The following is a 60,948-nucleotide window of genomic DNA, read 5'->3' as shown; positions in this document are numbered from 1 at the left end:
CCTAGCCTCTTTGGCTGCTCCTCCCTCTATCCCTGCCCTCTCCCACTGGTAATCATTTATATTAATTTTGGATTATCCTTCCATTTAAAAAAGTATCTAAGCAAATACATTCTGCACGTGTATCCCACACTCTTCCTTGGGTAAAATATTCCATACCATACATAGTGCTCTGATGTACTTCGTTGCTTATACCTAATGATTTGGCGGGCGATCACTCTCTGCCAGCTGCTAGGGCACCATTGTGTTGCAGGACCACAGTTCCTTCTACCAGCCCCCTACTGATGACATGTAAGCTGTACTGAGTGTTTTACTATTACAAAGCGTGCTGCAATGGATACTCCTGTGCCTACGTCATTTTGCATTTTTGGCAGTGTGTATTTGGAATAGATCTCTAGAAGTGGGATTACCGGGTCAAGGATAAATGTGTTTTTAATTTTGCCCAATTCCTGTCCTTTGAGGTTATACGTTTTGCATCCCGCTAACAATGTATGGTAGGACGTGTTCCCCACCGTCTCATCAGCTGGCTATGGCACCAAACTTTTGAATCTTTGCCAATCTGATAGGTAAAAAATCGTATTCCAATACAGTTCTAATTTGTGTGTCTCTAATGAGTGAGAATTTCTCTAATTATGAGCATCTTTTAATACGTTTAAGAACTATTACATTTCTTGTTCTGCGAACTGTTCATATTTTAGCGTTTTTTTTTTTTGTTGTTGGTCTTTTACTCTAGCTTTGGAAGTTCCTTATTAGCAATATTAACCTTGCAAATTGCAATTTTCCACAGTTTGTAATCTTTTTATGTTGCTAATGGTGTTGTTGTTTCTTTTTCATGCAAACGGTTATTTTTACACCATCAAATTTATCAGTATTTTCCTTTATTGCTTCGGGATTTTGATTCATGGGTAGGAAATAGTCTCAAGTTTTGCGAACATTCACCCATGTTTCTCCTAGTACTTGTATAGCTTCATATTTTACATTTAAATCTTTGATCCACTCAGAATTCATCCTAGTGCAAGGTGTGAGGAATGAATTTCATTTTATCTTTTGCCACAGGTAGACTAAGTAGTTTAGCAAAATTGTCTAGTCTTTCCTCACTGTTTGAGGTGCTCCTTTTATCATACACTAACTTTCCATGTGTAATTGAGTCTACTTCTGGATTTTCTTTTCTGTTGAATATGTCTATCTACTCATGTGCCAATACTACAACTTTAAATAGATGCTTCATAATACAGTTTACTATCTAGTAGTGCTGGTCTTCCCTCATTGCCTTTGTTTTTCAGGGTGTTTCTGGTTTTTCTCTATTATTATTTAGTGCTTATAAATTGTCAAGTGTTGAAAGAGGAGCTAGTAATAATAGTAATAACAACAGTAATAGATTAAGGACTTACTGACTACCAGCCTGGTAAAGCACACATGTGTATTGACTCAGTTCTTTTAGCAACCGTATAAGATAGCCTCTATATGAACTTCCCCTTGGAACAGATAGGAAAGCTGAGGCACAGAGAGGTTAAGTAACTAACTCGAAAGGCACAGCTGGTAAGACACAAAGCCCAGATTTGAACCAAGGCCATCTTGCTGCAGAGCTTGTGTTTTTTGTTTGTTTGTTTGTTTGTCTGTTTTCAAATATCTGCCGGTTTTAGACCAGACTGACTTGGAAATCCTAGATTCCCTCAACTCCTGGTTTGGTCTAAGCCATGTCTCCTCTTCTCTGGAAGATCAATTTCCTCATTGTTACTGGGGGAGCCCTCAAAGTTGGGGTGTAAAAGCTGAGTGTTGGTGCCACTGGCAGGAACCACTCTGTCTCACATGGATGAGGGAATATTGCAGGCAGAAGAAGCCCAGCACCCTACCCAGGACCAGACGGAACACTGCTGACTAGCTCACCTTCGATCAGCTGGACCCCCGCAGGCTTGGGTGTGCTCCTAGTTCCAGGAACAAAACATTGCCCCATTGGGCAGCCCCTCACAAAACTCCAGGGGGCGCCACTCCCACGCACTGCTCACACATCCCTTTCCTTCCCATTTTGTGGGCTTTTAGCTTTCCAAACCAGCTTTTCTTTCTCTTGGTGTCATGAAAGGAAAGGAATGCCTGCCTTTGGCTGTTCTCAGAGAGAAGACAGCAGGGATATTCTCTGCCACTAGAGATGCAGCAGCTGCAGAGCAGAGATTGACCATATGTCATTACACTAAAAACTGTTGTTTAACAGTTTTCTTCAAGAATGAGTTCTCTGATGTCCAGCAAGGGGAGAGCACCATCTGAAAGCCTTTCTGCACTGATTACATTCATAAGGTTTCCTTCACTATGAATTCTTTGGTGTTCCATAAGTCAGATGGTCTGCTGAAGGCTTTTTCGCAGTACATTCAAGTTTTTTGTTTTTTTAAAAAATTTATTTTATTTATTATTTCTTTTTGGCTGTGTTGGGTCTTCGTTGCTGTGCACGGGCTTTTTCTCTAGTTGCAGTGAGTGGGAGCTACTCTTCGTTGGGGTGTGCAGGCTTCTCATTGCAGTGGTTTCTCTTGTTGTGGAGCACAGGCTTCAGTAGTTGCGGCTCATGGGCTCTAGAGCACAGGCTCAGTAGTTGTGGCGCACGGTCTTAGTTGCTCTGTGGCATGTGGGATCTTCCCAGACCAGGGCTCAGACCTGTGTCCCCTGCATTGACAGGCAGATTCTACACCACTGTGACACCAGGGAAGCCCCTATTTTAAAAAATTTTAAAATATTTATTTACTTGGCTGTGTTGGGTCTTAGTTGCAGCACACCAGATCTTTGTTGCCGGGAGCAGGCTTCTCTCTAGTTGTGGCACTCAAGCTCTAGAGAGCGCAGGCTCAGTAGTTGCAGTGTGCAGGCTTAGCTGCCCCCAGGCATGTGGGATCTTAATTCCCCAACCAGGAACTGAACCTGTGTCCCCTGCATTGGAAGGTGGATTCTTAACCACTGCACCACCAGGGAAGTCCCTCATGGTTTTTCACCCTTATGAATTTTCTGATTCACTATAAGATAAAAGCTCTGTCTGAAGATTTCCCACATTGATTACATTTATACGGATTCTCTCCAGTATGGATTCTTTGATGTCCAATATGGTGACAATTCCGGTGGAAAGACTTTTCACACTTATGGCATTCATGAGATTCCTCTCCAGTGTGAGTTCTCGGAAGAGTAACAAAGTGAGAACTCCAACTGAAGCATTTCCTGCACTGATTACATTCCTAAGGCTTCTTTCTTTTCAATGTGAGTTCTTTGATGTGAAATAAAGCCAGACCTCTGAAGGAAACACTTCCTATATTAACTACATTCATAAGGCTTCTCTCCATTATTCTTTTTTAAAAATATTTATTTATTTATTTATTTTTGGCTGCATTGTGTCTTTGTTGCTGCACGCAGGCTCTCTCTAGTTGCAGTGAGCAGGGGCTACTCTTCGTTGCAGCGTGCGGGCTTCTCATTGAGGTGGCTTCTCTTCTTGCAGAGCACGGGCTCTAGGTGCGCGGGCTTCAGTATTTCTGGCACTCAGGCTCAGTAGTTGTGTCTCACGGGCTCTATAGAGAGCAGGCTTGGTAGTTGTGGCGCACAGGCTTAGTTGCTCTGCAGCATGTGAGATCTTCCCAGACCAGCACTCGAACCCATGTCCCCTGCATTGGCAGGCGGATTCTTAACCACTGTGCCACTAGGTAAGTCCCTGCATTATTCTTTCTTTGATACACATTAAAATCAAGGATGTGACTGAAAAACTTCCCACATCAAATACAACAGAACAGTTTTTCTTCAGTGTGAGTTTTCTGATGCCTAATTAGTTAAGACCTCCTGCTGAAAGCTCTCCCACATACACATTCATGGAGTCTCTCTCTAGTACGAATTATGTAATGTCAACAAGTTGGGAGCACCAGGTGAAAGACTTCCCACGTTGATTACATTATACAGTTTTTCTTAGGCACGAGTCCTTTAATGTGCAACCAGGTGAGAACTCCACTTAATAGATTTACCACAGTGGGCTTCCCTGGTGCGCAGTGGTTAAGTATCCACTGGTTGGCTTTCATTAAGTTCCAGCTCCACAGGAACCATAATGGTGGCTGTTTCTATGTTCTGTGATCTAGGAATCTGAGGCAGCGGAAAGCCACATCTTACTTTGTGAATGGGACCCTTCTCCACTTTCTCCAGCTTTCAGCTGACTCATTCTCCCAGTTACCTCCCAGTTACTATCCTCATCCATTTCTACAAGTTCAGCTGCCTCTGCCCCAGAGGATACATGTGCACCCTTTTCCACCAGACAAAAGTCTAAGTCCCAGGATCACCAAAAAGTCTGAGCAGCCTACTCTTCCAGACTGTTGGAATTTCCTATGCAATCTCCATGTTTCTGTGAGAACAGAGAAGCATTCCACACAATTCCAAGCCCCTAGTTCCTTGCGGTTTGCCAACCCTAGGCACAGTGCCTGTCCCCTCTCCCTTTCCCAGATCCAGTGCTTCCTGGAGGGATAGACCATCCCTTTGGGTACAGTATCCATTGGTGGAAACTTTCAAATCATGTACACCCCCTGCTATTACTGCAGAAGCAAATTACCACAAACCCAGTGGCTTGAACAATACAGATTTATTATTTTACCCTCTGGAGATCAGAAGTCTATCACTGGGCTAAAATCAAGGTGTTGCCAGTACTGCATTTCTTCTGAAGGCGCTAGGGAATGAATCCATTTCCCTGCCTTTTCCAGCTTCTAGAGGCCCCTCACATTCCTTTGTTTATGGTCCTGCGTCACTCAAATCTCTGCTTCTGTCACCATATCTTCTTTTCTTACTCAGATCCTCCTGTCTCCCTCCTGTAACAACCCTTGTGATGACACTGGGTCCGCTGGGATGATCCAGGATTATCTCCGTTTCAAAATCCTAATGTAATCACATCTGTAAAGTCGCTTTGGCCACGTGAGGTACCATATTCACAGGTTCCAGGGATTAGCAGTGAACATCTTTGGGGGCCATCATTCTGCCACTCACAACCCTCCACCCAGGATATTCAGACACATCCTGGGCCCTGACCACAGATTTATGACTGTAATGCTGGGTGGTACAAATGTGAATTACCTGCGGTTGGGGAAAGATTAGGAAGCACCAGTTTATTTATTTATTTGGCTGTGCCAGGTCTTAGTCGCCGCACGCAGGATCTTCGTTGTGGCATGGGGGGATCTTTTAGTTGTGGCATGCGAACTCTTAGTTGCAGCATGCATGTGGGATCTCGTTCCCTGACCAAGGATCGAACCCAGGCCCCCTGCATTGGGAGTGTGAAGTCTTAACCACTGGACCACCAGGGAAGTCGCATGTATATTCAAATCCTGCATCATTTCATCCTACGCTAAGGAAAGTGGAAACTCTTCCATTCACCTCGGAGGTGAGTTTCTCTGACCTTCTGAAGAAGTCAGCTTATGATATTAAGTTATCCATATAGCCTTATATCTTTCCTAACTCAGCATTTATTACCTTCAGGTTTCTTTTAGTGAGAGTGGTGAGTACAGAGGCTCCTGCCATGAGACGAGGGCATTGCTGGCCCTCCTGGTGACATCATCCACCATTCCCTTGGTTGATCATCCTCCAGCTCATCATCCAGGCTCCTCATATAATCCTGACAGATGTCCATTCATCTGAAGGAGGTTCGTGCAACCACCTGCCCTGCCACCCGCTGATCATGCTCCCAGAGCACTTCCTTCACCTGCCTCGGCCCCCACTCCCCTTATCTACCCCAGCACAACTTCCCAGGTCTACCCAGGGCCCACCCCTTTTGTTTTAACATTGCTTCTTTTAATCAAGTCATTAGTGAAAAAACATTTAATCAAATAAGTGGGAAAAAACACACAGAGATCCTACCACAGAAATATATAGTTTATTTATCTAGGTTCTCTTTCAATCCTTGTCCATATGCATAAATACTTTACCACAAATATAATATCAGTGCACAGACTTTTTGGTACCTGGCTTTTTAAACAGATTATAAGCATTTTCAGGTTTCACTAATATCACTTTTAATAACCAACGAACAAACAAATTAAAATGGCAAATCAACTGAGCAAAAAATTAAATGTTTTTCCAACTGATGTATTCATTAGCGATACTCCCCACTGCTTTTCTTACTGACTTAGGTGCAGGGCGGTCTCCCTGGTCATCCTTTGGTCTTGAGAACTTCATCACTCAAGGCTTTCCACATTCAGTCCGGAATCTCAACCAGGCTCGCTCATGTGACACTGCAGGATCAGGCTGCAAAGGCGATGTCTCTTCACCTGGCTTGAGGGCTACGAGGTAGGCTGTTTCTTCTTGCATTTCACCCCGCTGTGCGTTTTCTGATGCCCTATCAGGTGCGAGCTCTGGGTGAAGGCCTTTCCGCACTTGTTACAGGTGTAGGGGCGCTCGCCGGTGTGAGTCCTCTGATGCCTGATGAGATGGGAGCTCTGGCGGAAGGCTTTGCCACAGTCCTGACATGGGTAGGGCTTGGCCCCGGTGTGAGTCCGCAGGTGCTGGGAGATGGCCGAGCGGTCGTTGAAAGTCCTTCCACACTCGTGACACTCAAAGGGTCTCTCCCCAGTGTGAACCCTCTGATGCTGCGTGAGGGAGGAGCTCTGCACGAACGCCTTCCCGCAGTCCGGACACACGTAGGGCTTCTCTCCCGTGTGGATCTTTTTATGCACGGAGAAGTACCTGGGGTTCCGGAAGGTTTTCCCACATTCGCTGCATCGGCACACCTGGCTCCCTTTGTGAATTCGCGTAAACGTGATCTGCTGAGTGCCCCGGGGTAAGGTTCTCCCACAGCTCCCGCTCTCCTGGTCCTTTCCCCTGCTGCAACTCTTCTGATGAAGTTTTACACAGGGGTTGTGTGTCGTCTTTTTGACCCTGGGGTCACGCTTGCGCAAGCGTTTTCTAGGAATGGCCTTCTGAAGGGAGATGTGGCTTGTGTCGGGACCTGTGCTTGCCTGGGGTTTGGGGCTTTCACCGGGTGGCTTCTGAGGGAGGGTTTTTTCCTGAGTGAGCACTACTGGTTTCAACGCTGTGTCCAAGACCTCCGGGGCCCCAGCCTGCAAGGTGTCTCCGGAGGTAGAGGGCTGGGTGTCATCCCTCGAGAATTCCTCCACTTTCAGGTGGCAGGCTGGCTCTTCCTCGGGTGTGTTGGGGTTTGGAGTTAACTGTTTGCTTTCCAGAGTAGTCTCCCACCCTGAGAGAAACACAAAGGTACAGACACTGTAAACAGAAAGTGCTAAAACGGGTCGACAGTACGACATAATTAAATGTCCAGAAGCTGTGTTTTCCAAGTACAGTCATGCACCCTGGGGAGGGAGACTGAAAGCAGTGAAGCAGCAAAGAGCGGCACACCGAGCTTGGGCAAGGGCTGCGGGCGTCTCCCAGCTCTGAGTCCCTGTTCTCATTCACCCTCAGGGTGGACAGCAAATCGGTCCTTCACTGGACCTGAGGCTGCCTCTGTTCTTACGAGCCCCATCCCTCCCAATGTAGTGTCAGCTAGAGGCCCTGGACGGTGCAGGGGACTCGAGGGCATGTCCAGGGCCCAGAGAGGGTGTAAGCCCTGACTCAGAGCCCCCATGGCATCCCAGTCCCGGAAGCGTGGAGGGCCTTACCCACAGAGACCAGGTGTCCAAAGGTCTCCAGCATCACGTCGTGGTACTCGGTCCTCTGTGTCAGGTCCAGCAGCCCCCACTCCTCCCTGCTGAAGTCCACAGCCACATCCAGGAAGGTCACTGGTTCCTGCAATGTCACACACCTTGTATTTCAGCAGGAGGGTCAGGGAGTCCTTGCTGGGGACAGAAGAGAGGCTGGCGGGGACATTCCGACAGAGCTCACTGTGCTGGGATGCCCCAGCTTTGAAGGTTTGCTTGGAAACACTGACTGGGGCCTGTAAAACGTCCAATGGGTCTGCTCTCACAAAACCAGAGTCTGGGGCCCAGGCTGGAGGAAGAGCCCTACCTCACAAGGAACTACAGAGTGCCACAAACAAACCGCCTCTACCCTTTCCCCATGACTTCCCACCGGAGACCACCCCTCGGGCCAGTCTTGCACCTCCCTGGGCATACCCCATTCTGGAACAGCCCCTCCCCATGGGGACAGGGGTTGCCTGGGGCTGGGGTGGCTGCCTGGGCCGCACCGTGATGAGTCCTTTCCGAGGAGCTGACCAGCACTCCGGGAGGAAGAGGCTTCCCACCGCCCTCTGTCTGGATCCGGGAGGCATTTTGCCCAAAAGGGGCAGAGCCTGCTTGAGAAGGAAGAGGCTGGAGCCCCTGAATACAGTTGTGCCTGAAGCCTGCACCAGACCACTCATTACACGAGAGCTGATAAATTCACTCCTATGCTCAAGCCAGATGTAAGCCCCGACCAAGATCACACAGACACCATCACTGGCTGCTCTCTAAGCCTCAACAGGCAGCAAGACAGGGCCAGTCCTATTTCGTCTACACCCCAGCTCTGATGATTTTGATGCAAATCCCAGGCTTTGTTTCAGTTATAAACACCCAGCTCTGCGTTTCTGAAGGATGAAGCCTCTTTTGTTCTAACTGGGATCCAGCCTTGATCTGGACGCCTGGGCCCGAGGCTGCGAACGCTTGGCCCCTCCCCACTCTTCCCTCCAGATTTCCCGGCTCCTGGTCACTGTGCCCTGTCGTGGTCTCCAATGACACCACAGTCGCAGGAGGGCAGGCCTGCCCTTCACACTCAGCACTCTGAAAGGCCTGCCTGTGGGAGGCCTGCAGGGGATGCTGGGACCAGAGAAGGAAAGGGTGACACTCCCCACTCACCTCAGGCAGTGCCTTCACCAGCCTGGTGGCCATGTCCTCCTCCTGCTGAGCTGTGGTCTGGAGAGAGCCGGTGGGGCCCTGGGTGGGCAGTGCTGGGAAGAGACGGCAGCGCAGGGTTAGGTGGGGCAAGGACAGCCCACGTCTATCTCCGGGACCCATAACTTATCGTGCCCCTCATTCTTCTCTCAAAGCCTGTGTCCAAATCCCCATGTGTGTGACCACAGGGCACCACTGTCCCCACTGCGGGTCCCATCCACTCCCCTCCAAGGACTGTTCCGGACCCAGTCCCTCCCCTGAAGTAGCTGCCTCACCTCCACGCTCACCTCAGCAGCTGGCCTCACACCTTCTCCTCAGAGACAAAGACCCCATTTCCGGCCTCCACGCCCTCCACCCCTTCATCCTTCCTTCCTGCTACACCACGGAGTGGGGAACTTCCCCTGGCCCCAGGACCAGACTCATTCCCCCAAACCCATCTTGATGCAAATTTTACCAAGTTTCTTCCACCTCAGAAAACAGCTCTGCCTGGCTTTATGGCCCCTCTTGACCATGGCTCTTCGATGTCTGACTTTCTTTATGTGTCCTCACATGGTCCTTGGGCTTCTATAATGATGACGCCACCCCACTATCAAGGAGGACACACGATGTGACCCAGGCTGGCCCAGCAGGCCGTTGCTTCCTCCTGGCCAAAATGACTGGATCAGGGATGAACATGGGCCCCCCAGCCAGCCAATCAGAGCCAAAGGGGCATCTGTTGGAACATTTAGGAAAGAGAAATTCCATCCTGGGAGCCCCTACATGGAAACAGTGCCTTTGAGTGAAGCCATCAGAGGCCAGCAGAAGTATGATATAGCAGAGAGGACGAGTCCTGAAGATGAGTGGAGCTGCTGGGTCTAGCCATGCCTGAAGCTGGATCACCCTTGGACTTTTTCAATATATTGTCCTTCTCCCTTGGGCCACTCTGTGTAAGGCTTGTGGCAGTCATGCCCAAGAGGTTCAATGGACATGCTGACCACAAACGCAGGACTCATAGGGTTCCCTGGAAGGCCTCTTTTGTTGTCCCCTGTAACACTAATTGGTTTCATTCACCCCCAAGGTGTGAAACGGACTCACTGCCTTTCATCTCAGTGAGCTCAACAACTGCCTCCCTGGCACCTATATTAGTTTCCTGGTGCTGCTGTAACAAGCTGCCATGCCAGTGGCTCAAGATAACACAAATCTGCTGTCTTACAATTACGGAGATCAGAAGCCTGACACAGCCTCGAAGGGCTAAAATCAAAGTGTTCACAGGGCTGCATTCCTTCCGGAGGCTTCAGGGAGAACATACTCCTTGCTCCTTCCAGTTTTTAGAGGCTATGTAAAATACATTGCTCGTGACACTTTCGTTGTATCACCCCTGCCTCAGTTTTCACATCTCCTATTCTGACTCTGGCCCTCCTGCCTGCCTCTCATAAGGACCCTCTTGACATTGGGCCCATCCAAGTCATCCAGGATAATCCGTCCACCTCAAGATCCTTAACTTAATCACACATGGGAAATGACTTTTGCCATGTGAGGTTCAAGGGGTTCCAATGTGGATAACTTTGGGGCCCTCACCCTGCAGACAACAGCACCCCAGACTCGGTGCCTGTGGAAGAGACCACTCCCACTGCCACCTGCCCCTCTCCTTCCCCGCACCTGCTTCTCCAGGAAGCCCTCTTCTCTGAATCCCACCATCCAGCCTCAGATTCCCCCCTCCTCCTCAAGCATCAAAATCAATCAGTCAATCACGCATTCACTCAAGAAACATCTTCCAGGTACCCATCACAGACACAGAGAGCAGGGTCTGCGCTCCACAGAACTCAGCTTGAAGGACATCAAGCCTCACGGAGGCTGGCTCCCAAATACGTCCCGAACCTGTGCCGTCCCCCTGGCCCACCACCACCGTTACCCTCTCTACCCCACACCGTCAAACACACGTTCATTTGTCAGACTCCCATCTTTCTTGCTAGACTGGAGGCTTGTTGAGCTCGTAAGTCCATGAGTCCTGTCTATCTCAGTCACCATTTTATCCACAGCCTCCACTGAGTGTATGATGTTAGAAGGCACACCAGGGGACTTCTCTGGTGGCGCAGTGGTTTAAGACTCCGCGCTCCCAATGCAGGGGGCCCGGGTTCGATCCCTGGTCAGGGAACTAGATCCCACATTCATGCCACGGCTAAGAGTTCGCATGCTGTCACTAAGGAGCCCGCCTGCCACAACTAAGGAGCCCGCGAGCCGCAATTAAGGAGACAACCTGCCGCAACTAAGGCCCAGTGTAACCAAATAGTAAAATAAATAAATAAATATTAAAAAAAAAAAAAAAAGAGAAGGCGTACCAGAAATACAACACCTGTGTGACTGATATTGATATAGCAGGGATCCCAGAGGGATGAAAATGAAGCACATTATCTGCTGGCTTCCATCAGAAATGTGTGGAGGGCTCATTAAAGAACGCAGTGCCAGGCCTCACCCAAGGGTTTCAGCAGCTCTGACGTGGGGCCTGAGACCTTCCATTTCCACAAAAGGGTCCAGAGAGGAAGCCATTCTCAGAGCCTTGGCCCAGGGGTAGTGACAGGCACGTCAGCAAGCAAGTATCTAAAGCTCTGACTCATGAACTGGGGTTGGGGGGGGGGGAAGCAGATGTCCTTGGTGTAGATGGAGTGGGCACCAGCCTTCCCCTACCCCTCCCAGGAAGCCTGGGGTTCCTTCGCCCCCACCCTCCAAGATGCCTTCACAGGAACTGCTGTCTCCCCAGTCTTCCACTGCACTCACCTTCCTCCTCAGAGATCCAGGTCACATCCTCCACCAGGACTACTGCCTCCTGGCAGTCCACTGGGTGCTGCGACTCCACCCACATCCGGAGCTTCCCGGGCAGCGCGCCCAGGAACTGCTCCAGCACCAGCAACTCCAACATCTGCTCCCTGGAGTGAACCTCGGGCCGCAGCCACTGGCGGCACAGCTCACGCAGCCGGGCCAGGGCTTCTCGGGGCCCTGCCACCTCCTCAAAGCGGAATCCCCGGAACCTCTGGCGAGCGGTCTCAGGGTCAGTTGGATGCTTATCCAGATGTTGAGTGGGCTCCCTGAGGATGTCTGGGCTCAGGCCCTCATCTTCAGCATAGAGGGCGCGGATCTGGGCATTCCGGGGAAGAGCCACCTCCTCGTTCAGTGTGAGGATTTCAACAACCTCGATCTTCATCAGGGGATTCCCAGCAGGAAAAGGATGGAACTGAGGGTCCAACTGAGCCTCAGGACACTCTGTAAGTCAAAAGCAGAGCAAGACAGATGGCCAAAAAATGCATGAAAAGGTGAGCAACATCGTTAACCACCAGGAAAATGCAAGTCAAAACCACTGTGAAATACAATTTCATACTCTCTAGGATAGCTATTATCAAAGATGGGTGGTAACAACTGTTAGTGAGGATGTGGAAAAATTGGAACCCTTGTGCGCTGTTAGTAGGAATACAGACTGCTACACTACTTTGCAAAACAGTCTGGCAGCTCCTCAAAAAGTTAAACACAGAGTTATATCATGATCCAGGAGTTTCAATCAAAGAGAATTGAAACCATGTGTCGACACAAAAACTTGTACAAGAATGTTCACAGCAGCATTATTCATGATTGCCAAAAAGGGAAAACAACTCAAATGTCCATCAAATGATAAATGGACAAACAAAATATGGTCTAGCTATACAGCATGGATGAATCTTGACTACATTATGCTAAGTGAAAGAAGCCAGACACAAAAGGCCCCATACTGTATAATTCCATTTATATGAAATGCCCAATATAGGCAAATATACAGAGACAGAAAGCAGATGAGTGGTTTCCAGATGGGGGAACTGAAGGGCTTTGGGGTGATGGCTAAGGGATACAGGGTTTCTTCTTTGGGATGCAGAAACTGTTTTGAAGTTAGATCATACTTATGGTTGCACAGCCTTGTGAACATAGTAAAAACCACTAAATTGTATACTTTCAAAGGGTGAACATTATGGTATATAAATTATATCTCAACATAGAAGGAAAAAAAAAGACCAAGAGATAACAAGAATTGTTATGCTGTATATGCCTGCAGCCATGAGAGGAATAGAACCCGATCCCACCTCCATGGGGGCCAAGAACAAGGATGTCTGGGAAAGGCAGGGACACTGGATCTTGTCATAGAGTCCACAGAGCATTCGCTGAACAGAACTCCAGGATGGTCCTGAAATGCTAAGGGAAGCTCTCTATAATTCCAAGAAGAAATGCTAATTCTAAATGACTTAGAGGTTTAAAAAAATAAATTAAAAAAAGTAAATAACACAGACTATGATTTATTTTTGGTTAGATTTCTGTTTTATAGAGTTTTCTTTTTGACCCCAAGCCAATAATCTCCAATCAGAATCTTCTCCTTTTTTCCACTATGAATCTTCCCACTCCCAGCCTGCCTTAGTCTCTACCGAACATAAGGGACGGTGGCTGACCACCTTGCTAGGGTGGGCTCTGAGTAAGTAGCCTCTGCATGTCCTCCTCTGAGTGGTCTTTATTTCCACAACACTCACTTCCTAGCAATGTGGTAAATGATGAAATAAAACTGGAAGACACAGGTAGTGTTAAAACACAGGTCAAGAAAATTGTGAAAGATTCCCATGTAAGCATTAAAAAAATTAATACACTGGTTTTAGGGGGATTATGACAACATAGAAATGTTCCTGTCACATGAAGTAAAAAGCAGAACAGGAAATTACTATTGAATGAGTCCCCCTAAAACCAATTCCCCTGCCGAGTTTATGATTAACCTCTGTTATCCAAAACTTTATCCCCTTTCTTGTCCCTGCTGATCTCAATCCTGTGCTAACTGAACATCAATCAACCAGTGTCAGATGACCAATACTGCTGTGATTGACAACATCATTAAAGTACAAATTCAAGTTATCTCTTCACGGTAATATGAGCTAACAGATCCTGGAACCATGGACCACCTAGCCAGAGAATCCTAAACCAGAGACATGATGACTTCTGAAACCACGATTAAGTAATGTCACAAAACGATGATTAACCCTAGACTCTCAGTTCTTCCTTTAAAACACCCCTAACTCAAAGACCAAGTTGGAGTGGATCTGAGACTTGTCTCCACGCAATAAACTCTTAGTTTGCTGCAAACTCCTGCTGTCAGAATTTGGCTTTCTATCCCTGGAGCACAGGAGCAACTTTGCTCACACTACTGTGGGAGTAATTACAATTGCGTTAGAAAAAAAAAAAAAGACTCAGGAAGCGATTAGGAGCAGCGGCTCCCTGCATACGCTGCCTCTGTGCTTTTCCTCGCCGTCTGCGGCCTCCCAAGCACCTGCCACATCGTCCACCGGGCGCACTTATCAGACAGCGTGGGCTGCCGGGGAGCTGGCTTTAGCTGAGTCCGCGGAGCGCGCCCGGCCCCTCCTCCAAAGGGTGAAGCGGTAAAAAGCCCATGCCCCACCCACCCCGACCCTGAAGCCTCACTCGCTCCTCTCAGAGCTCCAGGAGCGCGGGGCCGCGGCTTCCGGCCTGGACGGAAGTGCGTCAGGCACCCGCCTCACTACAATTCCCAGGAGCCTCCACGCCGCGGACTTCCGGCCCCGCCATGTTGAGGGTTTGGGTTAGCCTGAGGCCCTTGGCAGGATGGTGGCTGCTCGGCCAGTGGTGGGGCTTTCGCCTCTGGCCTCCACTCGCGTTCTCTCCCGGCCTCCCCGGCGACGGTGGACGCGTCCTGGGGCGACGCCGACGCAGCCTCCACACACACCTATCCGAGCTGCAGGTCTTCCCCGTTGGGTGACGCGGGGTGAGGGGAGCGCGGCCGCTTTCCCCGAGAGCAACGACCACCCGGATTCCCCACCCACTTTCCTCCCCCGCCCCCACATTCTTCCCCTGTCTCCTTACGGCTTTGTCTTCCCTTCTCGGAAATTCCTGACTGCACACTTCGGGTCGGCGGCGGCCTCCACGGACCTCACGGGCGTCGCCCGTTGCTGGCGCGCTATCCGAGTGAGTCAGCTCGGGGTCAGGAGTCGCCCAGTGCCGGGTGGGGCCGCCCCGCCACCCCAGACTGGCCTTGGGCGCTCCAGGGTTGAAAAACAGGTCCTGGGCCATACTGTGGCTTATCGGCCGCTGCCAGTCGCTTCTTTCCTACGTTTAAAGTGACTTTTTCCTTGATAAAAATCATGGCAGGCATTTGATCTCTCACTTCTAACCTCTTCCCCCCACTTCCTCCCAAATAAGGTTTTGAGTTAGTTTCATCGGGAGGCTTGCCCGCCCAATTCATATCTGCGTTATCTTGAGCATTTAGTTCCCTTCCTGTTCCTTAGGATTTCTGGAGGGTAATCCCCACCACCACCCGGTCATTCTTGATTTGAAAGCTTAGTTCACTTTTCTTTCACTTACAGCTCTTAACAGCTCTTAAGGCTTGGTTGGAATTTCTCTCTGAGGATAACTTGGGAGATAGGAGTTTATACCAGAATCTCAGCAACACTGGCCTGAGAAGCAGCCCCCACAAGGGGTGGGCGTGGGGCTCCCTAGCGGCTCCGTGTTGGGCCACAGGCACCATTTTGAGCAATAATCATGCATGACACTTAAGAACAAACTTAATTTTCCGTATTGCTTCATAGCTATTTAAGTTCTGAAATTTCCGTTTTGTATTCCTTGGTTAATCAGAGGAATTTTTATTTAATGCTTTTTCCTTTAAAAAAACCACGTTGGGTCCTTTTTATTCTACTTCATCCCCTCCATCCCCACCCCTTCTCCTTTAATCTTGATCATATATTTAGTTCCTCTTATCCTCGGGGGCACCAGGGTGTTTTCTTAGAATCTTGCATTGAATGCTCACTGAAAATGTTTACAGTTTTAAACTGTAGAGCCTTTCTGGGTTTGGATGTCAGGAACTCTGCCGATGTTTTTGGCGCTGAGATTCCAGTGTATTTGCCTTCCCCCTGCTGTAGCAGCCCTTCAGGCGGACACTGGTTCTGCAGTTGTCATAAAGCACCTACAGGGTGCTCTGCAGTATGTGAGATGGCCACAAGCCTCTAAACCCATGGGTAAATGTCATCCTAGGCACCTCAGTCCTCTAACCGTCTCATCTCTTGGACCACTCCCCAAAACCTGTAAGGTAATCCTTACGGCTGTCCGTTCCAGAAAAGTATTCGCCCCACTTGACAGCTGTGTTTACCAGCTAACAAGGCTGAAACTGGATCCCCACCTCACTGAGGCAGGGCTGACTGACTCACCCACTTTCCCACCTACCTGCCTGGGGCTGCATAAAATTATCCCTATCAGCTGCAGCTCCAAGTACTGGCTTTCAACCCACCAGCTGAATAACCCTGGGGGGAATTTGGGCAATTTAGTCCCCTCCCCTGCAACTCCCCTATCTAGCTAGGGGGCTATTACACAAATTCACTGAGCCTTTGGGCAAGGGGCTTAATTCTTCTGGGCCTCAGTTTCCCCTAAGTCCTAAGTGATTAGGGACCCAAAGCCAGTACTGCATGAACAATAGTAAAGGCTGATGGGAGCTGCTGTTTTCTTCTTCTAATTACCGTTTTCTACTCTCATGTTCTCTCTGCTGCTCCTTTCCAGGTAAGCTGTCTCCTTCATAGTGCCCACGTGCCCACTTTCCTAGGGAACGCGGACTGATTAACCAGGTACACTAGGGCTACCAGTCCACAAATATAATAGTAACTAATTACAATGATCTTTTACCAGCTTGTTGGGGGGCGGGGGCAGGGTCAGCTCCCCTCATCCCTGTTGCATACTCCCCTGTCCCTCTTCCTCCTTGTCCAGGATGCCCCCAGCTCTCACCCTTTCTCCTTTCCCCATCACTCTCTTCAGCTCTGCTGGGCACCCTGCTATATCGCCTTCTAAACGTGTCTCCCCACTGCACCACTAAGGCTGCTAACTGGGTCTCGTGCATTGGAAACCCCTAGGCCAGATCCAGAGGAGGATCTGCCAAAGCCACTTATGACGATCTTTACATCAGTCAAACTCTTTGAATCAGTAACAGTAGCTACCATTTCATGAAAGCCCCCCAGGACCTGGGCTTTTACACCACCACAGCCCCACTAAGCAATAGCGTCCAACCTTTACACAAAAGAAATCCAAGCTGGGAGAGGATAGGAACCTGCCCAAGGCCACACACTGGGGAAGGGAGCAGCTGGGATCCAAACCCTCTTCTTTTATGCCCCTTACACCAAAGAGGGCTTCACACAGCAACTATTCTTACTTTTCCTCAAACGTGCCCAAATGTGTCTTATCCAGAAGTCATTGCACTTGCCTGTCTGATAGTCTCTCCTAGCATCTCCACCTTGATCTCCTTCCCCATCCAGCTCTCAGCTCTGATGTCATCATCTCAGAGCTATCTTCCTGCCCAGTTCTAAACTAGTATTGCCTACCCATGCTTCCCCACTCCTTGATAGATACCCTATTGTTTCATTTTTCTTCATAGCACTGATTGCCACCTTAAAGTATCTGACTCACTAATTTCTCTCTCCACCTTCTCTAGAACAGCACTGCCCAGTGGAACTTTCTTTGGTGAAGGAAATGTTCTAGATCTGCAGTGTCCAACACAGTAGCCATTAGCTGCAGGTGACCAGTGAACATTTGAAAGATGGCCAGTGCGACTAAGGAACTGACTGGTAAGTTCATTTTAGTCGGTTTACATTTAATCAGCCACAAGTGCCAGTGGCTACTCTAGAATGAATGTAAGCCTAGTGAGACAGGGGGCCTTTCCACCCTGTTCATCGTGGTGACCCACCCCTATAACAGTACTTGGCATTTTGGCAGGTGCTCAAGCAGTATTTGTTGACACAACACAGCTACTAAGTGCCTTGGTGAACGGTTCACCAAGACATTTGGGCCTTTTAGCCTTATGTCTGGATTTACCCATATTTCAAATTTCAGGAAATCTCACTGGCACTGTGAGTGTCCCATCTGAAGTTACCATGGGAGGATGGCTGTTGCTACAAAGTTCCCATCTTTTACTTAGGAGCCTAAGCAGGCCATGGGGTAAGAGGACACTTGGTTTGCACCCCACCTGCTTCTTCCCAGACCAGCCAGGTCAGGGACTTGTATTCATGCTCCCACAGCAGCACTTCTGTGGAGGACTTATAGGACTTAAGAAAGGGACTTCACACACTTCTAGCCTTTGTAAGCTCTCAAAAGAAGTCAGTGCTTTTACAGTACTTACTTAAGTCTTCCATGGCACTCTAACATAACTTTCTCCAAATAGAGCCTGCTCATTAACAATTTATTCTTAGGTTCCATTTCAAAAAAGTATCACTCACAAAATCTATCCTCTATCTGTGTTAAATTGGTTATTCCTGGTATAAGCCAGAGCTATTCGCTTCTGTATTTTGCAATCTGTTGCAACTGCTCAACTCTTATAGCTATTTCAGAGGATTAGCTTTTTTTAAAAAAGGTGTTAATTGTTACAAGCTACAAATATTTCCTCCTTTTCAATATTTTTCTCATTTTGTGCTTTGGTGAGAACGATGCTATGTATACATTGCAGAAGAACCTGTTAACATAGCACCCTGTGTTGTCATTGAGTAGCTCATGTTCCATGGAAACTATCTTTTAACAGGAAGCTGGAAAATATTCACTGCCCAGGTCAATATAGAAACACAACTAACTGGCCACTTTGTTCTAAGAAAAAGTTGGTTTTTACATTTCTCCTGGGACCAATTTTGCCAACTTTACACTTTTCCAGAAATCTTTCCATCTTATTGTTGGTTCTTTCCTGTACTCAACAAATAATTACTGAGCACCTACGTTGTGGCAGGAACTGGTGACATAGCAGGAAGAAGACAGTCGTTTCCATTTTATAAGCATAGTTACCGGCAGCACCTCTAAAAATGGAAAGTCACCCTCCCACCCAGTTTCCTTCTTGGGAGACAGTTACATTCTATCAGTTTCTGTATTCTCCCAATGATAACCAATTGACACATTCATACTTGGTGTGTGTATAGTTTTAAGGAAAAAAAACCCATGTACATCTATATATCTTTATATATGTGAAGATATGTATGTTAAAGATATATATTTTAAGAAATACATATTTCTTGGAGATTGTTTCATATCAGTACATAGAGCTGGCTTATTCTTTATAACAGTTGGGTAAAGTACTATAATGAGAACTACATGTATTGCTGAATATCTGAATAGAGTTTCTTTTCCCTGTATAGGTTTTTAGTTTGCCTTTTATTTATTCTGTCTATCCAGAAAATGGGCTTTTTTTCTTCTTCATTTCTGACTCATTTATTCCTGCTTTTATCTTATTTTCCCTCAGGACTTTTGGAAGTATTTTTTCGCCAAAAAAGGTTTGAGTCAAATGCTTAGTTCATTTACTTTCCTTCTTATTCAATTAACAGTTAAAGCACTTCAGGCTTTGAAATTACTCCAGGGACTGTATCTGGACACCAGAGAGAGTGGTCCCCAGATAAAAGGATTAAGATTACATGGTCCTAGAGAACACATAGATGGATGATAACAGAGAACATAAAGTATTCTTGAATAAAGACTGCACAGTATGTGACCACACCCTGATAGGCTGGATTCCTGCCAAAACATGTTTGATGGTCACTCAAGATTGTAGACTTCTGCACCGTCCCCAAGGATGTGACCCTCTCAAAGTTCTTTGTAGCAGTATCTTAAGATTTCCCTTTATCATCCCTTACCTACTCTCTTGTCTCAGAGCCTGGCCTAGTCTTCAGAGTCTCCTCTTTGAAGATTCCCTCTTGTCTCTTGAAAATTTTCCAACCATTTATTCTCTCAACAGTTTCCTGAGCTAGAAAGTCAGTCATTGTCCTAGAACTGGGGACTTACAAGGGAAACTGAAATAAGGATGCATGCTCTCACCCATGCTACTTAACATCTGTTCTAGATGTTCACATCAGATAGATAATAGAACCCAAATTGGAAAAACAGAATGTTTTACTATATATTTGTACAGTTGACCCTTCATGTCTGACTATACTACGCCACTTTATTTTCTTTTTAAATATGGAACGCTTCATGAATTGTATGTCATCCTTATGTAGGGGCCATGCTAATCTTCTCTGTATCGTTCCAATTTTAGTATATGTGCTGCCAAAGCGAGCACTGTACTACACCATTTTATATAAGGGACTTGAGCATCTACGGATTTTGGTATCCATAGGAGTCTGAAACAATCCCCCATGGATACCAAGGGATGGCTATCCTTACGTGATCAAAGTTTTGCAGAGTTCGCCTTCCTTATGACCTATCTGACATAAAAACAATGAGACATTTCATTTATATTATTAAGTGTGGTTCTTTTCAGTGTAAGTTTTTCTGTTGTTCTGTCAAATAAGGTGAGAGCTAAGATTAATGATTTGCCTGTGCATATTGCATTGAGAGTCTACTCTCATATGAGTCCTCTGATCTGAACACAATGAGGACTCCTACTGAAGGGCTTCTTGCCAGTGGGTTCTGTGACTCCTGAAACCTTCCTAACACTAATTATTTTCTCAGACACTCTCCAGTATGACTTCTATGATGCTGAAAAAGAGAGCTATTCATGAAACCTTTCCATAGCAGTCATGTTCCCATGATTTCAGAGTTCTCAGATATAATTATTTGGTATAAGAATTTTTTCAAATTGAACAGAACTGGAACTTTTTGTCCAGTATGAATTCTCTCAAATCAGACTATATCAGGCCAGAAGCCTTTCCTGCTATGATTATATTCCTGAGATTTCTTCCATGTTTGAGTTCTCATGTTGAAAACTCACGATGAAAAGGATTTCCTCCATTCAGGGTCTCTTGTGTGAGCTTTCTCTTAAAGGCTGAGCTGAGAATAGGCTTTCTCACACTAGTCTTGTTCTTGAAAGAATTATCCTTTGTATAAAACAATTGATTTCCTACATCCCCCACATGTTGGTTTTATATAGCCCATGTGAGTCCTCTCAGGCTACACAAAGGATGAAATCTGGAGAAGAATTTCCTTCTCTTCCTCCCAACAAAAAAATCTTCTTGTACAAGCTATTTTTTTCTATTGATGTTTGTACTAATTTGAGAGTTGCCACGTTCATATTTGCAGGGCTCTTCTCCTGCTTAAATTCTTAACCAGTCAAAAAAAGTTAAATATCCTTCAGGCTTTCCTACAGTCATGACCTTCAAAATAGTGTCTTTATTGCTTTCCTAATGTTTAAATCTAGATTATGTCTCAAGCTTTCCACCCAAACCACACATATAGTAATACTTTATTGAAGAACACTGAGTGAGAAGGTGGAAGATTTGAGTGCCATCAAGTATTTCTCCACATTCCTTATCTTCATAGCATCTCTTCAAATTAGTGCCTTCTTGAAGATGAATACCTGTCTTCAGCATTTATCCAGTCTCCCTTCTACTTCAACCAATGCCTATGCTGCCATTTTTACTGTCATGGAGAGCTGAAGACATGCAAAATGAGCTGCATCAGAGAGGCCTAGCTTTCATTCAGTTCCAGTTCTCTGCACTGAGGAGAGGCACAGCTACATTAGTGCTGGGAGAAAGAGACCACTGCAGGAGATGAGAAGTTCTCTTAATAGTAAAGCAGGCCATTCCAAACACCTATGATTCCCATGTTTTTATGTACTGCCTCAAGAGGAGGTCCAGGCAGATACATTCAGCTGGCTTTACAAACCTCTACCTGGGTGTTTCTAAGTCCCCCCTCATTCATACTTCATTAACAGAACCAGTCAAGACATGGGAGAGTTCTAAAAACATTTGGATCTAGGTGAAAGCTATTAGGTAGTTCTTTGTACTAGTCAACTAACTGTTTACCTAAAATTATTTCAACATAAAAATAAAAACCAAAGAAAACCTCTATTTCCACCCTTCAAAAGTCTCTGCCTTTATCAGACTTAACCATGTCAATGACTAATGCCAAAAATTCCAGGGTCGTAATATCGCTGTTATTGTATTTTTAAAATGAAATACTGATACGTTAAAAAAATATATATATAGTAAATACATATGTTACAAAGAATAGTCACAGGAAATCCCTTGAAGCTTTCACCTATGAGCAGTTCTTGGCACCTTCCTTTCCTTTGCTCTCTTGGGTCAATTACTCAACTAGCCCCACTGAATCCACCTACGAATGGGGAGGAGCCAGCTTCTCCCCAACCCTGCTACTACGCTGTCAGGCCAGGTATTGCCACCTCTTCCCTAGATGCTACCACAGCCTGCTGCCTGCTTCCGTCTGTGCCCTTCCATCTTCACAGAGTGAGCTGTGAAAAGCACACCACACACGTACTCAATGAAAATCAAACCCCCTTCACAGTGGAAGCGCTGTGTGCTCTGCCAAACTTAACTTGCACGTCAGTACACCTCGGTTACCTCCTCCCAGCCCAGTGGGTGACTTTCCATTCCCAGAATGTGCCATGCCTGCTCCATTCTCACAGTAACCCCAAGTGGTGTTTGTATCTGGAAGCTCTTCCCCACCACTCTTATGTCTGCTGACTTTCTTTTCTTCAGGAATCGGCTTAAATCTCACCCCTGCATTGTCACCTGACCAACTCTTCTAGAGTAATTCCCCATTGCTCCCTACTTTACACCATGTTCTTTTTCTTCTCAGTACTTACCACTGTTTGTGTTTACACAGTTATATCTATGTAGCTTGTTTGTAGAAGGCTGTCATCTATTAGACTAAGGAGTCTACAATGGCAGGGATTATGTTAGGTCTTTGGCTTACTACCTAAGTGTACAGTTTTTTGTTTTTGTTTTTATATTGCATAGGACACAAGAGGCCTTCCACAAATACTTGTGAAGTAAAGGGGAAGCAGTGGAAGAAAAAAAATCACATAAAGGACTCTTTGTGACACAGCAGAAACGTGTTAAGCACCTATCACCTCAGGCCTAGCCTGCAATTGTCCTGGTAAGCCTCCCTGCACAAGGTCTCTCGTTCTGGAGCACCACCCCTGAATCTCCTGTCACCTGTCAAGCCAGCTCCCCTGAGATGTGCAGAACCATAGGCGCCCAATGCCCCCTGACAGCAGCTAGATTTAGGAAACTACTAGACCATCCAGAATTGCATGCCTGGGAGGTTTGCCCACATGGGACTTAAGTTCCAGAGAGGATGAGACACAGACCTAAGCCAGAGCCACAAAGATGGGAAGAGACCTTAGGAGGCTGGATCAACCGGGGGGAAAGAAACCATGTTGGGTGAATACAAAGTGCTTGTGTTGCTGGGGACCTTCCAGGTAAGGTTTGGTTTAGTGACCTGTGCTCATGGTTAGAAGGGAGGTTTTCACTGTAGAGAATGAAAGGAATGACGTGAATATGGAAAAGAAAAAATATTAATGTTGAGCCATCAGGCTAACAAAGGAGTCCAGGAAAGGGGGACAAAGACTCAGTGAAGACTCTAGTCTATGTTGTGGCAAACAGAAGGTCATCACCAAAGATGGGGCCAGGTGCAGGCTTCACAGCTGAAGACTGCCAGGTTGCTCCGAAGCCACTTTCATGAGAGCAGAGAACAAAGGCGGGCAGAACACCCAAAGTTCTCCTTATAAAGCCAGTACACTCTGATACAGAAGTGTCCAAAAATAACAAACAAAAAGAAGAAAACCACCTAATCCCCAACCTAATTTATGAATATTGATGCAAAAACCCTAAAAAAATAAGTTAGCAGACACCAGCAACACATTACAACAAGGGCACTTCTATGATTATGTCACTGTTAATTGTTCAAATGAGAAAATCCCCGTGGTCGCTTTGGAGGAGGGAAATTGGGGCTATTACTAATTTTCATTTATTAGAAAGGGTGAGGTGACTATTTCTTTATCCAGATAAAAACTGATTTGAATCACAGAATCCAGCAGCATGCTTGTCAAAACCTAGAGACTTGCCCTTTTAAGTCTAAGACCGGATACTCAAATCATCACACTCTCAGCCCAGTGTTTTGGAAGTACCAGATAATCATAATCATGAATGCAATTACATGATCGTGCAAATGAAGTAAAATAATACAACTGCCTCCTCCTTTATACTTGCCAGTAAGATGACTTTGTACTGAGAAAATTAGTGAGACTCTAACAAAACTGTTACAAATAATAAGAGAATTTAGCAGCATGACAGGTTCATCTGCAACAACTAAGGAAGACTGCAAGGGATGATTAACCTGAGCAGATTAACAGCAACTACAGTGAACTCCCAGCAGCACTTGGAAGGCCTGACTAGCACAGTGAGGTAAGCACATCCCTCTGTACACCTGTGCCAAAACTCAACTGAGACCAGTTCTGCATCAAGGAATGTCTGAATCCAATCAAATGTAAGACACCTTCTAACAAGATTTTCTCAATGAATCCTGACAAGCTGATGGTGAGTTCATTTGGTTGAAAACAGATGTGTTGTTTTTTTTAAATAATGAGAGGAACTACCATTTATCCAAGTTTGTTGTAAAGTTACAGTAAGTACAGCAATATGGTGTTTACTCAGACACTGACAGAGACCATGGGAGCATAAGGGGCCAAGAAGGCCTGCACATGGTGATGACTGCGGGAATTAAGTCTGTGATAAAGACGGCGTTTCCAATAATGAGAAGAACCAAGTCAGAAAACGGTGTTGAAAAAACTTGTGCCCCACATCATATACACAAGGAAACCCAGTTATAGGAAACAGCTACCCCCCCCACAAAAATACCAGAATTGACAAAAGTATTGGTACAACCTGCCTATGTATGACATGAAACCTAGAATAGGAGTAAAGACAGATTTGAAAGAAGAAATATCTGAAATCATAAAACTTCTTTATGGAGACTAAATAAAGGTAAAAGATAAATGTTGGGGCTTCCCTGGTGGCGCAGTGGTTGAGAATCTGCCTGCTAGTGCAGGGGACACGGGTTCGAGCCCTGGTCCGGGAAGATCCCACATGCCGCGGGGCAACTAGGCCCGTGAGCCACGGCGACTGAGCCTGCGCATCTGGAGCCTGTGCTCCACAACAAGAGGCTGCGATAGTGAGAGGCCCGCGCACTGCGATGAAGAGTGGCCCCCGCTTGCCACAACTAGAGAAAGCCCTCTCACAGAAATGAAGACCCAACACAGCCATAAATAAATAAATAAATAAAAAGGCCAAGCATTTGAAGCCCTTTAAAAAAAAAAAAGGTAAATGTTGGACTGGTATTTGCAGTATTAACATCCATAACATATAGTATATAGAGTCCTCCTGACCACACACACGCAAAAGACAAACCAAATAGGAAAAGGGAAAACACATAAACTAACAAAAGCAAAAATACAAATGATCTGTAAACTTATGAAAATACGTGCAACTTCATGAGGGAAATATGAACTAAACTGAACATATCTTTTCCCATCAGATCTGAAAATCTTAAAAGAGGACTATAAATCGCTGGTATCTTATGAAAAGGAAAAGCTCTCATGTTCTTGAGCAGCTATATGTATTTTAAAAGATCTTAGCAGTTTGTTGCTACCAGATTTTTTCACTTACATCTTGGTTGATTCTAAGTTCCATTTCTAGAAATCCTTACCTACAAAAAACCAACTTGAGTGCAAAAAAAAGTATGCGAGGAAGTTTTTTGCAACAACTTGAATGTCCATCAAGAGTGAAAAAATCAGGGCATCCCTGGTGGTGCAGTGGTTAAGAGTCTGCCTGCCGATGCAGGGGCCACGGGTTCGTGCCCTGGTCCGGGAAGATCCCACATGCCGCGGAGCAGCTGGGCCCGTGAGCCATGGCCACTGAGCCTGCGCGTCCGGAGCCTGTACTCCGCAACGGGAGAGGCCACAACAGTAAGAGGCCCGCGTACCGCAAAAAACAAAGAAAGTAAAAAAATCAAATGTGGACTACACTTGCATTTGTTAAAATGAATGATGCAGACCTGTCTGCACTGAGTATGGAAACACCTCCCCAAACAAACATATATCCATAAATGTAAATGTATCTAAAAAATCTAGCCAGAGACACACACCAGTTACTGGAGATGACAGGATGGAAGGGCAGTTAGACAATGAGTGAAGCAGGGTGAGGGAGCCCCTGTTGCCAACATGGCACCGGCAACAGGTTCATGTTCATGTTCAACCAAGCAGTACACCCTGATTCTGAAGCCAGAGGAAAATGCAGGGCTTGATTCAGCATGTCTGCAGCTACTCATCACAACACCCCACTGGGGGTTTTCCCCATCCACCTCCTTTTCTAAGACACTAGTTCCTCACTAACCAGGACTCCCGTGCCAGGACTCCCATGTGCCTGGTTCTCACCTGAAAAGGTGTCTCGAGGAATTCCTCTCTCCACCGACCAGAGTTCTTCCTCCTCCTCTAACTGAGACACCACATCTGGCTTGGAAAGCTGATGTTCTGCCCAAGGGAAAAGAGACAGTGCTTGGGGCGGGGGTCTGTGTTTGGGAGAAAATACTTTCCTGCTGTAGCGATTCTGTCCCTGTGTTCTCCCCTGCTAGGGCATGACTTCTGGTCTAGGGCAGTGTTAATAACCCTACCCATCCCATTTGCCAGCTGCTTGCTTTTCTGGACTCCTTTGCCAGTAAAGGAGGCACTGGGACCTGGTTTTGGCCAGCAAGACACAAAGGGAAGTTTGTCAGCTGGGGGCCTAAGGCATTTTTATTTTTTTTTTGTATGACAGCTGTAGAAAGAGAACTAGCCAGGGTTGCCGTCTCTCCTTCTTTCTGCCTTGAACATGGACATGATGCTTGGCATCACGGCCATGCATATACTAACCTAAGAATGGAAAACTTCACGCTAACCATGGAGAGATGGAAAGGATGAGGGTCTCTGATGATACTCCTGAGCTGTCAGACACAGACACCCCGTCCTGAAATTCTTGTTACAAACACAGTAAACATCCACTGCGGCATCTGGAAACATTCCTGATAGACCCACCTCCCTGGTATTCAACGCCTCTGACGGATGGACTAGGTAAAGCTTCAGAAGTTATATGTGAAATTGCCCTTTTCCAATGGGTACAAAGTAAAGCCCTCTCCCTCAGGCTCCAGGGCCTTGACATTTGAACTCGGATCCCTGCAGGCTGAGCCGAAGCAGACACACACTTCAGAGGCACCACATTCGTGCTGCAAAGCGCAGATCTTTATTGACACAGAGGCCATCCTTACCCACTGAGACAAGGTTCCTGTAGTTCTCCAGCAACACCTCCCTGTACAGGGACTTCTGTTCGAGGTCCAGCATTCCCCACTCATCCGGGGTAAAACCCAGGGTCACATCTTCAAAGATCACTGGTTCCTAAAACCCACAGGTGCGTGTTCAGCCAGGGCCTGTTGTCACCCATGCTGACAGGAAGGGGAGGCTGACTGAGCACATGTAGGCACAATCAACACGGTGACCTGAGCATTCCAGGTGTGTCTCATCATGAGTTCCTGCATTTGTCTGAAACAGCAAACCCAAGCTTGACCCTATCAGGTCACAGCAAGGAAGACAACCCATGAGGCTGGAGAAGGTTTTTCATTCTCTGAAAACCTCTCCATTTTTTGTTGACCTGGGGATTCCAACATTTGTATCAGTGTGTATACCTCCTGCTAGGAGACTGTGTGAGCTGAATGATCAAACCCCAGCCTTCAGCCCCCACCCACTTCCCATACTGCTTCTACTTCCTTCACCTGTCAAAGATTCATCCTCAGCTCTCTTCTCTCAGGGACTAAGCTCTAATGCCAAAGTACTGTTTAAATATAAGCCTGATCCCTGCTTAGACCTGACAATGCATACCCCCATCCCACCCCCAGTTTAAACGGTAAATTAGTATCCCCCATACTTGGACCTCTATTCTAACCACTCCCTTGGAAAGTAACTTGTTATCACTCCACTAACTAGGGTCTCTTCTTCCCATCCACTCTCCCTCCCCTTCCCCTTCCCGAGATGCTACGGGGCCCGGGGGCATCTCAGGGAAGGTGGTGTCCCACCATCAGCCCGCCACCCCCGCTCCCAAATCCAGGGGTAGACTCAAACTCATAAAGAAGCCTCTACTCACACGGAACCAGGCCGTCGGAAGCCCGGTGGCCATACCTTCCTCTTCCTCAACGTGTCTCGTGGGAGTGGGCAGAATCCTGAGAAGGTCGAATTTGGGAGGTGGGAGGGGCATGAGCGCTACGCCAAGGCCCCCCGCCCCCCTCGGCCCAATCAACAGGAAATGACAAGTCCATTCCCCACCTCGGAAGACGCCCTAAAGGAATGTCTCCACCTGCTCTTGAACACGCAAAAGGACGGTTTCCCACCTTCCTCACCGAGAGGGAATCGCCCCCCGCCCCCGTCTGCCCGCAAGCGCCGGGAGGGGGTGGCCCCGCCCCGCGTCCTCTGGGCCCCGAGTCCCCGACTCCCACTGCCCCTAAAGGCCACACGGCGGAAGGACGGCAGGCGAGGCTGGCTCTGGGCTGCTACGATTGGTATGGTAGGGGCCGCGGCTCGGCGCTCCCCGCGGAGCGGCCCTAGAACTGAACCCCCGACGGGCGCAAGTTTCCCGCCGCACTCACCCCGCGCGCAGCGCACAATGGCGCCCGTCGGCCCGCGGCGAAGTGCGTCAGCGCGCCGGCCTGGACTACAACTCCCAGGCACCCCCGCGGCGCGGTGCGCCCAACCTAGCGGGCGGCGGCCATCTTGGCCGGCCAACTCGGGGCGGCGGGCGAAGCCCAGGCGGGGGAGAGCGCCCTCGGCGGTCCCGCTGGGCAGGAGGAGGCCTTGGGAGGGGCAAGTCAGGCCGCTGGGCCACAGCACCTGGGTGGGCGACGACGCAGGCCGGGAGGGATCCACACGCTGCCACGAGGGCTGCTAACGCATGGGACCGGCCGGAAGTGGATAAAGGGAAGCTTGGGCGGGGCAGGGCCGGAAGTGCTGAGGGGCGGGGCGAGCTTCTGCTCACACCCAACGTAGGGGGAGGCGAGGCGGGCCGGAAGTGCGGGGGGGCGGGGCTAAAGTCTTGCCAAGTTCTGGGAAGAGGGCGGTGCTAAAGGTGCGTCCACGTCTAATGGAGAGGAAAAAGGGGCGGGTTGGGAGGGTGGGAAATGTTCTGGAGACGGGACTGAAATCAGCCGGAGGTCCTGGGAGGAAAAGAGGGACGGGCCTGCCCCAAAGTGTGCAGAGGTTGAGACTAAATGTCCTCCAGGCCCAGGGAGGGGAGTGGGGGTCAGGACTGTCTACTCAAGTTGTGCGATGGGCAGAGTTAAGTGGACCCAAGACACAGGGATGGGGGCGTGGCTGTTGTCTACGGTAAACCAGAGCTAGACGGAAGTTAAAGCGGTGAAAGTAGATTTTGTTCAATAAACTATTGCAACCGGGGAAGGGAGACTCCAGTGTAGAACTGAGATCAGTTCTGAATACAACCAGAATAAGTGGGGATTTATGGCCTAGGATTGGGGGAGTGGGATACTGGTGGATAGAAAATGAAGAAAAGGAGACATCAAGTCTGGGGGGATTCTGGCTGAACCAAGATAATAGGCTTTTTTACTGAAGGCAGGCCCAGGTGATGGGATATCACCTGGGATAGAGAGTGGGGATGAGGAGTTTGATCAGATATCAAGAGTAAGGAATTCGTGATAAACTGACTTAGGATTCTTGCTAAAATGGGATTCTACGAGGAAGTACACGTATGGGGCTTACTGGGGAGAAAGTTAAGGGTAGCCTGTCTGATGTTTGGTTAAGCAAAGAATCAGGGAGTTGGAGTGGGCTGGACAGGATTCTCTACCCCGTGTCCTCTTCTATGAGCGAGATGCCCATATCTAGGAAATGGGAGAAGTCTTTCGCTGCCCAGGACCCGGTGTGTGCTCTTCTTCCTTGAACCCAGCCCACTCTCATCTTTCTTGGGAGCCCAGGACAAATTATTTTCATGTCTTCCTCAGAGTCCAGTATTTGGTGTCCTTTCATCTTCCTTAGTTTCCAGGGCCCAGGCTCTGATGTCCTCTCTCCTCCTTGGTGCTTGGTTCTGTCTTATCCTACTCTGACCCAGGGCTCAGTGTATTCTTTCTCCCCTTCCTTGGGGTTTCCTAGCAGGTTTCAGCAGCCCTGTGCCTCTGTTTGGATCATCCTGTCCACTGCATGCTAAACTTGTTCCAGGAGTTGTTAATTTCTGTGGCCACTGTGGAGAATATCCACCTGCAGGCTGCACATTGTTCATCTTATTTGTTGCAATTAAGACAGTATATCTGTTGACTTTTGCATATTAGTATTTAGAGACTATGCAGATGTCTTTACTTCTAACAGCACTTCCCTGGATTTTACTTGGCTGTTGATAAAACAACATCCCATTCATTAAATAATTTAGGCCTCTTTTCCATACTTTGACTTTAAAAAAATTGATGTTCTATAGCCCTAGGTAGTATGACTGGGCAATTAATTAGCCATATTATTGTTTTGTTTTGGATGTGACTAGAGATGCGTCCAGTGATTCACCTTCAAGTTTGATGGAGGCCTTAACATCTTAAGAAAGAGAGCATTCTTGGAAGTTCAGTTTTTTCTGTTTGTATGGTATAGAATAAAAACATGATTTTAGGTTAAAAAGTGTTTTTAAATAAGTATAGTATTTGAGATTGATTCATGAAACCCACTTGAATACAACTTTTAATAATAAATTGCATGTTCTTTTTTCATTTAGCAAATTAATCATACTATTTAATTTACTGTAATTTGATTACATTAAAAAAACATTTCTGAACAAATGTTAACTATTATGCATGTAAAATGTCAAAAATGTTATGCATCCTGTTTGCATACAGGACCCTAATCCTTTGTTCTAAGCCTTCAGGGCCAGAAGTATTTTAGAATTCATAAACATTTGGATTTTAGCAGTATAGTAAGGTGCATACACTGCGCAATATGTAACATCCCAACAGGTCTGGGGCAGCGTCTGGGTATATCTGTATGAAAATATATGAGGAGTCCCACTAAGTTAGAGAGAAACAAAGTGTAAATAGCCGTGTTAGTTCAGGTAAATTTTGCAGAGACATAATAGGGGGAAGAAGCTTTTCATTAGAAAACATTTTAGAATTTAGAATTGCAGAAAAGGCATTGTGGATCATTTATGAAAATTGCTGTATTAGCAGTATTAATCGTTTCATTCAATTGCAAAGTTTAATTTGCCCTTTTCCTCTCTTAGTATAGTCTGACAAACATGTTTATTGAGATACTGAATTGTTGAACTATATTAACATTCTTTCATATGCTTTTTAAAATCAGTAGTCCACTATTGGTTTAATTTAAACAATTTATGACTAAGAATAAGAGATATAAAACTATATATTGACCAAATCACTGTGGTAGCTGGTGGCAATCAATCGACTGAATCATGGACCTACAATTTGATCTCCATTCACCGTTATTATTTCATCACACATAGCATCTCAAAGTGTTCCATGTGAAGGGGAACACTTTAAAAGTCATTAAAAAAACAAGAAAATGAAGAAAGATGTATATTTTTGTCTTTGAAACATGAGCCTCTAGGACACTTCTCAACTCCTCAGAGCTTAAGAACTTCAGGTTAGAGAAGGAGGAATAAATTAATCAGCATTTTACCTGTAAATTGTTAGTATCATAACTATTTCCTGAAAATAGGCTTTGGGGTCTCTTTATTACTGCTACACATTTGTTCGGCGCCTGTTCTCCCACACATCAAGAATAAGTTCAAAATCATGATAATCCAGACAGGCTGTAGCACATGGGGGAAAGGTGAAGAACCTGAGCTCTGAGCAGAGACAGACCACACACAGCTTCCAGAAAGTGATCTCTTTCAAAAAGGAGTGTAAGAAGTCCACAGAATACTGGACAAACCAGTAAGTTGACTTTGGAATAATCCAGTTCAAAGCTTTGTACCCTGTATCCTATAGGGTGTGTTTAGCTGTAAATAACTGAAAATCCAACTACCATAAATAAACACCATTTCCTCACTGAAATGAATGTCTACAAGTAGGAGCTTCCTGGTACTCGTTAAGCCACCACTGTCATCCAGGACCAGGCTCCTACTTTCCCTCTTGGTATCATCAAGTGTAGGAGTGTCTCATCCTTTGGCCACTAGGATGTAGACAAGGGATAAGCCAGCAACCTGCTTCCTGCTGGTCCTGAATACAACCCATTTCAATATTTCTCTCTGCCTTAGGAAATTGACCTTTTCCTCTCTGATGAAAATTGACCCCCACCTTTCTTCATTCTCTTGTTTATTCACTACTCTGTTCAATAACCATGGATTGATATGCACATCCAGAACAGAAGGATATCTGCTTTCAGCAATCTGAAGTTTAAGATTTCTGTATGTCCTTGTTACCACAAAAAAGATAGGAAACAGACGTAAGAGCTGTAACTACTAGAAAAGAAAATATAAAAATGCTTCTATTAATAGATAACATTACGAACTTCCCTGGTGGTCCAGTGGTAAGACACCCTGCTCCCAGTGCGGGGGGCCCAGGTTCGATCCCTGGTCAGTGAACTAGATCCCGCATGCATGCTGCAACTAAGAGCCCACATGCCACAACAAAGCTCCCGCATGCCACAACTAAGACCCAGTGCAGCCTAAATAAATAAATATTTTAAAAAATAGATAACATTAGAATACTTTAAAAATCCAATTGGAGGGCTTCCCTGGTGGCACAGTGGTTGAGAGTCCGCCTGACGATGCAGGGGACACGGGTTCATGCCCCGGTCCAGGAAGGTCCCACATGCCGCGGAGCGGCTGGGCCCGTGAGCCATGGCCACTGAGCCTGTGCGTCCGGAGCCTGTGCTCCGCAACGGAAGAGGCCACAACAGAGGGAGGCCCGCGTACCGCAAAAAAAGAAAGAAATAAAGATACATGAATCAACACACAGGTACACACAAAATCTGTATAACCTTAACAAGTATATTGAAAAGGAGATTCAGAGTAGAAGCATAAAGACGTAACTGTCTGGGATTAATTTGTTGGGAAATGCAAGGAACCTACAGGAAGATAAGTTTCTGGAAAGAATTACAAGTAAAATTGCATAAATGAAGATGAATCTTATGTTCCAGGTTGGGAAGGCCAACTATAAATCCCAAATCATCATTGGGCTCAATACAACAGCAAATGGGATTACGGGATTACAGTGGGCTCTTTGGGAGCCTGGCCCTTGACTTTGCTCTGTACTTCCTCTTTAAAATGTGAGGAAAGGAACTGACTGCCATCTTCACAAGGACAATCAAGTTGGATTCAAACTCATCTTAAGGAGAAATGCCCTCAGAAAGTACTAGTTCAAAAAAATTCTTTTCCTTTCCAATAAATTTAGACTTCAAAGCCATCAACAGCATGCAGTAATAATCATAGAATTTTGTGTGTGTGTGTGGTGGCAGAGGATTCATCTTGTTCAGCAAGTTGGCACATTTTTTTTTTTAATGGAGGTATGGTTTTCTTCAAGCACCTTTGTTTTTTTCCCTACCCAGAGAGGACCCATGTCACCCACTATGAAGATTGAGGGGGAGAGTGTACCCATGTCTGCATGTGTAATTTGATGAATCCACCATATACCCTTGTTCCTGTGTGTTTTCACATCATATCCTTGGAACTCTGGAATGTTTCTTTGCCTCCTCTGTAGCCCCTTGGCAGTGCCTCTCAGACTGCAGCTGGCCCTTCATGCTGACCACAGTGGTTCTCTGCTCTTTGTGGGGTGTCCACCTCCTGAGGAGTGACTCTAAGTCAGGTAAGCAAGTGTCAGCCTGAGCCTGCAGAAGCTTATTACCTGTGATGGCTGCTCCTAGGGTCCCTGACTTGTGTCTCAGCATGACTAAACAAGAGACTTGAGAGCAGAAGCTTGTTGGGAGCAAGAAAGGGTTATCATGTGAGATTTTTTGGGGCCACGAGTAACAGAATGTACCACCATTCACTATCTCTTTGCGTGAAATCCAGAGCAAGGGCTTCCAGGGATGGTTTCAGGTGCTCTGCGTCTTCTGCTCAGCTCTCCTCAGTGTATTGTCTTGCTTAATCCCAAGGCTCGTGTCCTCATGGCCTCAAGGAGGTTGTCACAGTTTCACACATCACACGAAGCCATACAACATTTGGCTGAAGATATAGCCATCAGGGAGTGTGTTTGTTTCCTTTGGCACTGTAACAAATTACCACAAACTTTGTGGCTTAAAACAGCACGAATTTATCATCTCAGCTCTGAAGGTCAGAAGTCCAACACGGGTCTTTCTGGGCGAAAATCAACATATTGTCAGGGTTGCCTTCCTTCTAGAGGCTCTAGGGGAGAATCGCTTTCCTCGCCTTTTCCAGCTTCTAGAGACGTCCTGCACTCCTTGGATCATGGCCTCTCTCTCCATCACCAGAGCCAGCAGTGTAGCATCTATAAGTCTCTCTCTGGCTCTGACGTCTGCTTCCTCATCACATTGCCTTCTCTGACTCTGACTTCTCCTGCCTCTTCTTAAAACAAGGACATTCGTGATTACATTGGGCCCAGGATAATCTCACCTCAAGAGCCTTAACTTAATTGCATCTGCGAAGCCCCTTTTGCCCTGTAAGATAACATAGTCACTGGTTCCAGGCATTAGGATGTGGGCAGCTTTGGGGAGCCATTACTCTGCCTACCTCAACAAAGGAATGCATTCTCTTCAGAAGCACTCTTTCTTGTAGACTTCCTCAGGCCCCGTTGGCTCAGGTTGACACAAGTGTCCATGTCCTGGCTGTGACAAGAGCTGGAAAAGAGTGGCTCACATTTTGGCATCTGTAGGTGACCCCTCCACGGTGGCTGGCACAAAAGGTGAAGCTCATCTGCCCCAGAAGCCTCTCTTCAAGTTGAGTTCTAAGGACATATGCCCCATCTGAGAGCAGCTGGTGCTGGAAGTTTCTGGACTTGCTTCCATCAGGGATCTGGAACTGAACAAATTCTCAACATCCAGGGAGCAGCAAGGAGATGGGTATCTTGGTGGAGGATTTGATGGTAGTGCTGGAAAGGAAAGGTGGTATTCCATGGAGTATAAGGGAAGAGCAGGAGCTCTCCCTGGGGTTTAGGAGGAAAACCAGATTTTCAAAGGATTCTCATAAAGGGAGAGGGAGAGGAAGGTCTTCAGAGTTCATGTGTGGGACATTTCCCTTTATCCCTTCCACAGAACCATATACCCTTTTGAGCAGCTATGGGTGAGGTTGCTCCCAGTCCCAGTATCACCCTTGGAGTACGGACACTTCACCAGGCTGTGGTATGTCTTTTTTAAAATAAACATTTTATTTTTTTTCCTTCCAGTTTTATTGAGGTATAATTGACATCCAGCACTGTATAAGTTTAAGGCGTACTACATAATGATTTAACTTACATGCATCGTGAAATGATTATCACAATACGTTTAGTGAACTTCGATTGTCTCACATTGATACAAAATTAAATAAACAGAAAAAAAGTTTTTTACTTGTGATGAGAACTCAGGATTTATTCTCTTAACATCTTTCTTATATAGCATACAGCAGCAATAAGTATATTTATCATGTTGTACCATCAACCTGCCTTCATCCGATTCCCCCTCCCCCCTCCCCTCCCCCCCCCGTAACCACAAATCTGATCTTTTTTTATAAGTTTATTTGGTTGTTTGTTTTGAAGTATAATTGACCTACGATACAAAACTATTTTAGTTCCTGATACACAATATAGTGATTTGATATATCTATATGTTTGGAAACGATCACCATGGTAAGTCTAGTTACCATCTGTCACCGTACAAAGATATTACATAATTATTGACTATATTCCCCACACTGTACATTTTATACCTATGACTCATTTATTTGGCCACTGGAAGTTTGTGCCTCTTAATCCCTCTCACCTATTTCTCTCCTCCTCCCACCCTTCTCCCCTTTGGCAATCACCTATTCTCTGAATCTGTGACTCTTTCTGTTTTGTTATGTTTGTTCTTTTTTGTTGTTGTTGTTTTTTAGATTCCAAACATAAGTGAAATCATGCTGTATTTGTCTTTCTCTGTCTGACTTATTTCACTTAGCATAATAACTCTAGGTCCATCCATGTTGTTGCAAATGGCAAGATTTCATTCTTTCATGGCTGAGTAATATTTCATTGTGTATATATACCACATCTTCTTTATCCACTGATCTACTGATGGGCACTAGTTTTCCTTCCATATCTTGTCTATTGTAAATAATGCTGCAGTGAACATAGGGGTGCGTATATCTTTTCAAATTAGTGTTTTTATTTTCTTTGTATAAATACGTAGGAGTAGAATTTCTAGATAATATGGTAGTTCGATTTAATTTTTTTCTTTTTTTTGGGTAGTGCTGCGTGGCTTGTGGGATATTAGTTCTCTGACCAGGGATTGAACCTGGGTCATAGCAGTGAAAGTGCAAAGTCTTAACCACTGGACTGCCAGGGAATTCCCTGATTTAATTTTTTGAGGCACCTCCATACTGTTTTCCACAGTGCCTGCATCAATTTACATTCCCATCAACAGTGGGTAAGGGTTCCCTTTTCTCCACATCCTTGCCAACACTTGTTATTTGTTGTCTTTTTGATAATAGTCATTCTGACAGGTATGGGGTGATATCTCATTGTAGTTTTGAATGTGATGTTGAGCATCTTTTCAAGTGCCTGTTGACCATCTGTATGTCTCCTTTGAAAAAATGTCTATTCAGATCCTGTGCCCTTTTAAAATTCGGTTTGTTTTTTTTTGATGTTGAGCTCTATGAGATCTTTTAATATTTTGAATATTAATCCCTTATCCTATATATCACTTATAAATATCTTCTCCCATTCAGTTGGCAACGTTTTCATTTTGTTGATAGTTTCCTTTGCTGTGCAAAAGCTTTTTAGTTTGACATAGTCCCATTTGTTTATTTTTGTTTTTGTTTCCCTTGCCTGAGGAGACATAGCAAAAAAAAAAAAATTACTAAGACCATTGTCAAAATGTGTACTGCTTATGGTTTTTTCTATAAGTTTTATGGTTTCAGGTCTTACGTTTAAGTCTTTAATCCATTATGACTATATTTTTGTGCATGGTGTGAGAAAGTAGTCCAGTTTGATTCTTTTGTATGTAGCTGTCCAGTTTTCCCAACACGATTCATTGACGAGGCCATCTTTTCCCCCATTGTATATATTTGCCTCCCTTGTTGTAGATTAATTGCCCATATAAGTTTGGGTTCATTTCTGGTCTTTCTATTCTATTCCATTGATCTATATGTCTGGTTTTGTGCCTGTACCATACTGTTTTGATTATTGTAGCTTTGCAGTATAGTTTTAAATTAGGGCGCATGCTACCTCCAGATTTATTCTTTCTCAAGATTGTTTTGGCTATATGGGGTCTTTTGTGTTTCCATGCATATTTTAGAATTATTTGTTCTAGTTCTGTGAAAAATGCCATTGGTATTTTGATAGGGATCACATTGAATCTGAGATTACCTTGAGTAATATGGTCATTTTAACAATATAAATTCTTCCAATTCATGAGCACAGTATATCTTTCCATCTGTTTGTGTCATCTTCAGTTTCTTTCATCAATGTCTTATAGTTTTCCCAGTGTGGTCTTTTACCTCCTTAGATTTATTCCTAGTTATTTTATTCTTTTTGATTCAGTTGTAAATGGGATTATTTTCTTAATTTATCTTTCTGATAGTTCATTGTTAGTGTATAGAAATGCAACAGATTTCTGTATATTAATTTTGTATCCTGAAACTTTACAGAATTCATTGATGAGTTCTTGTAGTTTTGTGTGTGGTATGTCTTTTTAGTCCTGCCTGAACACTGACTATGCCCCTAGAAACATGAAGATGCAGGCAACTCTTTATGATACCTCTCTCAAAGTTAGTAGTGGAATGCCACTTGTGAAACATTTGTGAATTTTTATAAAAGTCTGTAATTTGTTTGACGTGACAGGACTATGCAAGAACGAAATTGTTGGCATATTTTTCAGCTCTCTTCTATGACTACTATAAAACTGTACATATGTTGATCCCTATGATACTATAAGATAAATGATCTCTGCATGACACTTCAAATTTGGTGGTTTTTTTTTTTTTGATGTAAAAAATATGCTGTTGTCATTGAAACATTTACATTTTATTATCTATGGCAGTCATTTCTATGAGACATTGTCCATCAGGCCTAGACCCCGAGTCCCATTAAATGACTTTCTATGGGAAATCAAGGGCACATGCAGAGCATAAGTGCTCATACCTCGTTATCTGTGACTGCAGGGAGTTACAAGTGCAGAGTCTTATTACATTCAGGTACCTGTTTATGGGTCAAAAATAACTTGTGGATTCTGCCTCCTTTGTGGTTTATTTCTGATATCAAATCACATGGAATTCCAACCAATAGCTTTTCCATATTATGTTCAATGAGTTTCTCTAATCTATATGAATTTCCTGGTGTCAAATAATGTGAAAGCCATAGTTGAAAGCCTGCCAATATTTCCTCTCTTCAAAATGTTCTCCAGTATGAGTCCTCTTGTGTTGGATAAAGTGAGAACACCTCCTGAAGGCTCTTCCACACCATTTACATGTATAGGGTTTTCCCAGTATGAGTTCTCTGATGTAGCATCATAAGTGCTGAGCTATGTTTAAAGCTTTTCCCACAGTGAACATATCCATAGGTTTCTCTCCAGTGTGTGTGCTGTGATGTTGAGTGACTGAGAAAAGCATGAAACTTTTCCCTGAACGATTACATTGTAGTGTTTCTTTCCTTTATAGATCCTTGGGTGTAACATAAAGCAATCACACCTTGAAAATAAGTTCCTGAATTCACTGCAAATATGAAGTGTCTCATAAGTATAAATTCTCTCATACTGAGTAAGGGATAATTTGTGCCTATACATTTATAGAATTTTTCTCCTATATGAGTCCTAAAATGTACTGAAAGACAATCTTTCTCAGAAAAGACTCTCCCACACTCAACACATTTGTAAGATTTGTCTCCTGAATGAATTTGCTCATGGTTATAAGGGTTGAGCTCTGTTAAGACTTCTGTACACTCAACACATTGGTATGATCTCTCTTGAGTATGACTTCTCTGATGTCATTGTATAGTGGAAGAAGGAAGGACTGAGTTCTAATCAACTTTTTCCCCAAATGTATTATTCTTGCCGCCTCTGTCCTGAATCAGTGTTTCCTCAAGGGCCATGTGTTCCACCCCTCTCTTCTGGTTCTCCTGCTGCTTCCTTAAGTGAGCCTCACATTCCTGGTCTCTGCCAAATGTGGAGGGATGTAGTTCAGCCTTTGTGAATCTTTCTATTTTCAGGACAGCACATGATTCTAAAAGAAATGCCCTGATTTCTGGCTCTTTGTTTTTGAATCCAGTTTCCAAGCCTGGAAAAAATATAAATAATTATACAAATATAGACATATATGTGTGTGTGTGTGTGTGTATATATATATACATATACATATATATCACATATATATGCCTCCTTCCCACTTGCACAGGGAGGCTTTGCAAGTCACTAGCAGCATGTGAGGACATGTAATCCTTCTTCAAGGAGGGCAGTGAAAAATTGGGACCAACAATTCAACTGACTGGTTTTCAGTCAATGAATATTCATTAAGTACCCCGTATGTGCCAGGTATGAATAAAGACTTAAAGAGGATAAGGAATGAGCTGGGCAGGTATCTGATGGAAGCGTATTCCAGGCAACGGGGGAACAGCATGTGCAAAGGCCCTGACGTGGGAGCATATCATGCATGGGAGCACCAGGGAGAGGACGAGCGTGGCTGGAGCTGAGTAAGGCAGAGAGAAAGAAAGGTGTGAGCTCAGGGCTGACCTGGCTGCCTTGCAGGCTGTGGTGTGGACTTTCCCCACTGAGGGAGCTGGGAGCCCTCAAAAATTTTGAGCAAAGGAGGGAGGTGCCATGGAAAGTCTCTGGCTGCTATGGGGAAATTTAGCTGGGGAGAAGGATAGAACCAGGGGGGCTGGCGACATGATCACTGTAAGAGATGCTGGCCGTCAGGCAGGCAGTGAGAGTTGGCTGCATTCTGGGTAGGTTTGAGCATGATGCTGGCAGGACCTGCTGTCCAGTCACAGGTAGAATATGAATTAGCAGAGTCCAGACACCAAAGAAGATTTGGCCTGGGACTTCCCTGGTGGCTCAGCAGTTAAGAATCCGCCTGCCAATGCAGGCGACACAGGTTCGAGCCCTGGTCGGGGAAAATCCCACATGCCGTGGAGCAACTAGTCCCATGTGCCACAACTACTGAGCCTGCGCTCTGGAGCCCGCGAGCCACAACTACTGAGCCTGTGCTCTAGAGCCCACGTGCCACAACTACTGAGCCTGCGCTCTAGAGCCCACATATCACAACTACTGAAGCCTGCGCACATAGAGCCCATGCTCCATAACAAGAGAAGCCACCACAACGAGAAGCCCGTGCACCACTACGAAGAGTAGCCCCTGCTCACCACAACTAGAAAAAGCCTGTGCGAAGCAACGAAGACCCAACAGAGCCAAAAATAAATAAATAAATAGATAAATAAATAAGTTTATTACCAAAAAAAAAAGATTTGGCCTTTATCAGGGAAAGAATGGAAATGCTGGTGACCAAGACAGGCAACGCTGTGAGAGGGGCTGGAATTGAGGACAGCACTGGCATTCGCTTTGGGGCATGTAAGATGCTCATCAGGCCTTCCAGTGGAGAGTCAAGGAGGCAGGAGACTGTTTTAGTCTGGAGTACAGGGAGGGGCCTGGGCTGGTATGATGTACTTGGGGATCATCAGCAATAGAAAATCTGAAAAAATGAGGCACTGACCAGAAGAGGGAGTACAGAGGAGAGTGCTCTTCAGAGCAGAGGAGTCTGATAACGGAGAACCTGGTGTGAGGAGGGGCAAGGCAGGGGGAGATCCCGACCTTCTTTCTCAAGCCTGAGGCACTTTGGCCTTCGTGGGCTCCTTCCTCCATCAAAAAATAGAAAAAAATACATTTTATTACTACATTGGTATAAAGATGAACATAAGCCAGACGGGATTACATTCATTTTTCTCCTCTAATTTTAAAAGGAATGATACCATTTTGGTAGACCCTTAAGGAATCTTGAGCACTCTGGCTTCTGTTCCTGATGGAGAAGTCTAGGAATTGAAAGAGGATCAGAGGCCACAGAAACCAAGGGGCTAGAACCTGATGGAGCTGGGGGGCAGGACTCGACCAGGCAAGGCTTTGTAACCTGAGTGAAGGATCTTTTTCTTTAAGGGCACTATGTGCACCAACAGAGGACAAGGCACCAAGGATAGACTATTGCTTGGCTGCTACGCTGACTTGCCTTCAAAGAGGGACCTGCTGTCAGCTGTGAGCTCCTTAGGAGCCCAGGTCACACTCTTTTCCCAGCAGCCTCTGGCCACCAAGCACTCAAGTCCATGGCCCACAGGCCTGGATGTTTGCACCCCACATAAGACTCCTCTCACCGGCAGTCTGCCCTGAGCTTATTGCTGGGCAGCATGGTGGTCTGACAGTGCCTCCTGGCCAATCCTGCTTTCTCCCCTTTTCACTTTTTCATTCTTTTACTAGTGTTATTCCCCAATAAACTTTTGTACTTCTGACTCCATCTCAGTGTATGCTGACCCTGACTATGACACCTGGAGAAGCCAGACAAGAACATCAGAGGAAAAGTAGTCAGGGGAGCTGCTACGTAAAGGTTCATACACAGTTGTGAGATAGACTCCAGCATATACATGGATAAACAATGTAAAGTGACCAGTCCCGAAAAAGATTGGGTAGCTAATTAACAGACATACGGGGAGTGTGCAGACTTGCTGGTTGTCAAGGGCCTGCAAGTTAAATCAATGCATTTCAACTTCTAGAGTGGACATTGTGGTAGGCAAAATTCTAAGATGGTGCCCATGATTTCCACCTCCTGGTATTACACCCTGATTCATTTCGGTTGTACAGCAAAGAGGAAGGGATTTTGAAGATGTAATTTAGGTTTTAAATCAGTTGACCTTAACCTAATCAAAAGGGAGATTATTGGTGATAGATCAAGATGGTGGAGTAAGAGGGACATGGATCGCACCTCCCTCCATGAACACATGAAAAATACATCTACATGTGGAACAATTCTCACTGAAAACGAACTGGAAGTTGGCAGAAGGACTCCTGTACATCCAAGGCTGTAAGAGAGATCCACAAGTAATTGGGCAGGAAGGGAAGAAAGGCGACCACGTTGGGACCTGTGTCCCTGGGTGGGGACTAAGAGGAAAACCCTAATAACCCAACTGCCTATCAGCAGATGATTGGTTTAAGAAGGTATGGGGACTTTCCTGGTGGGGCAGTGGCTAAGGCTCCGCGCTCCCAATGCAGGGGGCCCAGGTTCGATCCCTGGTCAGGGAATTAGATCCCACGTGTATGCTGTAACTAAGAGTTTGCGTGCCACAATTAAGGAGCCCACCTGCCGCAACTAAAGACCCAGTGCAACCAAATAAATAATAAAATAAATATTAAAAATAAGATATTGTATGTATATATTACATATATACATGTGGTATGTATGTATATATTATATATATACACATTGCATATACATATATGTGTATACATATGTAATGGAATATTACTCAGCCATAAAAAATAATGAAATATTGCCATTTGTAGCAACTTGGGTGGACCTAGAGAATATCATACTGAGTGACATAAGTCATACAGAGAAAGACAAATATTATATCACTTACATGTAGAATCTAAAAAATAATACAAATGAATCTATATACAAAACAGAAACAGAAACAGACTCACAGAGAAAAGAAACTTATGGTTACCAAAGGGGAAAGAGAGAGAGGTAGGGATAAATTAGGAGTATGGGATTAACAGATACAAACTACGATACATAAAATAGATAAGCAACAAGGATTACTGTAAGCACAGGGAACTATCCTCAATATCTTATAATAACCTATAGTGGAAAAAGAATCTGAAAAAAAAACCTGAATTACTTTGTTGTACATCTGAAACTAACACAATATTGTAAATCAACTATACTTCAACTAAAAAAAACCCTACAATCACCAATACGAAAACAAAAAAGCGTATATATTGGGTGGGATTCTTTGAGAATTGTCTCCTTCACCTTGACATAGGCTGTGTAGAACTGTGCCTGGTACGCTAGGCCTCACACACATCCTGCCTGGGCTACTCTGGGGGTTGCCCCCCCACATTCATGCTGGATAGTGGAAGTGTGGGTATTTATTATTTTTTGTACATATACTAATTATTTCTTTTTGAAATTGTTTTATTTTATACACATACATAAAACTGAGAACATTTATTTCTTTTAAAAGCACATTTTCTAACTGCTTGCTGCTAATTTTTATATACTGATTTTTCCACAACACATACATTGATTTGCATTCCTAATCGTCCATCTAAAATCCTTACCTAACTCCCATTAATTCCAAAAATGTGTAGCTTCTGTTTAGATTTCTAAGGAAATAACTATACTGTCAATGGATAGAGTTGCCCTTATCTGAATTTTAACATATTTTTCTTAAAAATGTGATGATATAGAATTATTTCAGCAAACTATGCAGTACATAAAAATAAGGCTGCACAATAATGATGTCCTGGGATAAAGCGAAAATAAATGTCAGCGAATCCACATTGATATCAATAAATAACTGAATAAGTAAATGAGGCGAAGGGACAGCTCTTCCTGACAGAACCGCTCTTAAGTCGCTGGGCTGGAGGCGAAGACTGGGCGCAGGGCGGGCGGTGACAGCCCGGAACCTTGCGGCCGACCCCCGCCCAGGGCGAGGGGACTGGATCCGGCGCGGTGCCGAGCAGAAGCGAAAGGCAGGCACTCGGGTCTCTACACCGCAAGGGTCCAGCGGTGGCCGCGGAGTCTCCTGGGACGCGCACATCCGGGTCCCGGCGCGCGCACGCGCATTTGTACCGAACATGGCCGCGGCAGCTCCCGCCGCTGCCGCAGGTGCCGCCGGCCAGTCTCCGGTGAGTCCGCTGCGCCCCTCGCCCTTTCGGTTCCCCGATTTCCCCCGAGGGCGGTGTGTGTGTCGCGGGGGGCGGTGTCCGCTGGGTCTTGGTGACGCAGGAGCGGAGCGTCTGCCGGCGGGTTTCCCGGGGTCAGTGGGCGCGTCCGACTCGCAGGGCCGGGGGTCCGCCCGAGCCGCGGCGACCCTAGCGAGTGAGGACGCCCCCGGCCAATGTAGACGCTCCCCTTCTGCGGTGTGGATGTCCCCCGACGGGTGTGGACGCCCCCCTTTTGCAGTGTGGACGTCCCATGCAGTTGAGGACGCCCCCTCCGGCAGGTGTGGACGCCCCCCTTCTGCAGTGTGGACGTTCCCTGCAGTTAAGGACACCCCCCGGCGAGTGTGGACGCCCCGCTGCGGGTGTGGACGTACCTCGGCGGGTGTGGAAGCTCCCTCTTAGGGTGAGGACGCCCTAGCGATTTCCTCCGCGTTTCCCGGCGGTTCCGCGCTCGTCCTTCCATAGGGGCCTTTTTGCCCCTGCCTGCCGGGTGTTCTGGCCCGGCCGCTGGGGCGAGCCCCGGGTCTGCCGCCCTTCTGCTGCCGGGTGGTGGGAGGGCCCGTGTGGGCGTCGGTGGGTCTCGGGCCGAGGTGGCCGCGTTGCGCCCGCAGACTGTGCCGTTTCCCACCACTCGGCAGACCGGGAGGTGTCAAATCACCTGTTTTTTCCCCACCTAATAGCTGCAAAATCAGATCTTGCTGCACTTCTCAATGAGGGCTGCGTTTTTCCAACTGTTAGTGGCCACTTCGCTTTCCTCTTCCTTGGTTTAGTGGGTTCGTTTCCTTAGCTCCTCTTCCCGCAGTAGTTTACGATAAAAGTTTTTCTACATATAGAAAAGTTAAGACACTTGTGCGTCCTTATACCAACTCATTAACTCTCTGCTATACTTGCTGTATGCCCTATATTTGTTCCCTTTGTCCACCCTTTTAGCCACCCACTAATCTTTTTGGGATACAGTCAAAGTAAATGGCAGATATCACTCCACTCCCCCCTCAAACACCTTACTACGCTTAACATCAATTAGAGTTCAATATTGCTTTTTAAATTTTTGAGGGAAAACTGACTTAAATTGAAATGCACAGATATTCATTGTATCACTGGATGAGTTTTGGCAAATGCAGTCCAAACCTTTATCAAAATTACCATCACCCCAGAAAGATCCCTTATCCTTTGCCAATTTAAAAAAAATTGCTTGTTAGCGACTTGGGCTTGTAAAAATATGTTTTGAACACTAAGACTTTGTTATTTTTTCCACCCACAGCAAGCAACTTTTCTCCCTTCTATTGATTGTTTCTCTCCCTTAGCACTCGACTTTTTATTTTGAAGTTTTACACCTACAGAAATGTTGCAGGAATAGTTCAATAAACACTTGTAAAACCATCCAGATTATCAAGTTATTAATACTTTGCCTCATTAGCTTTACCCTTCTTTTCTCCCTGCCTCAAACACACATCTTTTTATATCTTACACACCCTCCCACAAGAAGACAAAAGGTTTATCACTCACGTAATGAGACTGTCTTGGAGAGCAGGGCAGACTTCCCATGATGATCCAAAAAAGTGTGAGTGGGACTCCCCTGGTGGTCCAATGGTTAAGTCTTCTCCCTCCCACTGCCGGGGGCGTGGGTTCAATCCCTGGTCGGGGAACTAAGATCCGGAATGCCACGTGGCGCGACCAAAAACCAAATAAACAAACAAAAATCGTGAGACAGCAGGAAAAGGAAGCTCGCTGGGCTTCTATAGTGATTAATGGAGTTGAGATGAGGGTGGCCTTGCATTGGTTGGGGCTTGCATGGTTTGAACTTCCTGCCAACACCAAGGAGAAAACACTCAGGCTTTCTTGTTAGTTTGCCTTGTTTGCAGAAGGAGAAGGGGCAGTAGGTGGTGGTGAGGATGGGGGGTTGAAAGCTGTCAGCAGTCAGTCATCAAAAATGAAGTCAGGGGCTTCCCTGGTGGCACAATGGTTGAGAGTCCGCCTGCCGATGCAGGGGACATGGGTTCGTGCCCCGGTCCGGGAAGATCCCACATGCCGCGGGGCGGCTAAGCCCGTAAGCCATGGCCGCTGAGCTTGCGCGTCTGGAGCCTGTGCTACGCAACGGGAGAGGCCACAACAGTGAGAGGCCCGCGTATCGCAAAAAAAAAAAAGAAGTCAGGCTGTTACTCACAATTGGTAATGAGGTGGGTAACTTTATTTGGACAGGGCTAAAGTTAGTGGCAAACAATTTATTTTTGTTAAAGAATGTATCATTTGAAGAAGTAAACGTTATCATGTGTGGTCCACAGAGATGGCAAGAACCATGCAGATGGGGTCAGTCATCTGAGGTCTGGCAACCATTGATGTCAAACATCCAGTCATTGGGCTTAAGTGGATCCCTCTGCAGGGTCATAGAGACTGGGTATAAAGCCCTTCAGAGGTGAGTGCCTGGGAATGGAATTCTCCACAAGCTTTATTTTATTTATTTATCAATTTATTTATTTTTATTTTTGGCTGCATTGGGTCTTCGTTGCTGCACGCAGGCTTTCTCTAGTTGTGGCGAGCGGGGGCTGTTCTCCATTTTGGTGCACGGGCTTCTCATTGTGATGGCTTCTCTTGTTGCAGAGTATGGGCTCTAGGTGCACGGGCTCAGTAGTTGTGGCTCGTGGGCTCAGTGGTTGTGGCACACGGGCTCAGTAGTTGTGGCTTGTGGGCTCTAGAGCGCAGGCTCAGTAGTTGTGGTGCACAGGCTCAGTAGTTGTGGCTTGCAGGCTTTAGAGAGCAGTCTCAGTAGTTGGCTCACGGGCTCAGTAGTTGGCTTGTGGGCTCAGTAGTTGTAGCTCGCAGACTCTAGAGCATGGGCTCAGTAGTTGTGGCCCACGGGCTCAGTAGTTGTGGCTTGCAGGCTTTAGAGAGCAGTCTCAGTAGTTGTGGCTCGTGGGCTCAGTAGTTGTGGCTATGGGCTCAGTAGTTGCGGCTCGCAGGCTCTAGAGCACAGGCTCAGTAGCTGTGGCCCACAGGCTCAGTAGTTGTGGCCCACAGGCTCAGTAGTTGTGGCTTGCGGGCCCAGTAGTTATGGCTCGTGGGCTCAGTAGTCATGGCTTGTGGGCTCAGTAGTTGTGGCTCACGGGCTCTAGAGTGCAGGCTCAGTAGTTGTGGCCTGTGGGCTCTAGAGCACAGGCTCAGTAGTTGTGGCACACAGGCTCAGTAGTTGTGGCTCGTGGGCTCAGTAGTTGTGGCACATGGGCTCAGTAGTTGTGGCACGTGGACTCTAGAGTATAGCCTCAGTAGTTGTGGCTCATGGGCTCTGTCGTTGTGGCACGTGGGCTAAGTAGTTGTGGCTTGTGGGCTTGGTGTGGCACACGGCCTCAGCAGTTGTGGCCCACGGGCTCAATAGTTGTGGCCCACGGGCTTCAGTAGTTGTGGCACACGGGCTCAGTAGTTGTGGCCCATGGGCTCTAGAGCACAGGCTCAGTAGTTGTGGCACACGGGCTTAGTTGCTCTGCAGCATGTGGGATCTTCCCAGGCCAGGGCTGGAACCCGTGTCCCCTGTGTCAGCAGGCATGTTCCTAACCACTGGGCCACCAGGGAAGCCCTCTCCGCAAGCTTTAATCCCAAGATACCAGAAACATGCCAAGTGGAGTCTAGACCAGTAGTTCCGACTCCAACAGATTCAACACCTGCTTAATTGTTTAAATAGCTGTATCGAGGTATAATTCATATACCATATAATTCACCCTCTAAGGTATACCATTCAGTGCTTCTTAGTATATTCACCAGGTGGTGCAGCCATCACCCAGATCAGTTTTAGAATTTTCATCATGCCCCCAAAGAAAACCCCTGTCCATTAGCACTCACTTCCCATTTCCTCCATCCTTCTTAGCCCCAGGCAATTACTAATCTACTTTCTGTCTCTGCATTTGCCTATTGTAGGCGTTTCATATAAATGGCCATACAATATGTAGTCCTTTGTTTTGGTTTCTTTCACTTAAAAATGTTTTCAAGGTTTATCCATGTTACAATGTATCAGTACTTGGTTCATTTTTATGGATGCATAATATTCCCTTGTATGAATATATTAATTTGTTTATCCATTCATCAGTTGATAACCATTTGAGTTGCTTCCATTTTGGGAGTATTACGAATAATGCTTCTGTGAACATTCACATACAAGTTTTGTGGGGTTTTTTTTGTGGAAATATGTCTTCATTTCTCTTGGATGACCTAGGAGTGGAACTGATTGTAGCCACACTAGGGGGTGTGAAATGGTATCTCGATGTGTTTTTGATTTGCAGTTCCCTGATGGTTAATGATATTGAGCTTCTTTTCATTATGCTTATTGGCCTTTTGTATATCTTCTTTGGAGAATTGTCTATTCAGATCCTTTGCCCATTTATGAAATGGGTTATTGGTCTTTTAATTATTGAACTGTAAGGGTTGTTTATTTATTCTGGATACCAGTGCTTTATCAGATATATGATTTGCAAATATTTTATCCTATCCTGTGGATTGTCATTTTACTTTCTTAGTAACATTCTTTGAAGCACAAAAGGTTTTAATTTTGATTAGTCCAGTTTATCTACTGTGTCACTTGTGCTTTTGGTGTTGTATTCAGGTTTCTGAAGAATTATGCCTATGTTTTTCATTTAAGAGTTTTATAGCTTTAGCTTGTATATTTAAGCTTGTGATGCATTTTGAGTTATTTTTTGTGTAATGCTCAGTCTTTTTTCTTTTTTTAAAGGTGGATTGTCTGAAGCCATTCTGTCTCTGCTCTTTCCACAGGAGGAGTTCTACTTTTTAAAAAAATTTATTTATTTTATTTTATTTATTTTTGTCTGTGTTGGGTCTTTGTTGCTGTGCACGGGCCTTCTCTAGTTGTGAGCAGGGGCTACTCTTCGTTGCGGTGCATGGGCTTCTCACTGCGGTGGTTTCTCTTGTTACGGAGCACAGGCTCTAGGCGCGCGGGTTTCAGTAGTTGTGGCTCGCGGGCTCTATAGTGCAGGCTCAGTAGTTGTGGCTCGCGAGCTTAGTTGCTCCGCAGCATGTAGGATCTTCCCGGACCAGGGCTGGAACCTCTGTCCCCTGCATTGGCAGGCAGATTCTTAACCACTGTGCCAACAGGGAAGCCCAATGCTCAGTCTTTATGATCAATAGTAGCAATATGCCTTTTACTGTCCTGAAAAGAATTTTATAGATAATATTAAATATTCATATAACTTTAAAAATTAAATGTAAAGAATCAATAAAAGGAAAGGCATTTGTGTTAAAAATTATTTCTATATTTAAATGTTTGGAAACATTTAAATGGAAATGGAAAATGGAAAACATAAGAAGCAGTCTGCTGCTGGAGGTTGTAGGTTTGGATTAAGAGAAATGGGGCAGTCAGAATTCATTGTCTTCAGTGCAGTTGAATGAGGTGAGGTATGGCTGGATGCTGCTGGAACAGTGAGTGTTGTGGGTGGATCCAGACCAGGTGTATTAAATAGGAATGGAAGAAAGTACCTTGGTGGAAGCAGGTTCTAAGCACTTACGCAGTTAAGGCAACCCAGGCTGTCTGGATGATCTGGGGTGACAGGTGAAGGGTCAGTCACCCCCTCTGCTATGACCTGGAACAACATCAGGACAATTTATCACAGAAAACAGTTCTCCAAATAGACCTGAAGTCTCAGCATGTGCTGGGGCAACATTCAGTGTATAGAAAGCCTTAAAGACCACCTTCTTTGGTGGCCATGGGGAAGAGAAGGACAGGCTGGGGAAAATGAGTCATACTGGGGCTCCAGAGAAGTGGTATTGTGAATATCTGAGGTCAGAGGATGAGTGGGGTGGGGGAGGAATAGAGACGCCCCCCCCCCCCAAATTTGTGAACAGCATCAAGGTGAATTTTTTACAACATAGTTTTGGTATCATTGTAGTGCCAAAAATAGCTACACGGATGTGTATGAGGGCAATAATACGAGATTTTTAAAACAACCTTAATTAATGAAATTCAGTGTAGTTCCTGCATTAAATACCCTAATTTAATACTATTTCCCTGAAGTCTGTCCTAATGTCCTCCTGTATGCTTGTGATTGTTCTTTTTGCAGTAACCGCTATGGCACTCAGGCCCTCACTGATTGAGTGTAGAGTTGGAATGGCCAGTTTTGGTCAAGGAAAGAGATGCAAAATAGGGAATGAGTTCATAAATTCAGGGCTGTATCTGGACTTCCATTCAACTTCCTTCCCCTAAATGAAGGCACCTTTTCCCTGATGTCTTGTAACACACGTAGTATTATTCCGTAGTTCAGTACCCCAGGTTAATACCTGCAGGGATTTCGGTCCACAGGTTGGTCAAACATCACGTGGAGCAGTCCCAAGTGTATTAGCAAGTATGCATCCCTGGTCCAGGCCCATCAGATGCTAGTAGTTCCCCCTGCTTCCGTCTTTGTGACAACTTGACACCTCCACAGATTTCTGGATGCCCCCAGGGGAAATACTGCCAAGGTCAAGCGCTGCAGGTCAGGCTAGGTGAAACTTGTCCCCTTATAGGTGTAAATTTACTTATCACAGCTTTATTGAAATACAATTCATATATCATATGATTCATTCATTCAAAATGCACAACTCGGTGGTTTTTAGTATATGCACGAAGTTGTGCAGCCATCACCACTATATATTTCCAAAACGTTTTCATCAATCCAAGAAGAAACCCCATACCAATTAGGAGTCACTCCCCATACTGCCTTCTCCCAGCTCCTGGCAGCCACTAATTGACTCTCAGTGTGTATGGAATTGCCTTTTCCGGATGTTTCACTTAAATGTGATCATATGAACACTATGGAGTCTTTTGTGTCTGAGTTGTTTTTTTTTTTTGTGTGTGTGTGTCTGAGTTCTTTTACTGCGTATAATGTTTTCAGGATTCATCTGTGTTATTGAAGCATTTATCAGTATTTCACTCCTTCTTAAGCCTGAAGAATATTCCATTGTGTGTATTTCGACATTTTGTTTATCCACTCATCGGTTGGTAGACATTTATTTGGGTTGTTTCCGCTTTTGTTTATCATGAATAGTGCTGTTGTGTACTCATAATTCATGGAGAAGTTTATGTGTAGACATATGTTTACATTTTTCTTGAGTAGATACCTAGGAGTGGAATTGCAGGGTCATATGATAACTCTGTTTAACTTTTTGAGAAACTGTCAGACTGTTTTCCAAAGCAGCTGCACCATTTTATTTATTTATTTATTTTTTGGCTGTGTTGGATCTTTGTTGCTGCTCGCGGGTTTTCTCTAGTTGTGGCGCACAGGGGCTAGAGCACGGGCTCTAGGTGCGCGGGCTTCAGTAGTTGTGGCACATGGGCTTGGGTGCTCCATGGCATGTGGGATCTTTCCGGACCAGGGATCAAACCTGTGTCTCCTGCATTGGCAGGTGAATTCTTAACCACTGCGCCACCAGGGAGGTCCCAGCTGTACCATTTTACATTCCCCCCAACAGTGTGTGAGGGTTTCAGTTTCTCCACATGCTCACAACACTTGTTATTGTCTTTTTTTTTTTTTTTTGCCATGCTGTGTGGCTTGACCCCGACCACGGATTGAACCCAGGCCCATGGCAGTGAAAGCCTGAGTTGTTTTTTTTTTTTTTTTTTTTTTTGCGGTACGCGGACCTCTCACTGTTGTGGCCTCTCCTGTTGCGGAGCACAGGCTCCGGACGCGCAGGCTCAGCGGCCATGGCTCATGGGCCTAGCCGCTCCGCGGCATGTGGGATCTTCCCGGAACGGGGCACGAACCCGTGTCCCCTGCATTGGCAGGCGGACTCTCAACCCCTGCGCCACCAGGGAAGCCCCTAAGCCTGGGTTTTGATTAGCATTTCCCTAGTAACTAATGATGTTGATCATCTTTTCATGTGCCTATTGGCCATCTGTATGTCTTCTCTTGAGAAATGTTTATTCAGATCCTTTGCCTATTTTTAAAATTTGGGTTGTCCTGTAATTATTGGGCTATAAGAGTTTTTTATATCTTCTGCAAGTCCTTTATCAGATACGTGCTTTGTAAGTATTTTCTCCTGCTTGGTAGGTTGTCTTTTCACTTTCTTAGTGGTATGTAAGTCTTATTTCAATAAAGGAAGTATCTATTATAGATGAAATGGACATTCCTTTTGCTTCTCTAGGGCTGTTCCCTTCCACACTCCCAAGACAGTCATGATCACAGCTTTGGTAGATGTGTTGCCAGGGCATTTTAATATTTTTACTTCGAGAATACTTTGTGTGTCTAAAAATTTGAACTAAGTGGTATCATACTATATATTATATATATGTCTGACTTACCTCATTTCTTTTAAGTGCACACATACATCCTCCCCTTACAGACTTGTAGGGAGGTGCTCTCCATCTCTTGTTTCCACAGGACAGCTGTAGGCCACCCAGGCCCCAGTCTACTCAGAAGGCTCAGTAGAGGAAACATGCAGCATGGTAATAAGGCAGCCTCAGGAGGTCTGAAAAGTAGGAGCAGCCAGGAGTGACAGCTGGGGATATGGTCCTCTTGGCCAGCTGGCCCCTCCGCATCACTGTTGAATGCTGTGGACCTAGCAGGCCTCTGGGGTCTTGGCCTTGGCTTCAGACTGAACAATTCTCATGTTTCCTCACGTGTGATGTTTACCTTAATTCCCTGTGTTCATAGTTGATAAGAATTTTCATCATGAGTTGGAGCTTTCCTTAAAATACCTTATCAATTTATTGACATAGGGTAAAGGGGTCTACTACTTTAATCTGAGAGCATTTTGATCAAGAGTCTGGGTGAGGGCTTCCCTGGTGGCGCAGTGGTTAAGAGTCCGCCTGCCGATGCAGGGGACACGGGTTCGTGCCCCAGTCCGGGAAGATCCCACATGCCACGGAGCGGCTGGGCCCGTGAGCCATGGCCGCTGAGCCTGCGCATCTGGAGCCTGTGCTCTGCAACGAGAGAGGCCACAACAGTGAGAGGCCCGCATACCACAAAAAAAAAAAAAAAAAGAAAAAAAAAGAGTCTGGGTGAGATTTGTTCAAATTACTTTCTGAATTTATTGAGATAGGATGTAGGGGGCTGTCTTCTACTTTAATCTGAAAATGTCGGGAATCGTATCAGTAGATGTTCTAATGTTTCATAGGCCTTCTTTTGTAGGATAAATCTAATGTTGCCATTTTGATAACTTTCTTCTGTTTCTTAATTAAATCCCCCTTTTATGATGAATATCACCTATGTATGCCTTCTTGTTCTTTATTTTATGATTACTCTTGCCAAAGGTAATTTCATTAGTCTTTTCAAATAACAGACTTTTGGTTTTCTTCATGTTCTTGGCTGTTTCCTTGTTTTTGGTTTCTGTAATTTTTGATCTTACCTTTATTATCACCTTCCTTTCACCTCCTGTTGGTTTCCTCTGTGGCTTTTTCCTTTACTTCTTAAGTCGAACAGTGATCTCACTAACTTTCAGTCTTCTCTTTAAAATACAAGATTAGGGACTTCTGTGGCAGTCCAGTGGTTAGGACTCTTCGCTTTCACTGCTGAGGGCACAGGTTCAATCCGTGGTTGGGGAACTAAGGTCCTGCAAGCTGCATGGCATGGCCACAAAAAATAAAAACAAAAACAAAACAAAACAAAAACAAAAAACAATAACAAAAAAAAACCAAACCAAAAAAAGCCCCATGCATTAAAGACCAACATTTTTCGCCTAGGAACTTGTTTAGCTGCACCCTCCTTTGCTACATGATTTGAGATGTGCCATCATCATCAGTTGTTCAGTTCTCCGTGTTTTCTAAGTAGATGCTTTCTAATTTGCATCAACATTTCTCTGTGAGTTACTGAGAAACAGGTTTTCATTTTTCCAAATAAATAGGGTTTTTTTTTTAAACTTACTATTATTTTTTGTATTTGGCGTTCTTTCTGTTACTGGTTTTTAACTGGAACACATTTGTAGTCAAGAGACTGTGGTCTGGTCTTTGATAAACTTATTCTTTGGCCTGGTTTATGACCAATGTTAGCAAATGTTCCACTTGTGCTTGGAAAGCCTTTGGCTCTAATTGTTGGTAGTGGGTCTTCAGTCAGCTGTGTGACCAGGCTGGCTAATTACATTCTCTTATGCTTGTCTCTGTTCAGTCTTTCTGCATTTCCATTTCTGAAAGAGGTTCATAAACCCTCCCAGTATGGCTGGATTTGCTGACTTTGCTCTGTGTTTGGAGGCATGCTCTTAACGTAGACATCTTTGCCATTGTTATATTGCCCTTTTATCATCCTTGAAGTTTATTGTTGGTTAGCAAAACACCATTCAATCTTTGTTTGGTTAGCATTTGTCTGTTCCGAACTTTTGCTTTTGTCTTCTGTGTCCTTTTGCTTTTGGTGTCTGTTACAAACACATTTTTTAATGCAGTCTGACACAGTGTTTATCTTGCCCATCAAAGCCACTTACATTTATTGTTATTGTGATGTCCTATTTTATACTTTCTATCTTAACTTGTCCTTTTTGAGCTTTCCCCCTTAGCACCTTCTTCTGGATTGATCTGTTTTTTTTTTTTCCTTTTCTTTATTATTCTTTTCTCCTGTAACAGGGTTTTTCCACTTCAGCACTATTTACTTTTGAGTTTTGAGGCTGGTCATTCTATGTGTGAGAGGCTGTCTTGTGTTTTAAAGGTATTTCACAGCATCCCTAGATTCCAGTAGCATCTGACCCCAAGTCATGACAGCCAAAAATGTTCCCAGATGTTGCCAAGTGTCTTTTGAGGGTAAAACCGTCTCTGGTTGAGAACCACTGCTCTGTGGGCTTGGAAGTTTTACATGACATTTATTCTTTTATTCCTGACTTGACCAGGTCTAACATGAATCATGAACAATATAAGAATGTCAGGACACTTAATTTTGCTATCCTGTTTTCAACTCACAGGCCACTGCCATTCAGTATTTTAGTCCATCCCATTGTTAACCCCTGAGTCATTGTTACTGCTTCATTTTATGCGGTCAGTGCTGGATATTATTTAAATACATGTTCTCTCCATTCCTTCCTTCTGGGTTTTTTTTTTTCCCCTGAAGAACAGTTTTTTTCTAACTCTTTTGGCAAGTGTCCTTGGAGATAAACCCTGCTTTTGCTTTTCTGAAGTTGCCTTTATCTTTCACTCTTTTTTAAAATTATTTATTTATTTATTTTATTTTGGCTGCATTGGGCCTTCATTGCTGCATGTGGGCTTTCTCTAGTTGTGGTGAGCGGGGGCTACTCTTTGTTGGTGCACGGGCAGTGAGAAGTGGTGGCTTCTCTTGTTGCGGAGCACGGGCTCTAGGGGCACGGGCTTCAGTAGTTGTGGCATTAGGGCTCAGTAGTTGTGGCTTGTGGGCTCTAGAGTGCAGGCTTAGTAGTGGTGGCGCAGCAATGCCACAACACTACTGTGGAACAGCAATGGGCTTAGTTGCTCTGCGGCATGTGGGATCTTCCCAGACCAGGGCTCGAACCCGTGTCCCCTGCATTGGCAGGCAGATTCCCAACCACTGTGCCACCAGGGAAGTCCCTTACTTTCACTCTGACAGTTTTTTCCCTCGGCACTTTGATGGTAATCTTCCATTACTATCAGGTTTCTATTTTTGTTACCAAGTTAATCACAGTACTGCTCACTCCTTCACTGGTTGTTTTTTCCTGGTAGCCTTTAAGACCATCTCCTTAGGTATAGCTTGATGTCCAGTTATGCTTGGGACTCAGGCTTTCTGAATCTAAGACACCACCAAGTGGTATTGCAAGGTGGCGGATGTGCCTGTTTTATGTTTCGATGACCACTACCAAGTTACACCGCCAAGTGGACTGACCTCTTTACGTGCCCACCAACTCTCTTCTTGCATGACCTGCTCAAGCATTATATTATCATACCTTGTTTTACTTTTACTCATCTGAAATGTGCATGTTTTGTATTCTTAAACTTACAGTTTGTAAATGACTTTAGGGGCGAATGAGCAAGAATTCATGTATTCAGGACATTTCTATTTTCTCTCCGTCAAGTTCCTCCTTGTATCATTTATCCAGTTTTTTCCCTTTTATGTGCTATCCTGGAAGAATTTTTTTATAGGTCTCTGGCACTATTCCTTTGTCTCTTTTATACTTAATAGTATTGTCTCTCCACCTGCCACTTGTATTTTGACTCTTACTCTGTTTTTTGTTGTTTGGAAATTTTTAAAAATTAATTAATTAATTAATTAATTTTATTTTTGGCTGTGCTGGGTCTTTGTTGCTGTGCGCGGGCTTTCTCTAGTTGCGGCGAGCAGGGGCTACTCTTCATTGTGGTGCACGGGCTTCTCACTGCGATGGCTTCTCTTGTTGCAGAGCACGGGCTGCAGGTGTACGGGCTTCAGTAGTTGTGGCATGCAGGCTCAGTAGTTGTGGCTTGTGGGCTCTAGAGTGCAGGCTCAGTAGTTGTGGCACACGGGCTTAGTTGCTCTGTGGCATGTGGGATATTCCCGGACCAGGGCTCAAACCCGTGTCCCCTTCATTGGCAGGCAGATTCTTAACTACTGTGCCACCAGGGAAGCCCGAGAGCCAGTTTTCTTGATATCTTCAAGTCAAAGGAGTGGGAGCATGGTTAGAGAAAGATCCATAACAGTGAAGACACTGGCAGCCACTTACAGTACTGTCTGTTCCCCAGCTCAGAGCCAGCACACATGATGTAATTCTCATAATAACCCTGCAGGAAGGTCGTTGACAGATCTAGGAATTTCAGAAGTGTCAGGTCACCAGGCCTGTGTTGTGTCCCATCCACGAAGGCAGAACTCTGACCACAAAGGTGGGGTGAAAACTGCTCGTTCAATGCTATTGTAAGCCCATTGTGAAGTGGAGGATCTGGAGTGTGTACTGGTTATTGGTAGGGGAAGTGGGTGATGGGGACAAGATCACAGTGGCTGAGGTGTGTTACTATGTCATCAGAGTGACACGTGGCCTCTGATCGCCCATGTCTCAGGCTAATCCTTTTGGTGATATTTACCCCCAACACCATTCCCCCTGCTTGTTCTGTAGGAGGGTGGAAATGCCATGTGGCTCTTCTTGAGCCTGTTCTTGGCTCCATCCCTTGACTCTCACGGTATTTCCCCCTCATATAGATCTGAATTTCAAAAAGAAAACAAGTAAAAAGACACACACACTTGGCCTGTCACCATCTTTCATTCCTCTTCCACACACGGCTTCATGTACTTAAGTCTGTCTTTTTCATTCTTTGCTTTCCAGCCTGGGACAGAAGATTGAAAATGACAGCTGAGAACATTCCTGAGGAAGAACTGTCCTGTGACATGGAGGTGGAAGGATTTACACGAGAGGGTCCTCATTTCTCCATTCTAGGTAACAGTTGGGACTGTGAGAACCAGGAGGGACATTTGAGGCAATCAGCCTTAACTCAGGAGGAACCAGGAGCTCAGGAAGCAATTTGTGAATATCCCGGATTTGGGGAGCATTTGAGCGTGAGCCCAGACCTTCCACGACGTCAGAGAGTTTCCACAAGAAACGGTTTCCACGTACGTGGCTCAGGTGTTAAAAGCCTGGATTGTGACCCAGCTTTACACAATTGTCAGAAAAGTTTTGTAGCTAAGAGAATGGGTGACAGTGACACCTGTGGGAAAGCCTTCAACCATTCCATAGAAGTTATTCAATTTGGAAGAACTCAAACTAGAGAGAAACCCTATAAATACCCTGAAAGTGTTAAGTCTTTCAACCATTTTACCCCTCTTGGTGAACAAAAAATAATGAAAAGAGGGAAGAAACTGTATGAAGGTAAGGACTTTGGGGACATCTTTACCCTGAGTTCGTCTCTTAATGAAAACAGGAGGAACAGCCCTGGAGAAAAACTGTACACATGTACTGAATGTGGCAAGTGCTTCAAACGGAACTCTTCTCTTGTTTTGCATCACCGAACTCACACTGGAGAGAAACCTTATACCTGTAATGAGTGTGGAAAATCCTTCTCCAAGAACTATAACCTAATTGTGCATCAAAGAATCCATACAGGAGAGAAGCCCTATAAATGCAGTAAATGCGGGAAAGCCTTCAGTGATGGGTCAGCTCTGACGCAACACCAGAGAATTCACACTGGGGAGAAACCTTATGAATGTCTAGAATGTGGGAAAACCTTCAACCGAAATTCGTCCCTCATTCTGCATCAAAGAACTCATACAGGGGAAAAACCATATAGATGTAATGAGTGTGGGAAGCCTTTCACCGACATCTCCCACCTCACTGTGCATCTCAGAATCCACACTGGGGAGAAGCCTTATGAATGTAGCAAATGTGGAAAGGCCTTCCGAGATGGCTCATACCTCACCCAGCACGAGAGGACTCACACTGGAGAGAAGCCCTTTGAATGTGTGGAATGCGGGAAATCCTTCAACCGTAACTCTCACCTCATTGTGCATCAGAAAATCCATTCTGGGGAGAAACCCTATGAGTGTAAAGAATGTGGGAAAACTTTCATTGAGAGTGCTTACCTCATCAGGCACCAGAGGATTCATACTGGTGAGAAGCCCTATGGCTGTGATCAGTGTCAGAAACTTTTCAGGAACATCGCCGGCCTCATACGTCACCAGAGGACTCATACTGGCGAGAAGCCCTATGAGTGTAATCAGTGTGGTAAAGCTTTCAGGGACAGCTCCTGTCTGACCAAACACCAGAGAATTCACACTAAGGAGACCCCGTACCAGTGTCCAGATTGTGGAAAGTCCTTCAAGCAGAACTCTCACCTGGCAGTACATCAGAGGCTCCACAGCAGGGAGGGTCCCAGTCATTGTCCTCAGTGTGGGAAAACATTCAGAAGGAGCTCTTCCCTCATCCGACACCAAAGATCACACCCTGGAGAACAACCCATGGATATTTAATGAACGTGGGCCACACTCATCTTCCGACTGGCTCTCAAAAACCTATGTGAGAGAGAAGTGTCTTCAGGGGTGGCTCCTCCCTGTCAGTGGAAAAGACTGCTCTGAGCTGTCCAGCGGACCGGTGGATGTGAGACATTCCTCAGCCATCCTGTTAAGTCTATACATTAGGGAACTCTTGCAGAGGATACAGGATGGTAGTAAATGTGGCAAAGGCTTCAGGGATGATTCAGCCTGTACCAAACATGATAGTGCATACACTGGAATAAAACCTGAGAAAGTCAGGTAGATACTTCCCTGGAGAACTCACCTACCCGTACATCCGAGTCCTTAAACTGGAAAGAGCCTGTGTAATCGGGAAGAGGAATCCTTTAAGAGGGAGTGTCTGCCTTACTGTTCGTAAGCAAACTCTTACTGGAATCCAGCGAGGGAAGCTGTCGGCAGGAGCCCTTGCTGTCTTAGCTGTGTCAGCAAAGGCATGCTGGTGAGAAACCGCACACAGTGCTCCAACTCACAGCAACCACAGAATTACAGCGGATTGACATTTGAATGTATTTCCGCGTTACATTCCTGCCAGGTGCTGAGGACTCGTTTCAGCAGGGGCACCTGGGTGAGGAAGTCGCTTGTGAATGAACAGTGATGTTATTCCTCTTAATATGGAGACCAAAGCAGGTTCTCCTAAGAAGGAAAGGGCTGCTGCTGAGAAATATGATGCGTTGCTCTAGTTGTTGAGACAAACAGAGAAACACTGAGTTGTTATGTTTACATTGTCACCCCTCATTGTTCATTTGGGACACTTGTGATTTGTTCCATGCAACCATGCCAAACCATGATGATAAAGGTTTTGTTGCCATATTGAAAACGCTTATAACATGGCCGGCAACCAAAAGCATAAAATAGAAAATTTGCCATGTAAAGTGTGCACACATACGGATGTAGGTTGGGAGTTGATCATAGAGAAATAAACATGGGGTCTCCTAAGTGACTGTTACTTGTGTATGATTTTTCCTCTATCACAAATCATACATTGTTATAATCATTTGATGAGGAATAAAAAGGTGGAGATAAAAAGAGGTGAGTTTGGGTTTTCTTTGGACCTTTTTAAAACCAGAAGTGGCTAAGTCAGGGTCGCAGGGCAGTTGTAAGCATGGATGGGGGCATCTCGGCAGAAACTTCTCTGAATCAGCATCCCACAGCTCAGGGCCTAAGAATAACTTCTTTCTTTGGGACTTGGATAATGAGAGGGTGTTATTGTGAAGAAGAGGGTGGGTCTCCGGGAATGGGGAGTAGGAGGCTACAGAGAGGTCTGGGAGGACCTGGGAGCATCCCTCCTGAGGCCCTGCAGTGCTGGCTGGCTGAGAGCTGCTCACACTGGTTGGCATAGCCTCGGAGCCCCGGGGTGGCTCCCCTTGGAAGTTTGACTTGTTCCTGTGGAGGCAGAGTCAGAGGGAAGGTCACTGAGCTAATGAAGGCTATGAGATAATAAATCTGCGTTGTTTTAAGCTATGTTTGTGGTACTTTGTTATGGCAACAATAGAAAACTAGCACAAGCATTAAAGAAAACTCATTCCTGCCCTTTCCCTCTTTCTTCTGGTCCTCCTTGCACTCTTTCAGCCTCCTCCTGGCTGAGACTGCAGCAGGGCCGCTGATAGTCTACACCTCACCTTCATACAAATTAGGAACACCAACCCCAACCCCACCCCCCGCAGGGCAATGCAAGAGGAAAACTCTCCTTGGTGCAGCTCTTGCTTTGGAGATGCTGCAATTGGATGTTGGGCTTCTCTACACCGGGGCTAACAGCTGAATCTGAGAGAGACCCAGGGCATAGCCTCTTTTTTTTTTTTAAATTAATTAATTTATTTTTGGCTGCGTTGGGTCTTCGTTGCTGTGCATGGACTTTCTCTAGTTGCGGCGAGCAGGGGCTACTCTTCGTTGTGGTGCTCAGGCTTCTCATTGCGGTGGCTTCTCTTGTTGCGAAGCACGGGCTGTAGAGCGTGTGGGCTTCAGTAGTTGTGGCACATGGGCTTGGTTGCTCCGCAGCATGTGGGATCTTCCCAGGCCAGGGCTCGAACCCGTGTTCCCTGCATTGGCAAGTGGATTCTTAACCACTGCACCACCAGGGAAGCCCCAGGGCATAGCCTCTTACAAGCCTTGACTGATTGGTGGCCAGTACGGTTAGTTTTAACCATTCCTGTCCAGACCCAGGCCCTCTTCTGTTTTCCCACAGGCTGGGTTGCAATACTTGATTAACATAGCAGTCAGGAGGGTTTGATCCCTGGTTGGGGAACTAAGATCCCACATGCTGCGTGGCGCAGACAAAAAAATAAAAATAAAACACAGCAGTCAGGAACCCTCATTGATAGGCTGAATAATGGCCTCCCACATAGGTCTACATCCTAATCACTGGAACCTCTGATGGTTTATATGGCCAAGGGACTTGGAAGGAGTAATTAAGTCAAAGATCTGAGACGGGGAGATTATCCTGGGTTATCTGGGTGGGCCCAGTGTCATC

General features: G+C 45.6%; 2 protein-coding genes, 1 long non-coding RNA gene and 1 other non-coding gene across 13 annotated transcripts; 2 read left to right on the top strand and 2 right to left on the bottom strand.

The window, feature by feature from the left end:
* Positions 1-5,838: 5,838 nt before the first annotated feature.
* ZNF274 (zinc finger protein 274) lies at positions 5,839-28,223 on the bottom strand. The gene is made up of 7 exons (XM_019928929.3): positions 27,731-28,223; positions 26,862-26,988; positions 25,996-26,091; positions 11,559-12,041; positions 8,769-8,860; positions 7,599-7,725; positions 5,839-7,180 (listed from the first exon to the last, which is right to left on the bottom strand). Exons 1-7 carry the CDS (start codon positions 27,839-27,841, stop codon positions 6,267-6,269), a joined length of 1,950 nt encoding a protein of 649 aa, XP_019784488.1. The 5' UTR covers positions 27,842-28,223; the 3' UTR covers positions 5,839-6,266.
* On the top strand, positions 14,377-23,329 carry LOC109548935 (uncharacterized). Of its 6 annotated transcripts, XR_012328260.1 has the most exons (4): positions 14,378-14,780; positions 16,362-16,426; positions 17,284-17,416; positions 22,520-23,329. It is a non-coding gene; the product is annotated as an uncharacterized lncRNA (long non-coding RNA). The 6 variants fall into 6 exon arrangements; XR_012328258.1 differs by having other exon boundaries at positions 14,377-14,780; positions 16,362-17,416; XR_012328261.1 differs by having other exon boundaries at positions 14,379-16,426; positions 17,289-17,416.
* LOC117309322 (U6 spliceosomal RNA) lies at positions 19,776-19,881 on the bottom strand. Its single transcript, XR_004523610.1, has one exon. It is a non-coding gene; the product is annotated as a U6 spliceosomal RNA (small nuclear RNA).
* Positions 28,224-43,505: 15,282 nt separating the features above from the next.
* Positions 43,506-59,924, top strand: ZNF329 (zinc finger protein 329). 5 transcript variants are annotated; one of them, XM_073796759.1, is made up of 4 exons: positions 43,583-43,599; positions 43,877-44,038; positions 45,918-46,048; positions 56,803-59,924. In XM_073796759.1, the coding sequence occupies exon 4, from the start codon at positions 56,823-56,825 to the stop codon at positions 58,437-58,439; it is 1,617 nt and encodes a 538-aa protein (XP_073652860.1). In that variant the 5' UTR covers positions 43,583-43,599; positions 43,877-44,038; positions 45,918-46,048; positions 56,803-56,822; the 3' UTR covers positions 58,440-59,924. The 5 variants fall into 5 exon arrangements, with proteins under 5 accessions (XP_019784504.1, XP_073652861.1, XP_073652860.1 ...); XM_073796760.1 differs by lacking the exon at positions 43,877-44,038 and having other exon boundaries at positions 43,551-43,599; XM_019928942.3 differs by lacking the exon at positions 43,583-43,599 and having other exon boundaries at positions 43,650-44,038.
* The last annotated feature ends 1,024 nt before the right edge of the window (positions 59,925-60,948 follow it).

This window comes from Tursiops truncatus, chromosome 19 (assembly GCF_011762595.2).
Source record: "Tursiops truncatus isolate mTurTru1 chromosome 19, mTurTru1.mat.Y, whole genome shotgun sequence".
NCBI lineage: Eukaryota > Metazoa > Chordata > Mammalia > Artiodactyla > Delphinidae > Tursiops > Tursiops truncatus.
This window is presented reverse-complemented; position numbering and strand designations above follow the sequence as displayed.

Excerpts from the sequence above, each read along its gene's own strand:
- ZNF274 (XM_019928929.3), bottom strand. The coding sequence starts at position 27,841 with ATGCCCCTCCCACCTCCCAAATTCGACCTTCTCAGGATTCTGCCCACT. Across the intron at positions 12,042-25,995 it reads TCCTCGAGACACCTTTTCAG|AGTGTCCTGAGGCTCAGTTG; the intron begins GTGAGAACCAGG and ends TTTGACTTACAG. Across the intron at positions 7,181-7,598 it reads TGGACACCTGGTCTCTGTGG|GGTGGGAGACTACTCTGGAA; the intron begins GTAAGGCCCTCC and ends TGTTTCTCTCAG.
- ZNF329 (XM_019928945.3), top strand. The coding sequence starts at position 56,823 with ATGACAGCTGAGAACATTCCTGAGGAAGAACTGTCCTGTGACATGGAG.